Source organism: Enhydra lutris, unplaced genomic scaffold (genome assembly GCF_002288905.1).
Source record: "Enhydra lutris kenyoni isolate GAN:26980312 unplaced genomic scaffold, ASM228890v2 scaffoldscaffold3, whole genome shotgun sequence".
Classification (NCBI taxonomy): domain Eukaryota; kingdom Metazoa; phylum Chordata; class Mammalia; order Carnivora; family Mustelidae; genus Enhydra; species Enhydra lutris.
This window is the reverse complement of record NW_019154087.1, coordinates 71,438,894-71,509,911: the sequence shown is the minus strand read 5'-3', so window position 1 is coordinate 71,509,911 and position 71,018 is coordinate 71,438,894. Positions and strand designations below refer to the sequence as shown.

The window sequence follows — 71,018 nt, the reverse complement described above, 5'->3', positions numbered from 1 at the left end:
TTTTCCCCCTGCTCTGGACCATGACATGGAACCCATTACCCAAGCTGGGGCAAACATGGCGCCCTGTCCTCTTGGCCTGGGTCCGGGGGGTTGGTCCGAAAATGGACATGAGGTCTTAGCCAAACCAATCTGAGTTCTTCGGTATTTTTTAAACGTTAGCCTAAGGAAACAGGCTTTCTCCTGTGGGTAAGAAGGCTGTAGGTGAGAGCCTGGATGCCATTAGTAGCTATGCCCCCTGACTTTTGAAGAAGTTGTTCTGAAAGAATGAAGCCAATGTGCAGTGAGAGCCAGAAAGGCAGAAGGGCAGACCCAGAGACACTTGGCCGTGTCTGAGTTCCCAGTTCCGGCTGTTCCTGAGTTCAGCTGCTTCCTGATTCTTCCTTACTATGGCTATGTGGTGAGCCAGCGTATCCCCTCTTCGGCTTTCTGTCGCCCGCAATGACAAGAGCACTAGGACAACAACAGGTGGGTGACCCCTTCCTCTTTTTATTTCCTTCTCAACAATAGGCTCTCTGCTGCTGCTGCTGCTGCTGCTGCTTTCTCCTGCTCTGGAGAAACATCTTCCAAAGCCACACTTAGTCGGGCGTAAGTGACTGAAGGCTTGATGAGTGGGCACTCCCAGGCTATTCTTCATTAAGCAACTGCCAAGTGGGAAGCCACGCCCCAGCAGCCTCCCCTCCCCTCAGAACAATCCCATCACTATGGTGCCTCATTTGTTTCAGCACTGGTCTGGGTCTGATCTGCCATCATATGGGGGCATGTGTTGTGGCAACCAAAGTATGGTCGTGTGTGTGTGTGTGCGTATGCATGTGTGTGTGTATGTTCATGTGGCAGGAGACGGGGAGAATGAGGGAGAGGGGGCATTTGTGAGTGAATGAGTTAGGAGCTCTGTCACTCATAGGCATAGGTCAACATGTACAGCTAGGTCAAACTGGGTCCTTCTATCCCATGAGAGGAAAGGAGAGGAGGGAGAAAAATCCTATAGCCGACTGGCAAGCAATAGGCATTGCATCTGAGGTGTCCTGGCAAAAGCACCACTTTCTTGGACAGGGCGTACCACCCTCTAAACTAAGGGTGATTCACTGGCTTGACGTGGTGACTTTCTATCTGCCCCACTGCGTTTATCTTCGGCATCTTCTAGAACACAGCCTCCAACATTAACGACCCCGCTGATGTGTAGCCCATAGCGAATTTGTGCTCTAGATCTCTAGGCCTCTTCTGTAGTGCTCAGTAAGTATTTCTAGAATCAAATCCTACTTAATCCTGAGACTAGATCGGTAATCCCAGGAGCATACAGTTCTCTGCTTCTCCATCTCCTTGAGGTGGCTGTGGCTTCTGTTGGCTTAGGGGAAGGAGACTCCATGCTTCTTATTCAATACTTTCTGTTGTTCTTGTTATAGAAAATGCTGGGGTCATTTTATTATCTCTTTGAATAACGTGTATCCAAAGAAATCCAAGCTCCCATCTTGATGTTTAAGCCAAAACTGGTTCACAAGTGTGGGCTGGCCCAGACGATCCATCCCTTCTACACATGAAGTATACAATATTCTTGCTCTACCAAGCATTTTTTAAAAAAGATTTTATTTTTCTGACAGAGATAGACACAGTGAGAGAGGGAACACAAGCAGGGAGTGAGAGAGGGAGAAACAGGCTTCCCGCTGAGCAGAAAGCCCAATGCGGGACTTGATCCCAGAACCCTGGGATCATGACCTGAGCCAAAGGCAGACACTTAACAACTGAGCCACCCAGGAACCCCTCCAACAAGCATTTAGAGGAGGAGAGGCCTTTCCTGTCTTTTGTTTTTGTTGTTCACGGGGAGCACATTCTGACCTTTAGGAGGCCTCCTGTGTTTCATGCCTATGTGGAGACCACAAATTCTATGGATGAGTGGGTGGGTGTAAAGAGCCCTTCGGCAGTTTGTCAAGATAAGTGTATGGCACTTCTTTAAAAAGAATGGGGCATGGGGCGCCTGGGTGGCTCAGTGGGTTAAGCCTCTGCCTTCGGCTCAGGTCATGATCCCAGGGTCCTGGGATTGAGCCCCACATCGGGCTCTCTGCTCTGCAGGGAGCCTGCTTCCTCCTCTCTCTCTCTCTCTGCCTGCCTCTCTGCCTGCTTGTGATCTCTGTCTGTCAAATAAATAAATAAAATCTTTAAAAAAAAAAAAGAAGAATGGGGCAGTGGGAAGCCACCACCCATATTCATTGCAAGCTGGGAAGGGTCAGGGATCTCAGTCTCAGAAAAGCAGAGGGAGCGTGGTCAGCGAAGGGGAGACAGGCGGCTGGACCAATTGGGGCCCAAGCAGGTCCCCTGAGTCACCCATGATGGGCACAGCTCAGCGCCGCTGTCAGCTCCCTGCCCAGGGGAAGTGGGGCCCAAACAGCACACTGAGTCATATTTATTGAAGAGACCACAGGAACAAAAGCTGTACACAGGAACCTCTGCGGGGGATGACATTCACACTGCTTTTACCACTCCATTAACAGCGTTTCTCTTTCCTCTAGTGCATGGGCTACGTGGGATGTGGGTTAAGAAAATCAAACAAGGGTTCCATTTTCACATTATCCTTCAGCAGGCGGTTTTAACTCTCTAGAACCAGGTGTGTTTTGAGAGACTGGCTTACAACTGACATTTTATTTTTAGCATTCCCCAGAGAATAGGTCTAGGTTTAATTAAGAGAAAAGTGTTCATGAAATCATCCTGGAAATTGTAAAATACGGATCATTTAGAGTTAAGTGTTAAATGGTGAAGACTGATAAGCAGCATGATTGCATTCTTATTGCAAGAGATCTTTTCTGAAACCTGGTCCTAGTCTCGGATACCATGTCCGGGGACAAGCAGAGGACAAAGAGCCAATGGATCTGGGAGCGAGGCAAGTTCTGTCTCTACATGGCTTCAGGACCTTAGGCAAGTCACTTTCCTGCTTTCTTATGGCATATTTTTACTTGAAAAGGAAAAGAAACAATCAAGAAAATAACAATCACCCGCATGTCCACAATTCCAAATCAACCACTGTTAACAGGTTGCAGATTGTTTTCTCATTTGTTAACCAACTGGTTCGACTAGGCGATAGTGGAGGTCCCTCTGGCTTAACATTCTCTGATTCTGTGACTAGTTAGTCCATGGGTCCAGACATACCGTAGATCAAATCTGCCTCCCAGTGTTCCCCCGCCAAACACCTATGTTTTTAAGAAGTTGGTGATGTGCTTAACCATGGACACTTGTCTTAGAGCTGACCTCTTGCAAGTTCATTATGAAGCAGGAATTTCCAACTTTTTAACAGATAATAAAAGGCTCTATTCATCTTTCCCTTGAACTCATGGGATTGGAGGATGGGTAACAGCGGAGACCCCGAGTGAAGGTGCACCCTTCTCCCCGCAGGGCTCGGGAATAGATCTTCCAAGCAAAGCCAGAGCTTTGAGAGCTACATCAGCCATCTTTCCTGTTGGCATCCCCTTTAGAGGGAGACCTTCTAATGGCCTAAAGGAGTCTCACTGAAGGCAGTGCCAATGTGTATGAATGGTTCGTTCATCCTTGGTGAGATTCCCAATCTTTAAGATTTCAGTAACATCCGAACTCTATTTGTTGGTCACACTTTCACTTAGTGTACTTGTGAAGTCCTGACGTTACACACTCCAATAGCTCTTGCTTCAGCTATCCTCTGTTTGCAAATCCAGTTCTTTTCCAGGCCACTATTAAACACACAGGCACCATCGACGTACCCGTGACATAAAGTTCAAACACCTACACCAGGATTGCTTCCCCAGCACCTCTATCATGCCTTGGGCAAGTTCTGACTCACTTGTTTTCTTTACTGAAATGACAGAGCTATATACATTCCCAAGCCAGAACTAGAAGAAGGCTCTAGAACATTCCTGGGCTGGGGTTTTTGACAAGGTGATGAGCAGCCATCTTGGTCATAGGGCCCCAGGGATAAGGGAGTGGCAATATTAGGTCAATGTATTCTTACGGCCCTAAGACACATAGTCTCTCTGAAAAAGGATTCCGTTCTGTCCACTGAGAACTTTGGATGGCAAGTGACTGTCATATTTCAGTTTGCTACAATTTTAGGACATCAAGGGGGTTTTAGACATTTTGAAATTGAACTCCTTCCTTTTATAGGGGAAGAAATAGAACCAGTTTTGTCCAAGATAATTCTTTTTTTTTTTTAAAGATTTTATTTATCTGTTTGACGGAAAGAGACACAGCGAGAGAGGGAACTTAAGCAAGGGGAGTAGTAGAGGGAGAAGCAGGCTCCCCGCAGGGGGCTTGATCCCAGGACCCTGGGATCATGACCTGAGCCGAAGGCAGACGCTTAACCAAATGAGCCACCTAGGCACCCCCAAGATAACTTTTATGCCTATGATTTGTAAACCACCTTGAAATGTGTAAAAGATACTGACACATAGTTTCTCCTTTGAGCTTTAGCACAATTCTGTGCATTAGACAGAGCAGGGGTTCCTAGGGGTTCTATTTTACAGGTGAACAAAAGAAACTTCAGGACTGTGGAGTACAGGACCCAAGATCAGAGGTACTGAGTGCCTAGCCTTCTTTTCACTGCAGGCCACTGCTTCTTGAGAATCTAACGGGCACACTGGTTCTCACTTGAAGAAGAAGCAGGTCCACAAGGAAGAATGAAGAGTTAGACTGTAAACCTAGAAGGCTCCTAGGAGCGTTCCAGCTACATGTTATGCATCTCATTGGGTTCTTTCTATTGGTTATTCATGTAATTGCCATAATCGCCCAGTGAGGCAAATATTCCAATCCCCATAGGAAATACTTAGATGAAAGAAACTTTCCCTAGATCCCATAAAAAAAAAAATAGGGATCTGGGATATATGACTTCAGACTGCAGACTTTCTCACCTTCTCTACCGTTTCGTGTTCCATGACACCCGGGGATTCCAAGTCACAATCATACAGTTTCTGATCAGGACACCAGTTGAGAGCAGGAGGCGGGCCTCAGTCCACTTGTGTGGCCTGTGGCCCAGTGGTCTGTGGCTGGGATGGAAGAAATGGAAAGGATTGAGGTGAGGCAGAGACATGGCCGATCTGAGGAGCTGGGGCTGTCTAGCAGCACAGAGGAGCATCTGAAAGGCCGAGGGCCCAGGAACTGGAAGAACAAGAGGGCAAAGTGGGGAGGGGTGGGCAGGACAGTGCCAGAACACCAAAGAACAACCCTCAAATGGAAGAGACTGCGGGGAAGGTAGCAGCTGGGAGGATGCAGGCTCGGTGCAGGGCCGGGCTGCGTGGGAGCAGAGAGGATTCTGCAAGCTGCCCTGCCTGCCTCACAGGCATCCTGAGAACAAGTGCAAGCAGAGAGATCCGGCCCTTCCAGAACCACCTACCCAGCCGCCCCCACGGAGACATTACCCAATGCCAAGTAAAAGCTAAGCAGCAACCAATTTGGGCCCCCAGATGATGAGCCAATATCTCTGCAGCATCATGCTGGCCACCCCTGACAGTTACCTTCCTCAGTTGCAGAAAGAAGCCAGGGAACTGTTTGTATTGTCTACGGTGCTCCACGGACAGTGCTGGGAGGTGTGATCACACTTCCCTTCCCGGTTGCTAAGCAACAGCATTAAGCCAATGTACGAGGCTGAAGTTCTGGGAGGTGTGTGTGGCGGAGTGTGCGTGGCGCACTTGGGAAGAGCTGTAGAGTGGAGTGGAAAGAAACGCAGCTTTGTTGATTTTGTTTGGACTGAGACACCTCGGCAGGTGAGGTTAAGAAGAACCCCGTCCTGCAGAGGGAACAAGGAGGAGACGGCAGTATTCCCGATCTGTGAGGAGCAAGGGAGGAAACATCTGAGTATTTACAACAGCAGAAGAGGACCAAGTTCGGTTTCAAACTGTTCCCCAGGAACAATACCTCGGAGTACACAGGTTTCAGGCGTCTATCTAGTTTCACTAGTTTCCAACTTCCGGGATATTGCGGGCTTTTTTATCGCCCCCATATGCTACTCAGGGCTTATTTTATCTGGAGATAAATTGATTTATCTGGAGATCATTTTATCTGAAATGAGAGGAAAAATGCCCTTGATGTGTGTGTGTGACACCTGAGGCCTTTCTAGGTCCACATTACTAGGTGGAATGCTATCGAAGCAAGCAGAATGGGCTCGCTTGGGAGAAAGGACGTTCTCCATCTCTGTGGGGGTCTAAACTGGACTGGAACACCAGGCAGCAAGAAAGCTTCCTGGAAGAATGACCTCAAAAGAGAAGGAAGGTGAAGCAGGGCAAGAGGCAGGGGGAACAAAGGCATGAGAGATGAAAGTAAAGGGAGGGTTCTGAGAAGATGAGGTAAAATCAGCTTTACTACATGAAGGTATGGTAGAATGTTATGGGCTGAGTGGTGTTCCCCCCAAATCCATATGCTGATGTCCTAACTCCCAGTACCTCAAAATGTGACTGGATTTGGAGGCACATAAAGTAAGGTTATTAGGGTGAACCCTAGTCCAATATGACTAGTGACCTTACAAGGAGAGGAAATGAGCACAGGCATAAACAGAGCACATGAGAACACAGAGAGAAGAGGGCCATCTACAAGCCAAGGAGAGAGGCCTTCAAAGAAGCCAACCTCGTCCACACTTTGATCTTGGACTTCCGGCCTCCAGAACTGTGAGAAAAATAAATGTCTGCTGTTGAAGTCACCAGTCGGTGGTATCTATTACAGCAGCCTGAGCGGACGAACACAAGAAAAATGAGAACCAAGGCAGGGGGTTGGGGCGAGACCAGAGATACAATGCAGAGGAATCCTAGGACGACAAGGGCCAGGCTGAGGAATTCAAACTTCAAAGCATCTGTAGATAGATTTTACATAGTAATTTTGACTAGCAAAATCTTTCTCAACAGAAGGCCCATCTGGAGAGGGGAAAGATAGGAGCCCATGGTGATGAAGAAGGTAGGGACCGCAGCTGAGGGGCCTAGTTTCTTGTGGAATGTTATGTCTACTGCTGGCCGTGACATTTGAAGATGGTGACAAAAACCACTGATGAAGAAGTAGAGGGCCAGAGGGGTAGAGCATCTGGAAACCATGTCATGCAAGGAAGAGGGAACACTGGTCTTTATGTTGAGCCGGGATCAGAAAATAATGGTTAGGCGGTCCCTCTCTCAGGGTTATCATACTGAAAACCAGTCATTATTCTGAGCTGTTCCCAGAGGGCATTTCTAGCATCAGTGGGTGAGTTTCTGACAGGATTCAAAGCTCAGCTCAGTGAAAGGAAGAACCTTTTGGCAATTAAATTTTTCCAACAATGATGAGTTCTCTGTGCAAGACATGGTTCACAGGTGCCCAAAGAAGACCTTTCTCCATAAGAAGGAGTTTGGACTAGATCACTTCAGCTGTCCACCCTCTCCTCCTCCCCCAAATCATTCTCTGTTCATGGAGGTATATCTGGTCCTTTGGGACACTCCACTTTTCTGTGACTCTCAGAGACTCCCCATTCACTCTTGCATTACTCAAGCAGCAAGGTCAGTAGAGAGCAAGTAGTTCTATGAGAATAGAGTAAAAATAAGAATCCACAGAACTTCTCTCTTGGGTTCTTTCTTCTCCATCTGCAAATGCAAACAACCTGTAGCACCTGCCACGGTCTTGAGCAGCCACACTTGTTGCTGAACCGGGTTCTCCTCTGCATCTGGACTGTAGTGAACTGTCCTTAGTGGCACATTTAATGGATTTTTAAAGATGACTTACCGCATGCCAGAGACTGCCCGCACCACTGGCTAGGGTTGAGAATGGGGAAGACTATCTCACAGGGCTCGCTGAGAGGTGGAAGGAGGAGGGCGCCCACTGTCACCCATGGCAGTGTGCTGGGACAGCAGCAAGAACAGGAGCCCTCACTCCCACTGCAGGCAAGACCAGATCAGGAAGGCCTCACAAAGGTTGAGCTCCGAATGCCGAGGAGGGTCTCAGAGAAAGAACAAAAACATGAAGAGGCAAGAGGGAGGGAAGAAACTCTGAGTGGAAAAACACAGCTCTCCTGGCAAAGGTGTGAGAGGCGAACCTCATTTTCGGGGGTGAGGAGTCTGGACACCTTTGGCATGTGACAGATTGGTCACGTTGTAGCCTTTGGTATGAGCCTCTTCTGGTTCTCCAGCTTGGTCTCTGGAACCCGGACCCCTCACCGTGCCCCCAGGCTCACGAGCTCCCGGTCTCCTCCACAGGAGCAGGGGATGGGTTTCCACTTGACTCATCTTCCCACATGTGTGTCAACCCTGTCATAGGTTCTGCTTGTTTTTCATGGCTGAAGCAACTGTGTGTGATAGAATCTGTCCACCTCTCCTGGTTGGGTCAGAAAGTGAGGTCTGCAGTTTGGAAAGCAACGGCTTCCCTCACAAGCAGTAAAATACCTAGCCCTGGCACAGTTTGCCTTTGCAGGGAAATGGGCGTCTGTTCCCACAGACCTTGTATTCTAAGCCATCCAAATCCTCATGCAGAGCAGCCTCGGTCCCCTCGGTGGTGGGCAGCTCTCCACTTTCTCCACACTGCTCAATTTCAGGCTTACCCTGATATCAACATGGGCAATCTTATCCCCAGGAGGGAGCCTCTTTCCTGAAACACGTGTGGAAGATGATGGGGTTTCTATTCCCTTAGGAGAGGGTAACAGAATTCCTCCAGGAAGAACACTGTATTTGGTTAGGACTATGTCTGCTATGGTCTGAATGTATGTGTTCTTCCCCAAATTCATGTGTGGAAATACTGAGTCCCAAGGGGATGGTATTAGGAGGTGGGCCCTGAGGAGGTGATTCAGTCATGACGGTGGAGCTCTTATGAATGGGGTTACTATCCTTATAAAAGAGACCCCCCCCCCGCCACCCCAGAGTCCCTCTCTCCTTCTACCATGTGAGGACACAGCCCGAGAAGACTGGCCATGAACCAGGAAGTGAGTCCTCACCAGACACTGAATCTGCTGGTGCCTGGATCTTGGACTTCCGGCCGCCAGAACCGTGAGGAATACAATTCTGTTGTTTTTAAGTCACCCAGTCTCTGGTATCTGGTCAGCGTAGCCCAAGTGAGCCAAGCTAATATTCTGGTGACAGGCGATGAGGCTCCAGGAGCCCAGGCAGGTATTTGCTCATTGCTTTGGAAAAGGAAGGGGAAAAGGACAGGAAGGAGGACGGGGAGGAGACCAGAGGAAAAGTGGAAAGCTGTAGGATTGGACCCTCTTCATAACACTCTTCTTCCTCCCTCCATTTCTGCCATGAACGTTCTGTGGGGTTAGACTTCTCGAGGTAATTGGTGAAGGAGCTGAGTTGTGTGCCTTGGGGTGATGTGATCAAGCAAGATCTGGCAGCACAAGGAAGTCTAGAACCTGGCCCGGCAGAGAGCTTGGCACAGGACCTTGGGCCACTTGCCATGGGCTGTGGAGTGTGGTCCTGGCCAAGCTTGACTAGAAGACAAGGGGGCAGGGGCCCCATGTGAATTTGCAGTTAACATATACTTCTGTCCTGATAATAGCTGGTGAATGTACTGAGTGCTCATTATGTGCGAGGCACCAATGCCAAGTGCTTTATGTACATAAATATACGATCTCTTTGTAATCGTGACGGTGTCTCTTTAAGGAAGGCACTAGGGTTACTGCCATTTGGCACGTGGTGGAGGGGTTAAGAATGTGCTCAAGGCCAGCCGGCTGGGAAGTAAGGAGCCACACCTTGAGTTTCAGTGCTGGCTCCCAACCATTAGGAACACTGCCCACTGATAGATTGTGATGTGAGTTGTTTGTGTGCAGGCCGGATGTTCCTCTGCCTCCACCAGGAGACTGGACTGCCCCATTGTCAAAGGAGCAATCGTATCAGGCCCAAGCTTGTGAAGAGAGGAGAGAAGTGGGTGAAGGAAGGATAAGGAGTTGGGGGACGGCACCTGAAAAAGCTGAGGTGGTTGCCATTTTCCTGGAAAGGGAAAGGTGGGATCAAGAACTGAGTCCTGAGGGCCTCTCTCCAACCTTAGGGATCTTCCTTTGGTAACAGGACTCAGGGGAACACACACACACACACACACACACACACACGCATGCACACACAAGGAAGAGAGCTAGAAGGCAGGCAACATTCATGATTATGGTAAGGGCTGGAGAAGGGTTATCAAGAACACTTTTGGGAAGATAAGCTGTAACCTGTTCAAGGCCCATCAGGGAGCTGCAGCTCTCGTCCAGGGTGACCCTGTCATTAAATAGCTATAAATAAATGGCAAAGGACGGGAGTTCCCAGTACCTGGGTCCCTTGGGGTTTCTATGAGAACACCATCAGCCTGATGGTTTCACTGGACAGATATGAGGTTAAAAGCAAGAACTAAAAGACAGTCTTGGGGCGGGGAGAAGAAACTACATTTGGAAATTATTTGAGTGTTGAAGAGGGCAGAATACAAGCTTGGCTGTGCATCAGCTGAGAGGCCTGGGAGGAACCAAGTCTGGAAGAAGTACAGGAAGAAGAAGAAGAAGAAGAAGAAGAAGAAGAAGAAGAAGAAGGAGGAGAAGAAGAAGAAGAAGGAGAAGAAGAAGAAGAAAGGGGGATCAATCATAAAATGAAATTCCTGAGTCCGACTTGGATGCCAAAGACAGCACATTTTCTGCCTGAGGAAAACATTCTTAATACAGCTCTGGGGGTGGTAGTTCCCTGAGTGATACAGATTAGTAATCAAATTATTTTCAAGGCTGAGGAGCCCATGACAGCTCTGGAACCCTGCCACATCACCCCGTGGATGGGGTTTAGCAAATGCCTTTTCCTCTCCAGCTCCTTGGCCTTTGTACACACGTTTCAAGAACTAGAGGCTGGGAAGGGCCAAAGGTCTTGGTTTGTTTTGCTTTTTCATACCTTCACTGATCCTGTAGACCCTGATTGAACACTTCCACCACAACACGCACTGAGGGGGGACTCAGACACTGTGACTCAGTGACCTCCAAGATGATAATAGGACAATAGGACGGTGTCTAGAGAAAGGGCCTTTATGGAAGTAATTAAGCTTAAATGAGGTCATAATGGTGAACCTGACCTGATAGATTATAGTGTCCTTATGAGAAAAGGAAGAGCAACCAGAGCTCTCTTTCTCTCCTTGCATACACACGTTGAGGAAAGGCCATGAGGGGACACAACAAAATCACGGCAGTCTACAAACCAGGAAGAGGCCCTCACCAGTAACGCAACATGCTGGCACCCTGGTCTAAGAATTCCAGCCTCCAAGACCTGAGAGAAAGTAAATATCTGTCGTGTGAACCCCCCAGGCTATGGTATTTTGTTATGGCAGTCTGCACTGATGAAGGCAGAGGGCACACATGTAATCAATGAGAGCACAAGGCAGAAGGAAAGTCAGCAAGAGGGTTGTGGGAACAGACAAGGCGGAAGGTAAAGGCAGACTGAGGGCCCTGGGGAGAAGGGCCTGGCAGGGGTGGTGCTCAGGTTGGAGCCCAAGAGATGGGAGTTTGGCAAGGCCAGGAGATGCAGTCCTGACTGAAAGAACACCATGGACAAAGGTTAGAGGCTGGCAAAGTCTGCCAAGCTCTCAAGGAGCCTTGTGCACATGAAAGGGTGGGCTCTTGGTGGAGCCCATGGAGACATGATGGTTATTTCCTCCAGGATGAGCATGAAACCATTTTTGTACTGTTAAGAACAAAGCAAAGCAAAACCTAAAGAGGAAGAAACAGCGGCCCGACTCTGACTGCGGGCAGAAGCTGGTGCTAACAGACGCCCCTCGGTGACAAAAGTGGCATCACACTAGTGGTTGTCGAAGTGGGGTCCCTGGGCCCCCAGCATTGATGGAGCTTGTGAGACTGTCCGAACCGCAAATTCTTGGGCCCCACCCCAGGCATGCTGCATCAGAGACGGTAGAGCTGGAGCCTCGTGGTCTGCGTTTTCAAAAGCCCTCCAGGGGATTCTGATGACAGGGGTGCTGGAGGAGCACAACTCTGTGCAGCCCAGGGGAGCGAGGCTGCTTCCTCTTAGAGTGTTCTCCAAAGCGTGTTCCTTTTGGGATCAGGAAGTCCTCTGCCCACTCATCTCGAAGCAGCTGCTGAGATTTTGACCATTTTGCTTTCATTTGAATCCCTCTGCTGCCCCTCATCTCCACAGTTTTTGGACAGCATCTCTAAATTAGCAATTTTTCTTCCTAAAACCCACTCAGATCTGAACAAATGTTTCCTGCGTACAGGTTTCACATCCTGGCTCTCGCTGGAATGTGACCAGAGACAAAGAGCCACAAGACAAGGTCTCTGCCTTCCACCATTCCATTAGCGAGGCATGTACTTGTGAAAAATAAATTTATCTCAAGATAACATGTGCCTGGCAGACACGGATGGTACAGCCAAGAACTCCGGAGGAGGGGTGCCCAGGGAGGGTGGAATGCAAACTTCTGTCCTATGCCCAGTTCCTTTCCCTCCATCAGCCTTTTCTAGTCCTGAGTATCCTACATGCTCCATAATTCCTGTGAAATTCCCTTTCTATGCTGTTGGGGCAAAAACCGATGTCTGCCTGCCCTGTTGCCTTCCAAGTGGGTGTCCTCTTTACAGATTGCCCATTCTTGCAGACTGAGCACCATCTCATCCTCTGAACCCCACCCCACCGCCAGGCTAAGTTGGTTCCTGCTCATCTGGCCAAGCCTCTCTCTATCCTCAATGCCCCACTCATTCTCCGCACCGAGAAGTAAGGAGAAGCAAGTGGGAAGTGGACTGTTCCTGAGGGCCAGCCCTCCCAGCACCCACTCAGGCCACCAGCAGTGTGGACAGATGTGACAGCCAAGCCTACAGCAGGAACTCCAGACCATGTCACCATGTCAACACTTCCCTTCACTGTCCTTCGCTTCCTGACCCCAATTCTAACCACACTCACTTCAGAGTAAGTATCATAGGGAGCCACCTTTCTGTGACTGCCATGGAGGTCCTCTTTTTTTTTTTTTTAAGATTTTATTTATTTATTAGAGAGAGAGAGTGTACAGGTAGGAGGAGGAGCAGAGGGAGAGGGACTAGCAGGCTCCTCACTGAGCAGGGAGCCTGACCGGGGCTCGATCTCAAGACTCTGAGATGATCATGACCTGAGTTGAAACCAAGAGTTAGATGCTCAACCGACTGTGCCACCCAAGTGTCCCCATGAAGGTCTTTCTAAAGAGCAATATCATCTGTCACTTACTTCCCCTCTGCAGGGTCTGAGTCTTTAAAAGCCATCTCTCCAGGCTTCATCCATCTCCGTCACTTCTTCATAGGTCTGGCCACAAGGTCCATTCCGTTCTCGTTCTCCTGGCTGCTGTTCTTCCTCTTTCCACGCCTCATGCTTACCCCAAACTCCAGAGTAGTCCTTTCCAGTTCACACTGTCTTCTCGAGAGGGGACCAAAGGGGAAGGATGGAAGGGGCAGTCTCTCTCTGTGGAATTAGCTGGTGAATCACTGGGGAGTGTGGTTTGTGGTCGGTTCCATCCCGGAGACTGGACGAGGCACAAAGTTTCCAGGGTCAGGCCCATGCCTGAGGCCACAGCAATCCTGAAGGCCTCATGCTGGTGGGAAGGGCAGCGGAGGACTCCAGAACTGAAGAAATCCTGCCATATACAATCACCTCCCTAAAGGTACTGCTCCAGTGACTTATGGCCCCGAATCACATCCCGCAGTCACGTTACACGATCTTTGGGGTTCTCAACCACGTCCAGGATACTGGGCAGACTCAGGTTCTCCCATCATAAAGGATGTTGATAAAGACATTCCACGCAACAGAAAATACAGTGTCTTCTTTCCAGCTTGTAACCGCAAGCCTGCTTTTCCACTTATTTTATATATGGTTCTAGGTAGTATAAATTAAAGACCAGTGCTGGTTTTCTCAGCAGAAATTAAGTGAGGAAAAAGAGGGACGGATTGGTGTGGCTGCTGGATCACTAGCGTACAGTCCTTCTTTTGTCCATTCGTTCATTCTTTTTTTTTTTTAAAGATTTTATTTATTTATTTGACAGTCAGAGATCACAAGTAGGCAGAGAGGCAGGCAGAGGGAGAGAGAGGAAGCGAAGCAGGCTCCCCGCTGAGTAGAGAGCCCGATGCGGGGCTCAATCCCAGGACCCTGGGATCATGACCTGAGCCGAAGGCAGAGGCTTTAACCCACTGAGCCACCCAGGTGCCCCCCATTCATTCATTCTTAAAGTCATTGTTCATCCATCCATCCATTTTTATACATCTATTTTCATATATTGTACAGGCTTGAATATAAGATAAAGCTCTTCCCTTCCCCAAATTATCTGTCAGAAAAGAGGAAGTATATATTCTAGCCCTTAGAGAATTTTTCATAGTATGGACTGCTCTCTCAGTTACCCTATTTTGAACAAAAATACACTGTTTGGGAAAAAGTATTAGCCTGTTACCACTTCAATCAGTGCCTCCAAAAGGAGGCTTACAAAGGTCACCTGATAGATTTTTTCTTCAGTAATCGCAGTATCAAAATATAGATTCAGTAACTTTTCTTGAGGGTACAGGCCCACCTTACAAGAGCTGAATTTTGCTATTAAAAAAAATTTAAGAGATCTTTTTTAAAAAGCAATACAGGAAATGGTTTTATTGTGAACATCAAAAACAAACAAAAACCTTCTAAAAGAGTTGATTAAACTTTTCTCCAAAGAAGGCACACAAATAACCAATACGTACATGAAAAGATGCTCAACACCATTAGCCATTAGGGAAACACAAGTGAAAACCACGAGACACCACTTCACACCCACTAGCAGATCTAACATTAAAATTACAGACAGTAACAAGTGTTGATGAGAATCAGGAGAAATTAGAGTCATTATATGTTCCTGATGGGAAAGTAAGACAGTCGAGCTGCTGCGAAAATCTGTTTGGCAGTTCCTCACAATGTTAAACATAGATCATATGACCCAGGATTCCACGCCTAGGTAGATAACTAAGAATAAAAACACATGTCCACACAAAAACCTGTACACGTATGTTCCATAGCAGCATTACTTCTAATGATCAAAAAATGGAGACAACTCAGATGTCTATCAACTAATGAATGGATAGAGACTCCTGGGTGACTCAGTCATTAAGCATCTGCCTTCCACTCAGGTCATGATCCCAGCGTCCTGGGATCGAGGCCCGAATAGGGCTCTCTTCTCAGCCAGAAGCCTGCTTCTCCCTCACCCACGCCCCCTGCTTGTGTTCCCTCTCTCACTGTGTCTCTGTCAAATAAATAAATAAAATCTTAAAAAAAAAACTAATGAATGGATAAACAAAATGCAGCATATCCATACACCGGAATATTATTTGGCAGCAAAAAAAGGAATGAAGGACTCATGCATGCTACAACCTAGATGAGCCTTGAAAACATGATGCTCGAGCCGTGAAAGAAGCCAGTTAAGTATGTCATGGTGTTGCATGATTCTGTTTAGATGAAATGTCCAGAATAGGTAAATTCATAAAAACAGAGAGCAGATTAGTGGTTGCCGGGCCTGGGGGCAGAGAAGAAGGAGGAATGACTGCTGATGGTATGAGCTTTCTTATGGGGTGATATAAATGTTTTGTAATTAGGGGCGCCTGGGTGGCTCAGTGGGTTAAGCATCTGCCTTTGGCTCAGGTCATGATCTCAGGGTCCTGGGATCAAGCCTCCCTTAGAGGACATGCTCCCTGCTCATCGGGGAATCTGCTTCTCCCTATCCTCTGCCCCTCCCCTGCTCATGAGTGCTCACTCTCTCTCTCTCAAATAAATAAATACAGTCTTTAAAAAAAATGTTTTGCAATTAGATAGGGGTGTCTGTTGTACAAGTTGTGAATATACGAAGGTCATCAAATGTACATTTTAAAAGGATGAATTTTATGGTACGTGAATTAGGTCTCAAGAAAGGTGCTATTCAAAAATAAATATTAAAAAGAACTAACCACCTCTCTTTAGACTGTAGGGACAATGATAAAGGCTAGAATGTGGTTAGGGTTCCAGTGGCAAAAGGACACTGATGTCAAAGATGGGAGTGAAGCGTTGAATGTTTTGTAACGGGGGCGGGGGGGAATTGGGAAAAAAAAACCCATTATTTTAATTTAATGTGTTATTTTATACAGTATGTCATTTGAAACATGTCACTAACATAATATATTAAATATTACCCTAACATTCACATATTCCCATCACCTTTTTTTTTTTTTTAAACAACTATCCTTGGTGGGATGCACACATATGGTCAGTTTCAGGCACATATCGCGTGTATCAAATGCTAACTGTGTGTCAGGCACCAGCTGCATCCTTGTCCTCAGGAGAGAGCCCTGACTTTCAGTGTCGACATGGTTCTGACCTCAACAGAGCTTCTGGCCTCGTTCATTCGAATTAAAATGGAGCTCAATTTTGATGTAATTTCTATGAAAAGTTTGTAAAACTCATTATAAAAACTTGTGGGTCATTCCTAATATTTTGGGGTGCCATCAGTTCCTGAGACCTAGATGTAAATTCTGTACTTTTTCCCCATAATCATGTGCATTTGCTCAGAGGGGACAATTCTGCACCTTGTCTCAGGCTGTTCACACATACAGTACCCTGCCACCCCGCGCACACACATGCCACGCTCCAGGCTGGATTCCTTACTTTGAGATCATTCTGTATAGAATCTACTTGAATCTGTACTCATTTTCTGGGTGCCAAAACACATAAGAATCAGGACCTCAAAAACTGGAGGCCCGGAAAGGATCCAAGATGATCCGAGCTCCAAGAGATGCAGGGAGGGCCCCAGGACCACTGTGCAAGAGGGTTGAGGAGGCAACAGGCACCTGCCTCCCCACTTTGACCCCAGAGGGTCTACTTTTACCTGGTTTAACACGGGGGTTCTGCCTGAGATCCATTTTGAAGAAAGCTCTTCAGCAGATAATAAGTCCCCAAATCTCCTTATTGTATGAGCAAATGAGAAGCCTAAAACTCTTCAGGTTGGCCCAGGTGACTCACCCAGGATCATGTGGCTAGACAGTGACCAGGCAGACAGGGACCAGACCCAGGTCTCCCCGTCCCAGGGCAAGGCTCCCTCTGTCGTCCCTCATGACTCTCCCAGGGAGGGAACACAGGCTGGGAGGGGTTTTCTACACAGAGAGTCAGGTAGAGAAAGAGTGGAGGGCTCAGAGGTACACCCAGACCAATGGAGGGAGGGTCACTCTCTGGAGATAAAGGAGCTGGTGTGTACTAAGTGTTTTCCAATCTTGGGACTGCAGGATCCAGAAAGCTCTGAGAGCAGTTACCATGGCAAGCCCTATGCCTGTGCACAGCGAGGTCAAAGTCCGGGTTACTAAAAATTGCCAACCTCTGCCTTGCAAATCTCTCTTCCATATTCCCACAACAATTTCTCCCTTGACCAAGGCTCCCTGCCTTTTCCCCCACACCTTGTCTTCTGTCGTTCAGTCTGGCCTACATGAGCTCAATACACAGGAGGATAAGGGAGAAAGGAAAGGCAAGGATCCATGGATTAGAGAGACATGGGAGCAGCTTATAAAGAGATTACTGAGCTCCTGATCTAAATCCCAGGCTTCCTCTCCCTAGGCTCTAGGAAACCTCCACATTCAGAAGAGGCTAGGAGCGCATCCTGACCCCTGGGGAGAATGTGGTTCCTGCTGCTACAACTGGCTGTCGTGATGCCAGCACATGGAATAAGGAAGACCCCACCTGGCCCAGAGAGCCAGGCATGGGTGTGCAGGGAAGGAGGGAAACGGAATCTCCTATCATGGGCATCTGAGGTAGTTAAGAAGAACAAAAGGGAAAGCACCTCCCTGCCCAGCATTTCACGCTGGGATGAGTTGATAAATTCTAGCGGATCAGGGAGTGCAAAGAAGCACTGAGGCAGTGAAGGGGGTGGTGGGGGAGCAACAGGTTTCCCGGGGGCTGGGTTGAACATGGAGCCTCTGGGAGGACTTGGGCTGGGGAAGGTGGACAGGACCACAGGCAGGAACACAGGAACTGAGCAAAGGTTTGATGGGGCCCAGTGAGCAAATCATGCTAGCGAGGGTGAAGGGCTTACTTGGAAAGTACACGGGGCTTGAGTTAGAAGGGTAGACAGAGGTCAGATTATAGATGGCATCAAAATTGAAGGGACTGGGGTGTGTCTAGAGGCATGGGAGCTTCCAAAGGAACTGGAGGAAGGGGAGAGGCTTCTGGGTAATATTAGAGGGTATCAGGAGGGTATCTGGAGGCTTCTAGGTAATATTAGAGGGTATCAGCTAATCAGCTTCGCCTGGGCTTGAGTGCACCCTCGGGAGAAGGGAAGAGAGGAATGAGAGGCATGAAGAAGGAGTCTGTAGGATTAGTGATGAGTAAGATATGAGCAGAGAAGAGGAGAAAGGGAAGAGAACATCAGGGTTTCTGGCCCAGGTGTCTAGGAGAATGACAACCGTGTGAACGAAAGGGTTGCCTGGAGGAAGAGATGGTTTGGTGTGAGAAACTGATGAATTTGGTTTCCAACATGTAGCACTTAAGGTGAATTACTTGAGTGGAAACGTCTGATAGACTCTTGGAAGTGGGGGGCTGAAGGGAGGAGGTTCTGGCTGGAGGCAGAGACCAGGTCATGGGAAGTGATGAGGGCAGAGGGGGACAGCAGATCTAAAGGCATGCTGTCCCGATTCTGCAGGGGGCTGCTGTATAGAGAGTGTCATTAGGCCTGGAGACAGGCTAACATTTAGTGCATACCTAGCAAAGATAAGTCTGCGGGTGGGGGTGAGGGTGAGGGGTGGGGGGGGTCAGCTTGTCTCTGAATCAATGACCCGAAGAAAGGAGAGGATTAAGGAGAATGGCAAATTATAGATATTCCCATAAGCCCTACATCATCTACTTTTTTTTTTATAGATTTATTTACTTATTTCAGAGGAAGAGAGAGAGAGCACGAGCATAAGGGGCAGAGGGAGAGAGAATCTCAAGCAGACTCCATGTTCAGCAAGGAGCCCGACACCGGGCTTGATCTCACGACCAGGAGGTCACAACCTGAGCCCAAGCCAAGAGCCAGATGCTTACCTGACTGCACCACAACTCTACAACTTTTCAATTCAGCTAAAGACCAATCTCCACTCAGAATGCAGAAGCCTCCTGTGAACTAGCAGATATCTCTAGGACCCCCAAATCATCCTGAATTACATAATGTATCCAAACTCTCAAGACATGAACCGTTATAACATGTCCTACCTGCTCCTCCTGAAACGTCAAGCCCTCTTTTCTCAGATCCACTTTACTTGCTGCTGACCAAATTTGATCAGCCACCCCACCACTTCATTCTCCCCATCTCTCTGCAGCCTTCAGAATAAAGTCCAAACTCTTCAGCAGCCAGGTCAAGCCTTATCCTACTTTCTTCCCTTTATCTTTATGGTCCTTTGACACCCTCAGCTCCACCCAAAATGATTCATTCAAATGAGGCCTTCCCACCTCCCTGCTTTTATTTACACTCTTCTCTGACCACAAGCACCATCCCAAGTTTCCACGGTCATCCCTACCCATCCTTTCAGACCTTTTCCAAATGCCACTTCCTCCAGGAAGCATCCCCAGACTCCCCAGACAGAAATACCCTCTCCATCCTCTGACATCATCACACTTTACGGGTGTGTCTTTTATGGCACGGCAAGTCCCCATCTCATCTTACAGTTCAATATGTTTACTTATTACCTCCCCAACCAGGCTGTGGACTTACTGAGAACAGATAAAGTCCTTCTCACGTAAAGAAAGACTGACCCCGAGAGTGAAGGAGGTGAAGAGGGGAGAAAGCACACACAAATATCCAGAACAAGTTACAAATGAGAAAACTAGGGCTCTGTGGAGTAACGTCACCCAGATAGAAACTGACCGAGTCAAGGCTCAAACCCACATCTCTTTAACCTGCCACTCCTCATCTCTCCAGGAATGGTGCCTGGGGTGCTTTCCGGGACATTTTCACATATGTCCAGAATTTCCCTCAAGGACCTCATCAGGGATGCTGTCCTTTTTCTTCATTTTCAAGTGAGAAAAGTGAGGTCTGGAAGAGTCGAGCAACCTGTCCAAATCACACCGCTAGCAAGTGGCAGCATCTATACTGGGGCCATGTCTTCTGATTCCTGATCGTCTTTCCACTAACCCAGGCTCCCAATGTGCTTGCACTGGGGGCTTGAGAACCCAAGCCTGGGACAGCCCCTCAGGACTGCCTAGAGGGGCATCACTGTACATCAGTGCTCCATGTTCCTGTAAATAGTGGAGGGAAGGTGACCGGCTGCTAGTAAGGGTGCCTTCTGAGTGTCAGATCTCCAGGAACCTGCCTGGAACAGGAACCAGGGGTGGGGAGAGTAGAAACCTGCGTCAGAGAGAGGAGCCAGGGTCCCACCGCAAATGCACCTGGAGAACGGAGATGTGCTTGAGGCTAGGGAGGAAGTAGGGGGTGGGGTCAACTACATGATTTAGAAACCAGGAAAAGACATGATGTGTCAGGGGCCAGGGCCAAAGGAGGGGCTGTTTTCTCACAGGTGGGAAATAAATTCCTGCCCCTCCACGTCCCCCAGGAGCAAAGCCCAAACTCAGAGCAGAATTCCCAGAAGGACTTCGAGGAGGCGCCTGGACCCTTGGGTGTCCCAGTAAGGATGCAGCAGCTGGGGGAGTCTGAGAGAGCCAGGTGGTGGGCAGACCCTCAGAGAAAGAAGGGGCACAGGGAAGGGTCGGTCCTATGCCCTCAAAGTTGTTGAGAGAATCAACCTAACCAAAAGGGAGACAACAATTAAACCCAGTGCCATGTTCTAAACAATGGGTGTGGCGTGTTCCTGTGAACCCCCCAGCTAGTGAGCGATGTGGCCAGATTCTTTTTGAGAAAGAATGGATTTTGAGAAAGAAAAGGCAAGAAGGGCACTGCAGAGGAGGAAAATGTTGGTGAACTTGATGCCGAGAGAGGAAAGTGGGGAAGGATCAGCCTTCCGTGGATGCTGGCAGTGGTTTATCTTCGCTTTAATCATGTGGCCCAGCTGCCTTATGAAAGCAGCAGTTCCCTTAGTGCTGGGGAAAGGGAAGGGCTTGGGGAGAAGGTCTTGGGAAGCAGAAGACAGTCTTTTCCTGCCGCCCACCCATAGCCCACCTGGAAAACAAATCCTACATTCCCACCCACCTGCCATTGTGTCTAGGTAAAAAGGGCACTGGAATTTGCAGCCTCCAGCCTGCTCTCTTAATCAAACTGTCATCGTGAGTAATAATTATCCCTTGGGAAACAGCACAGTGACTCAAAAAGTGGTCCCCTCCCCTATCGCCACCCCCTCGCACAGCTCAGAGCTTTGTTTAGGGTGCCAAGAACCCCAGAGAGCAAAGCCACCAGCTCGTGAAACCTGTCCCCTTAAGCGATCATTCAGACTCCAGGGATGGGCAGTCGCAGAAAGTCTCTTCGGCCAAAGAGCTCATTAGGGCTGGCTGCTCATCGAATCCAGTGGACGTGGGTGCGGTGTGGGGCAAGAAGCAAATACTGCTGGAGACCTGATGCTGTCAGAGAGACAGAAGCTGGGAGGGCCACTCCTCACAGGATGGCCTTTTTCCTCAGGGGCTTCCTCCCCACCCACTCAGATTAATCCTAAGCATAAAAATACAACGATAAGAAGAGCCACACTTATTCAACGCCGACCAAGTGCCTGTTGTTGAAGGACCAAACTTTTGGGCACAGTCAAGGATATTAGGAAGCTGGTGCATAAGGCCATCTGGGACGTTAAAACAGTGAAACAGGCCATGCGGGTTGGGTACAGGCCTGTTAGCGGGCCGCTGCCTGTCTGCCTCCTCTGTCACCTCTGTCTTCCGGATGAGGACGACCAGGCCAAGAGACTTGCCTCACATCAAGCAGTAAGTCTGAGAGCTGGAGTTGGAACCCTGGCTGACTGACTCCAAGCTTTTGTACTTGACCACCAGACTACTAGCCCTGTTCCAGGCCACTGCCCCCTTCCCTGCTCTTCCCCCTTTACCCCGGAACCCATGCAGAGTCTAAGAGAAACCCTCAGTCACCAAGCCAGCAAGAACTTCTCTTAATTATCATATGTGCATAATTACCATATGATAACCCTTGGGTATCTCCAGCCACCGGTGTGTGACCACCTCAGAGCTCCATTCATCCAGGAAGCCAGGGCCACATGATCCAGAGCCCATGACTCCTGGGCAGGGGGAAAGCTAGGGGCTGATAGAGACCTACCACTCAAGATCTACCCTAGAGCATGCTCTCTCCCTTTCCTTCCCTCACCAACGGTGTGCTTGCCTGAGTAGTGAGGACACATGGAGCAATGGCTATCACCATGGATGGACACTTGCTAAGAGACATCCTCTTCCCAGGCTTTTCTAACCTATGAGAAAGGGGTGTAAGCTGCTACAGGAAGGTTTTGGCTGACACGGGTAGGGGTTTGTGTCCATGGCGGAGATGTGATGCTGGGACAGCTGTGCACCAGCACTCAGTCCCCAGAGATCCTCTGTAAGTTGGACACTGCTGAGTCTAGGATCAATTAGATCTCTCCTGGTTAGAGTTAGGGAATGAACAATGTCCTCTGAAAGACCTGCTTGGTCCCAGAACTGTGCCCACATCAACAGTCACTAGATAGGAAATGCTATTTCCTTTGGGACAATAATAGGTTCCCCAACAGCCCCCCCGCACCCTTCCAGGGTTCTAGGGTCAAATTCACAGAATGCTAGAAGACCCAGGGATACAGAAGTTTTTTCTGCAGGAACTTGACTGTGCAAAGACACGTGACAACTCTCCGAGAGCCAGCTCATCTGAACATTTCTCCAAGGGAACACCCATAACTCTCTCATGGCATAGAGATTCTCTGAACACTGTTTGGCAAATGCTGGTCTAAAGAGCTGGGAACAAAACACTCACCACTGGGGAGGAGGAGATTCAGCCATTGGAAAGGGACCATTTTTAACTCCACAGTCCGCACAAGGGAACACAATTTCCATTTCCTCTTTCTCTTAACTAATTCTTAACTCCCTCCAGTTCCCTTTTAGGAGGTCCCTAAACTGCTCTCACCAATGCTCTCATTAAAGTCAAAACATGGTTCCCAAGGCACCCCCTACTTCATCTACCCTTGCAATGAGTCTGTGTGTCTACGTGTCTATGTGTCTATGTTTTTTTACGAGTCTAAGGTACTTGTAAAAACGGGAATGACGGCAGTCCAAATTTTGCAGTGCACTTGTTTATGTCAGATACCGCGCTAGCTGTTTTATGTGGGTTCTCTCTTGTAATTCATTCACATTTTCCTTCCGTTAATTCTGCCCTGAGCCACCACCTCTCTCCCACCCATCCTCCTCCAAGAGGAGAGCTGGGGATCTCCTCCCCTGGAAGCAGGTGATCTGCAAAAGGAAGGGTAGAGCTGAGAAAAACAATTCAGGCTCTCCTTCTTTGCTCAGGAGCTGGCACACTCTCTTGCTAGAAGCCGGACACCTACCACATTATTTCCCTGGGGAACCTCTGAGTCCTCAATAAATATAAACAGAAATCAATGAGCCCCAAGCACTTTATGGATGCTACTTTGGTCACCCTGGCAAAGGGGTCACAAAAATTAATATCTGCCACTTTTTCTTGAGCGCTCACTAGAGAATCTATGTGCATTATCATAGATCCTTCCAACAACATGTTATTCCTGTACTCGTTCAGAAAAGAGATTCGGGGGCTCCCAAGAGCCTCACGGTGGGCAAGGGGCCAAGCGGGGATTTGAATCCAGGTCCATTAGCCTCCAAAGCCCAATCTCTTTCTGAGGTATCACAATCCTCAGCTTGTAGATAAACATGAAAACCAAGGAATTTTTTTTTTTTAAAGAAATAACATGGTCAGTCAGTGAAGGAGTCCCAAGCCGTCATCCAGGAGGATTGGTGACAAGATAAATATGCCCTGAAGACTGTTCTCCTGGCACGTGGGCACGGTCCATCCTTCATTTCCCAGCCCGGGAGCATCTTTGCCTTCCTTCTAGAAGAGTGTTGCCAGATAAAATACCGGATATGCGTTAAATTTGAATTTCACATAAACAATACATAATGTCTTAGTATAAGTATGTCCCAAATACTGCAGGGCTATACTTATACTTGAAAAATAGTCATGGCTTATCTGAAATTCAAATCGGAGTGTCCTGTGTTTTTATTCGCTAAATCTGGCAACCCCACCCTAGACTCAGAGGCATGCTGGGAAGTCTCCTGCCTGGCTCTAGGTCCCAAGTGTTGCTCCAACGGGAGTTGCCATGGCAGCCTAAGCAGGCCCTTCTGGAGCTGTCTCTACTTACCTCCCCAGCTTCACCTCGCCCCTGCACTCTCCATGCTCCAACCATGCTGCGTTACTTTCAGTTTCCTCAATGTGTCATGCTGCTTCTGGCCTCAGGTCTCAGCACTTGCTGTGTTCTGTGCCTGCCTCCGTCCCTCTCTCCCACTCTCTGGCTGCTTTCTATTGATCCTTAGGGTCTCCTGTTGGAGTCACTTCTGCCAGGAAGTCTTACCTGACACCCTGATCCCTGCCCCTTCCCACTGCAGCCCTCAGCATCCGATGTCCACCATCCCGCTCCAGAGAGCGGGGGTGGGGCACAAACATCCTTGTGTCCCCACATGAAGAACCAGCACATAGCCTCAGGTAGGAAGCAGCAGATGCTTATTGAATGAATGAATGGATGGATGGAGACTATCCAGGCAGAGCTGCATCTCTTGAATGTGACTACTTCCTCCCTCCCATCCTTACTCACTTTTTCATCTCTGCCTCTTCTCCCTCTCTCAGAGTTGTGAGAGGCTGGGGCTCAGGTCCTCAAAGGCATGTCCTGGCCTGGACTCCGGTGAGGAGAGAGCAGTCAAGGCATGGAGAGGTCTCCTCGTGCCCCTTACCAGATCATGCCATACCAACTGTCCCTGGGGGCTCAAGTCGAGCTACAGGTCAGCAGAAACTTCTCCTTGGCTTCCAAATCCTCCTGGCACATGCCCCCTCTGGGGACAAACTCTGCTCCCCTTCTCCTCCTGGCCCCTTTAAGAGAACCTAATTGGACTGAGCCCCAAGTTTGGGGTGTAGGGAGATGCCAATGTCAGATGGCTGAGGGTTAGGGCAGGTGGTGGGGCTCGGTGGGCTCAGAACATCACCCATATGTTCCCTGTTCACCCACCCAAGGCTTTGCCCACGCACAGCCTGACAGCAAGAGAAGGCAGCACAGAACTTAACCCTTTCCTGCAACTGAGAAGGTAGTTTCACAAAGAACCAGTGAGCAGCCAGTGTTAACTTTAACCCCCAAACAGACACACACACACACAGATACCCTGGAGTTCTGCCTCTATGGCCCTCACAGAGCCCTGCTTGCTTCCAGTCCGGGCTTGATTTAGAAAATGCCCTCTGGGGTGCAGGCAGTCCTTGCCAGAGCAGTGGGGTGTGCTGGGAACATGACCAGGGTGGGGGTGCTGAAGGGCACGGGGAGAGGGGAAGGGGGGAGGGCAGGGAGCGGCTCCAGGCAGCGCCCGAAGTTGCATTCTGAAAGCCCTGGTCTGTCGCTCTCTGATCTGACTTTTGGAGGCAGGTGGCGATTTTGTGCGTTCTCATCGTCCCCCAGCCTCCCCTCCCAGAATACGTTCAGATGACAAAGAGGGAGAAACACCCCTCAGTCTCAAATTAACTCCCAAAATAGACTCTGCTCTGCCCCAGGGGGACGGCGAGCCAGCTGGGCGTGCAGCGCCCCAGCGGCTCCGACACCGGAGTCCCTTTTCCAGGAACTCCCGCTCCTGTCCAGGTACCGGCAGTCTCGGAATCACCCCCTTCCCACCCCTACCACCCCGGCCTGCCTCCAACTTGTGGCTGGGCGCTCCGCCCGGATGGCGGGAGGGGACTCACACAGAGAGAAGCGCCGACTCCGACGGCTCCTTGGCTCAGCCAGGTGAGGCGCGGGCTGCGCGGCCGGCAGGTACAGGTGGGTCCGGGGAGCTGCGGCAGGTAAGGGGTGCGCGGCCGCTCCCGAGGTCTCTACTGAGTAACAGGGCTGACAGGTTTGTGTTTTCCCCTCTCCTCCTCCTAGTTAACCACACCCCTGCTGCTCTCCTCCTCACTTCCTTAAAGGGTGGGGTGTGTTGTCTGTGGCGCTGAGTGTGTGCCCGCTCCAGCCTCTTACCATAAACCCTGAAATAGACGCCGCCACCAATTCCCTGAGCGGCACGTGCCCACCTGCGGACCCATCTCCGGAGCCCCAAAGGGGTCTCCTGCCCTGGTGGTCCCTGGGAGCGGCTGACCTCACCCAACTCCTCCTACCCCTCCCTCCTCCTCCCACTCTGATTGCAGACTTCTGGAGGCTAGGCTTAGAGGTTGGTGTTTCCTCTCTAGCCTCAAGGTAGGGCTCAGAGTGGGAGCCAGTTATCAGGCTCCCAGAATCTCAGTATCTGGGTCCCTCTAGGTCTCTTTATGTCCTAAAGTAGCCCCAAGCCCTTGATGGGACACTAGAGATCGGGTTAATATCACCAGGGGCTCTGGTAGAACTGATCCAGATGCTTGTGTTATGATAGGGCAGGCCCAGAGGGCGACACAAGAATTGTCACCAAAGCCCAGCAGCCTTTACTCAGCCTCATCTCCATGTCAGCTCACTTTGCTGGCCAAACAAAGAGGCTGGTTCACCTCTTTACTCAGGGGAGCAGGGCCTGAAATTCAAGGCAGTGACTCAAGGGCACCTAGAAACCCTTTTTTCCCCTTCTGCTAGAAAGATTCCAGACTTCCCCCTAAGTAGGAGAAGATGAACAGGACTTAGCATAAGGTCAGAAAGCTGGTATGTCCTCAATGTCCCTGCGCATCCTCAAAGTTCCTCTCTAGAGCCCCTGCCCCAGATTTCTTCATTCTGGGTCCTGTGAAGGGTTGGGACCTCCCACGGTTCTAGAACATGCTATTCATAGGGTGGTCTCTAAGGATGGCGCCCCCTGGAGTTGTGCTGCCATACATGACCGCCCAGAATACATGATGCCCCCCCACCCCGTACCACTGCACCCACTAACCCCGAACTCCATGGAGAACAACAGGAAATACAGCATTTGATGAGTATGTCTAAATGCCAACCACTATTGCTAAGAAAGCATTCAGTTGACAGCATTTCATTTAATTTCCCCCATTTTCTGAAAAGAAAACCAAGACTTAAGATTCCTTAACTTGTCCACAAAGCCAGAAATTCTATGTTTCTCAAATTGTGACCAGAGGACAAATGACCTGTAGCTTTTAAAACACAGATACCTGGATGGCACTGTGGGTCTACCGACAGTCAGAATCTCTGAGCCTGGGGCCCATCTGCCCAACCAAGGCAGCTGACAACCCATTGGGTGGGCGCTCATAGCCACAGCCGCAGGAGCTCCCTCTGGTTTATCCCATTCACCTGTTCATGATGTCCCCAGCACCAGGTAATGCTGGCAACCTGCAGAGCAGTCAGGTGTCAGGAGAGACTGTGGGTAGGGCTTGGGGTGATCAGGCAAGAGCGACAGGTAAACTGGAGTTCTCAGGCCAAGTATGGGGGAAGACTAACAGACCAACTGACAGCCCCACAAGGATATCGTCAGAGGGCTTCAGAAAATGGGGGCCCCTTCCGTGTTCTTGTGCATGGGAATGAGGAGATGAATGTTGACCAGTTGAAGGTTAGATACTTACATTAGCTGTGGAGGGTCTGTGTTGGGCCAGAGGCAGTGGGAACTAAGGAGCAAAACTAATCCAACAGGTTTAAGGAAAGGTGAGTTTGTGTATGCTGCCTCCCTGTGGCCAAATCCATAAACTACAATATCACCAGGCCCTAATTGAAGCAAGGTTTCCAGATTTTCAAAATTTTCAGAGGATGTTGAATTCTTCAGAGATGTTTCTTTAAAGCTCTGAAACCTAGAGCCTAGCATCATAGGATAATAGGTTTTGTTTATGAAAGAGACCTGGGAAAACTCCCTGCGATGGAAACTCTCTGCCTGTAGGTCTCCCTATGTTCTGTCCGGTATCGGTCATGAAAAATTCAGATGACATATGTCAGCCTGTTATCTGCCTTTTAAAAAACCTATCAGAAATGCTTCCAGGAGCCTAGGATTCTATATGAATGGTCTTTAAAAAAATCTGTCGATGGCTCATTGTGTGTTCTAAGCTTTGCTTAAGATGGTAGCCAGTGGAGTGGGTTTAGATGCACATGGGAAGGAGCCATTCAAGAGGGAAGACGTGACCTTGGGCAAGCAAATTCATCTCTCTGCGTTTGCATTTCCTAATCTGGGAGAGTAGAGGAATAGGTACTACCTTCCCTACCTATTTCACAGGGTATCATGATGACCCAATTGATAGGTATGAAAATATCCACACTATGGCAATTATTATGGTATTGTGCTATATAATATGCTATGATTTTAGTTTTAGAAATAACAGGAATTAGGGGCACCTGGCTGGCTCAGTTGGTAGGACACATGACTCTTGATCTCAGGATCATGAGGTCAAGCCCCACGTTGTCTGTGGAGCCTACTTAAAAAAAAAAAAGAAAGAAAGAATAGGAATTAAATAGGGTGGGTTTAGTGGGGAGAGATTATATAGATTATCTGTTATACAGATACAATCTATCAGGTGTTCACTGTATGAATGGAATTTTCACCCATCACTTAATGGGTCTTCACAACAATTTACTGAGGTAAATAATAGTATTCATATTTTATAGAAAGGAAAAGGAGGCTTGGAAAAGATAAATAATTTGTCCACAGCCACCCAGGTGGGAAAGAGCAGGGCTGAATATAAACCCATTATTGTTACGTAATGATATGTCATTGGAGTCTATTATGGGATAATGGAATGAAATCATATAATGTAAGTTTGTTATTAGAATATATTCCACTTTTGGGCACCTGCAGGGCTCAGTTGGCTAAGCATCTGACTCTTAATCTCAGCTTAGGTCATGATCTCAGGATTGTGAGTTCAAGCCCCACATTGGGCTCTGTGCTGGGCATGGAACCTACTTAAAAAATAAAAATAAAAAAAACCCAGAATACATTTCATTTTAAAAGAATAATATGGTTATAAGTGTTCTGAGCAAAAAAAAAAAAAAAAAAAAAAGAAATGAACAAAGAAAAAAGTCATGGGCACAAGGATTAAATAACTGAAATCCTTCATCACCAAAGGACATCTACCTCTAAATAAACCAGGTACCACTGGGTTTGCTAAATGGACCACAGTTGAAGCCAACCCCCCCAAAAAACAACAAAAGAACCCCCAAACTTCAAAACCATGTCCTTGACTTCAAAAGGGCTCTATTCCATTCAGGAAGTCACAGCTGGTTGTCCTTTCTTCCCTTATAATAGAATCCCTGATTTTTAGTTGGTCCTAGGCTGCTCCAAATAAAGACTGCACGTCCCAGTCTCCTTTGCAGGTATAGCCAGTGATTAAGTTCTGGGCAATGGTTTGTGAGTGAGCTTTAGGATCATGCCCGTCAATGGGCAAGCCTCCAACATTTCCTTGTCCACCTGCACCGAATGATGGAAACTGGAGCCGCCATCCTGGTCTATGGTGTTGAGAAATGAAGTCTGGGTCCCTAGTGCCATCAAGCCACAATGCTAGCCCTAGATATGGCCTAGGCCAACTTGAACATTTACATGAGAAATTTACTTAAAATTTTCAGGTTGCTGCACTTGGGGCTTCTCTGTCATCATAGCTTCAAGTGTATCCTAACTAATATACTATCAGTCAGTCTATGTTCTTTTGTCTATAAATTAAGGCAGAACCTCAATTTCCTCATCTGTAAAGTGGGAATAACTTACCATATGGTTGTCAGAGGGACTAGAAATAAATTTTCCTGCCAGCACCATGGCTCATAGCTGGCAATAAATGGAAGGTATTTTTATCCTGTTGCAACTTTTAAAAATGTGTTCCTGAAATAAAAATAATGGTTACTTTAAAATATTCCATCACTGGGACACCTGGGTGGCTCAGTCAGTTGAGTGTACAACTCTTGATTTCAGTTCAGGCCATGATTTCAAGGTCATGAGATTGAGCTCTGTGTTGGGCTTCATGCTGGGTGTGGAGCCTACTTCAAAAAAGGTGGGCAAGGATTTACCTAATGTATTTATTTTATATTATTTACCTAAAATACTCCTCCATACCCAACCCCCCAAATTAGAGGGGAAGAGTGAGACAAAAAAGAAAATTTGATTACTGATGTAAGTTGAATGATGGGTAGATGGGGGTTAATTAAACTGTTCTCTCTCATTTTGTGTTTGAAAATGTGAAAAAGTTAAAATAAATAAAATCTTTCCATGGAGGAAAAAAAAAATGGATTCCCGGATGTAATCCCAAGTCAATCTCTTTGGGAAAAATAAAACCATATTAAATCCATTGAGAAATTAATTTGGGGACTCAAGAGGGAGGGCAGATGGAGAAGTCAGTAGAATGTTTTCACTTCCCTTTTAAAAACAATAGGCAGAGTCTTAGTGCCACAGAGGCCTGGCAACTTCCACAGCTCTGGGCACCGCTGTCTGGCCTTGGGTGGCTCCCCAAGATGGCTGCAGGGCAGTGGGAGGCAGGGTGCCCACGCAGAGTGCCTGTGTGGAAATGGAGCCCACCTGCTGCCCCGCCCACTTTGAGTCAGCTCCATGACTCCTGTGACTTTGGCCTTCTTGGCTCTCCATCCCTCACCCACCATGTGAGTGAGCTTGCCGGGTCCCCACACCCTATGGATAAGCTCTGAAGCAATGGCATGGCCCTATGAACCTTGTCTTGCCATTACTGACATCTGCAGTTCTAACAAATGTGGCTGGCTCTCTGTGCCTAGCCCACACTAGAAGTATCAAGAGGCATTGCAAGCAGGCTGCTATAGGCAGAATAGCTGTTAGCAGCAAGAAGCACCTCTAAAAAAAGAAAGAAACACCAAGTGCCTAGCAAATGGAAGAACCTCTAAAACATAGGCATCTGTGGCCACTTACAGGGCCGAGACAGACAACCTTACATAGTGCACGAACTCCTGAGGGCACCCCTTTATGTCCAGCGCAGCACAGTAATTATTGTCTAAGTCAGGAAGGAAAGTTCACATTATGTTCTGCATTCTATATTTTAAGAGGGGAAAAAAATCACACTATATATATATATATATTAAAGTCTATTCAAAATATTTGCAATAAAATAATTTGGGGCTTAGAGAGAAATATCAGGAACACGGACAATCCACTTAGATTTCATTTTGTCAAGTACCAAGTTAACTGTCTGTATTGGAGTATCTTACCACCCTACCTCCTTCACAGTAAGAGCAGTGCTGTATAACCCTTACTGGGCACATCCAAGCAAGGGCCTGAAAGCCTGGAGGTCCACAAAGGCAAGGCAGGGGAGGTGAGGGAAGCTAGCTGGATGGGGTCTGGGACAAACTGGAGAACAAATGTCCCTTCTACAGGAAGCACCTGCTATTCAGCTCAAAAGTCTACTGCTGTGCGGAAGAGGAAGCTTCCTATAGCAATGCAGCAAGAGCTTTCTTTTTCTAAAAGCAAACACAGACACTGAACTATCCAAAAAGGAAATTAAGAAAATAACTCCATTTGCAATAGTATCCAGAAGAATAAAATACTTGGGAATGAACTTCATGATGGAGGCAAAAGACTTGGGCCGCTGAACACTATAAAACATGGCTGGAGGAATCACAGGACATAAGTAAATGGAAAGATAGCCTGTGTTCATGGATTGGAATACTCAGCTTTGTTGTTAAGATGTCAATACTATCCAGAATGGTCTACAGGTTTAGTGCAATCTCTATAAAAATCCCAACGATATTTAATGCAATTAAAAAATCCATCCCAAAATTCATATGGAATCCTAAGGGACCCTGATGGTCAAATAATCTTTACAGAGAAAAGAGTTGGAGGTCTCACACTTCTAGATTTCAAAACTTATTACAAAGCTACAGTAATGGAAAAAAATGTGGTACTGACAGAAAGACACATAGACCAATGGAATAGAACAGAGAGCTCCCAAATAAACTCTTGTGTATGTGGTCGAATGATCTTCAACAAGGGTGCCAAGGCTATTCAATGTAAGAAAGGACAGTCTTCAACAAATGGTGTCAGGAAAACTGGATATCCACACACAAAAGAGTGATATGGGACCCCACCCTTACACCATATGTAAAAATTCATTCAAAATGGAGGGGCTCCTCAGTGACTCAATTGGTTCAGTGTCCAACTCTTGGTTTCAGCTCAGGTCATGATCCCAGGGTCCTGGGACATCTGGCTCCCTGCTCAGAGGGTGCTTCCCCCCTCTCTCTCCCTCTGCCCCTCCCCTCACTGAGCACTCTCTCTCTCAAATAAATCTTTTAAAAAATTAATTTAAAACGGATTGAAGACCTACTCGTAAGACCTAAAACTATAAAACCTTAGGGAAAAAGCTTCATGACATTGGATTTGGCCATGGTATCTTGGATATGTCATCAAAAGGCAACAAAAGTAGCAACTGATCAATTGGATGACATCAAAGTAAATAATTTCTATGCATTGAAATTGACAAAGTGAAAAGGCAAACACAGAAGGGGAGGAAATATTTGAAAGTTATATATCTGATAAGGGGTTAATACCCAGGAGATAAAAAGAACTCCTACAGGTCAACAACAACAACAAAATTACCTAATTTAAAAATCAGCAAAGGACTTGAATCAACATTTCTCCAAAGATGATATCCACATAGCCAACAAGTATATAGAAAGATATTCAACACCGCTAATGATTAGGGACATGCAAATAAAAACCACAAGGAGATATCACATCATGCCCAATAGGCTGCCTACAATGAGAAAAGAAAAGAGAAGAGAAGAGAAAAGAAGAACAAGTGGAGGCCAGGATGTGAAGAAATTGGAACCTGTCTGCATTATTGGTAGGGATGTAAAATGGTGCAGCTACTGTGTAAAACAGTATGGCAGTTCTTCAAAAAAATTAAGTAGAATTACTATTATTATCCACGGATTCCAATTCTGGGCATATATCCAAATGAATTAAAAGCAGAGTCTCGAAGAGGTGTTTATTCACCTGTGTTTGTAGCAGCATTATTCACAAGAGCCAAAGGTGGGAGCAACCCAAGTGTCCATCGATGGGTAAGGGAATAAACAAAAATGTGTTCTGCCCATACAATGGAATATTATTCAGTTTTAAAGACGGAAGGAGGACACCTGGGTGGCTGTCAGTTGGGTGTCTACCTTCACCTCAGGTCGTGGTCCCAGGGTCTTGGGATTGGGGTTGCATTGGGTTTCCCGCTTGGTGGGGAGTCTGCTTCTCCTTCTACCCCTCCCCCCCAACTCATCCTCACTCCCTCTCTCTATAAAAAATAAATGAAATCTTTAAAAAAAAACAAAGAAGGAAACTCTAACACAGGCTACAACACGGATGAACTCTGATGACATTCTATACTAAGTGAAATAACCCAGCACGAAAAGACAAATATTGCATGATCTACTGACATGAGGTACCTAGAACAATCAAATTCATAGAGACAAAAGTAGGCTGGTGGTTGCCAGGAGCTGGGGGAAGGAGGGAAAAAGACTTGTTTAATAAACAGAGTTTCAGTTTTGCAAGATCGAAAAGTTCTGGGTATTGGTTGCACAACAACGGGAGTATACTTAGCATTACTGAACTGTACTCTTAGAAATGCTCAGGATGGTAAATTTTGTTTATTTTAGCACAATTAAATTTTTTTAATGAAAAAAAGGCAAAGGTAGAAATTTTGACTTTTAAGGTAAAATCTAATTTGCAAATGTTGGCAACTGTCCTAAACCTATAGTTGCCTACCTATTGGCAATTCCCCTCTCTTTCATAATAAATAGCCAAGTCCCAAACGTATCTCAATGACCATCCCTCTACTTCCATGACTCAGGTAAATTCCAACTGGTTCAAGTCAATCATAGTAGTCTTATTCCTCTTGCCAATGATGAATTTAGACGTGGGAGTGTGACCCAGTTCTGACTAATAAGGTGTGAGGAGAAATCTTCTGGAGGGTTTTAGATAAGGTTTCTTGGCTCTGAAGATAAGACATAGTAGAGGGAAATGGCTCTATTCCAATTATGGACTTTGGCTGATGTCAGGTAAGATGCCTAGAGCTGTTGCTGTAATTTTCCAGCCAAAAGGAAGCCATAGGCAGACTTGCAAGTTGGAAAGAATCTGGGGTCTCAGTGTCTTTGTGCTGGATATAGCCTTCTTGCCTCTAGACTTTTTTTTTTTTTAATGTTTTTATTAACATATAATGTATTATTAGCCCCAGGGGTACCGGTCTGTGAATCGCCAAGCTTACATACTTCACAGCACTCACCACAGCACATGCCTTCCCCAATGTCCATAACCCCACTACCCTCTCCCTACCCAACCCCCTCCCCTGCCCCCAGCAACCCTCATTTTGTTTTGTGAGATTAGAGTCTTTTATGGTTTGTCTCCCTCCTGATCCCATCTTGTTGCCTCTAGACTTTTAATGATATGAGATGATCCATTCTCAAGACTCTTAACTATAGAAAACAGAGGGTTCCTGGAGGGGAGTTGGGGGGGGGGCAGGCTAAATGGGTGATGGGCATTAAGGAGGGCACTTGTGATGAGCACTGGGTGTTCTAAGTAAGTGATGAATCACTAAACTCTACTCCTGAAACTAATATTACACTATACCTTGACTAACTGGAATCTAAATAAAAACTTGAAACAAAACCAAAAAAATTCAAAATAAAAGCTGAAGTTTAGAACATCATAAATGATAGGGGGCACCTGGGTGGCTCAGTTGGTTAAGTGACTGCCTTTGGCTCAGGTCATGATCCTGGAGTCTCGGGATTGAGTCCCACATAGGGTTCTCTGCTCAGCCGGGAGTCTGCTTCTCCCGCTGACCTCTCTCCTCTTATGCTTTCTCTCTCTCTCTAATAAATAAATAAATAAATAAAATCTTTAAAAAACCCCAGAACATCATAAATGTTCTGCTCAAATACCGGGGGGGGGGGGGGAGGAACACATGGATCAAATATAAAAAATTCTTCAACCAAATCTGACCCAGGGGTAGGCCATTTACTAGGTGTATCCCTAACCACTTACATTATCTCCCTGCATTATTCAAACCAAATCAAAGGCCCTACCCTCTTTTTTCCCCCATGGGTCAGGCTTCAGAGAAGGCTCTGGCCACCTCTATGTCCCACATCAAGCAACAGACTTTAGTGATTTCCTTGAAGACTTCCCTAGTATTTCTCCATCACGTTTGCATCCCTGGTTGCCTATTTCTGGAAGTTGCTCTTGCGTAGCCAGCTCTGCAATGGTTGCACTCTATGGCCATCCTATAGAATATTATCCCTATAATAGTCTTTGATATGAAATCTGCTTTTCAGATATTAGCAGAGCCAACCCAGCTTTGACACCTGTTAGCACGGTATATCTTTTCCTATCCTTTTCACTTATTTGTATGCTTACATTTACAATGGGCTTCTTTTAGGCAGCATACAGTTGGGTCTTGCTTTTTTTTTTTTCAAATCTAATACAGTTAATCTAATCTCTGCCTTTTATTTACACAAGTCACTTTCTAGGATGCTGATCTAAAAAGAAAAGGAAAAAAAAAATTCACCCATCTTCTGCACCTAGGAATTCTTTTCTCTAACATAACATTTGAAAAACAGTTGTCATTCCTTACATACATCTTCATGGGTATAGCAGGGGTTTGGAAAGTGGCAGTGCCCAGCAAGAATGCCTGGGGTTTGGGATGGGGCAAATCAGAAACAGCCAGAACTGTCTGCGGACTTTTGCGTTAGATTAATAGGTATAACAGAGAGCCTGAACTTCAACGTCCTCTGGAAAAGTTCTTTCTATTGAAAGAAGATATAGAAGTTGGCAACGGATTTCTCTTTTCTGGTGTCTGGGTAAGTATCAGTCACTCTCTTCACTGAAATTATGCAAAGCATAAAAAAGTTCAGAGTGTCTGGGCTGCTGAGAACTTGGAGCTTTTAGTTGGATCTTTCCTTTTATGGTTGAGGAAAAGGAAGTCAGAAAAGAGCCCTGCATGCCTCTGGCTAGTGGTGGGGCTTGGCATAACACCAAGTCCTTTCCGGATTTCCAGAAAGCCTGGAGAACCTTATTGGTTGAATGCTGACTTTTGTATTCTGCTTAAAGAAAATAAGATCTGTTTTCTTATCTGTGAAAAACAACAACGACAAAACAAACAGGGAAAACCCTGTAAGAACAGAATGAAATAACAGACAGCAAATAGACTGACAGAACAGTGGGGCACACAGGTAAGGGAACACTAGGTAAGGGAAAAACTAGAAAACAAGATTTTTCTGGAGGGTGCCTGGAGTGTAGGGTTATTAGCACCATCTTGTGGCCTTTTCAGAGACTGCCTCTAAGGTTAGTTTTTGGATCTTTTAACTGTAACTCCAGATTTGATATAGAACAGTGGGCCTCAAGCTTTAGTGTGCCTGGGAATCACCTGGCCAGCATGTGAAATGCAGATATCTGGGCTTTCCTCTCAGAGAGGCAAGCAGCTCACACTGGGTCCAGGAGTCTGCTTTTAGAAAGCTCCCCAGATAAGGCAGGAGGACCATGAAGAGCGCTTAAGAAACACTGCAGAAGGCAGGATTCATCCCCTCGGCACTATGGGAAACAGGCTACTCTGAGGAAAAGTTTGGAAGACAACTGTCAAGAACTATAAAAGCACTGAGATTTTGGCCTTTTTGCAAATTAACAAGTTACCCTGTAGCAGGTTGAAGAATGCTGGTAGGTGAGAGTCCTGGATCAGAGACAAAGGGCAGCTCGTTACTAATGTTGGTAACAATAGTCGGAGAATTAACAGTTGGGCCCCTTTTCTGGGCCCCGTATCCGAGAAGCCTCTGTGATGAGGACCATGGTAGGCTGCCTTACATTAGAGGACTCAGAAGCTCGGTTAAATGGACTCTCTCATAATGGAGACTAAATCTGCCAGATCTTTGCCTGGAGGGAGACATTATTTGTTGTCCAAGGCTATTCACCACAGAAACATCCTTGAAGATGTTCCAAAAAAAAAGGCAGTCAGTGCCTCTGCTCAAATACAGAAAAATGACACATGAAGGGAAAATGGTCTTACAACAGAAACCGGGAAAAGGACGTGTGTCAGGAGAAAGGAATCCTGCGTCCGGAGGCTGTAAAGTGATCAAACTGAGGCAGGAATGGGGGGCTGGGAGAGCCAGGCTTGCTACAGCAGGCAGGCATTCAGCCGCTGCTCGATTTCCACCGCTCAGGTAGCAGCGATCGTCACTCTGCTTTAACGGGGGCCGCCTCACGTAGTGAGCGCTTTCCGGGATTCGTCCAGTTCAGTCCTCGCGTCTCACGTAGACAAGGGACGGGATCACCATTTTACTCACGAGGAACAGATTCCGAAAGACTGTGACCTGCCCACTTCTGCAACCCCGAGACAGGTCTCTGGAGAGGTCTTCCCGGACCCCCTTCTCTCACCTGGTTCCTCTTTACTCCAGGGCACAAGAGTAAGACTGGCCAATCTAAGTGAACAAGAGTGCAAGGGCAGCGACACAGAGGAGACTCAGCCTCTACTTCGGAACCAGGACCGGGAGAGCTCGCTCTTCTCCGACCTCGCGGACCTGAAACTCCCAGGGAGTGGCTGAGGAAGAGACGCCTCAACTTCTTTTCGTATTTCAAATCGGAAATAGGTTTCCGATGACACGGAAGCCCTGCCGCACAACTGGGGCGTTTCCTTCTCCCTAAACCCGGCCAGGCCGCAGAGGACCGGCAAGGAGCGGAGAGGACTAGCGGGGACCGGCGGGGGCCGGCGAGGACCGCAGAGCGCAGGGGTCCGCCCCGCTCTTCCGGGGTTTCCTACGTCGATCGGAACTGAGGCGGAGCCTCCAGAGCGCGCCCCTCGCGATTGGACGGCGCTGCTGTCGCTCAGCGCTCAGAACGGAAGGGGCCGGGCGCCGCTCTCCGCGGGGTCCCGGAGCCTCCTTGCTGGTGGGAGGGGTGGGGCCAAAGTTGTAGGTTTGGATCCCGCCACTGCGGGTATGGAGCTGGGTCCCGCTGCGTCCCCCGGGCCTTCCCGCTCCTTCAAGGAGGAGCTGCTCTGTGCCGTCTGCTACGACCCCTTCCGCGACGCCGTGACTCTGCGCTGCGGGCACAACTTCTGCCGCGTGTGCGTGACCCGCTGCTGGGAGGTGCAGGTGGCGCCCACCTGCCCGGTGTGCAAGGACCGAGCGGCCCTCGCCGACCTGCGCACCAACCATACCCTCAACAACCTGGTGGAGAAGCTGCTGCGCGAGGAGGCCGAGGGCGCGCGCTGGGCGGGCCACCGTTCCCCGCGACTCTGCCGCCCGCATCGTGGCCAGTTCAGCCTCTTCTGCCTCGACGACAAGGAGCTGCTGTGCTGCTCGTGCCAGGCCGACCCCCGGCACCAGGGGCACCGCGTGCAGCCGGTGAAGGACACTGCCCACGACTTTCGGGTAAGAGCGGCAGTGTGCGGGAAGTCGCCGAGCGCGCACGTGGCGGCCGGGTCCGGAAGGCAACTCAGCATCTCTGACCACCCCCCACCCCCGTCCCCCGCCGCTGCAGCCTGCCGGACCTGTGCGCCCGGGCCAGCCCCTCGTCCTGCGGCTAGGACCCCCCGGCGCTCCGACTCGGCTCACCTACAGACAGATCGACCCAGGGGCCTGGGATGGGTGAAGAGGGAGTGTAAACAGGAAGTGTGGGAACGGGGGTTACACGATGCTCCCAAGATGCCCCCTGACCCACTTCTGAAGGGCTGAGGCTCTGCACCCTCTATGCCGGCAGGGTGTGGCCCGGGCCCGGGTGAGGAGGACAGGTGTGGGTACCGCCCAAGAGTCTTGAAGCTTGGCTCATTCAAGTTAGAGGTGTGGGAGTCCCAAGACCTGGCCAGACATGTGGAGACTCAAGGTCTTCCAAAAGGGGTCACATACTTCGCGGAGCTGGCCCTATGTGTTATGTAGGAGTGGAGAGGCTGTTGGCTTTGGCTGGCTGATTTATTCTGGGTCCCTCTCAGCACCTGAGTGCCTAGCGTTCTTATAGCTATAAAGTGACATAGGAAATATTTTGGTATAGAAGTAACATGGAGACTACTTGGGTATAAGAAGGAAAAATGATCAGAAAACAAGGATTAGCCAGTTTAGGAATTTTCAGTTTTTGACCTTAGCCCATAGTAAGTCCATGTTCTGACCTTAGCCCATATTTTTTCCATTGTGATGGTAAGGTCCTGTGTATGTATCACTTGAAACAAAAGCTCTGTGAAAACGTCTGTTGTACTCTGGCATTTTCTGTTATTTTTATTTACTGTTTTATTTAAAAGATTGCAGAGGGTGTGAAACACCAATTTATTTACTCGCCTGCTAACACATGGGTCAGACCTGTTGATTAGCTGGTAGGAAGCTGAGTGTATTGAAAAGGAAGCACTGTAAGTACCCCTAATGCTTGGTCTCCAGACACTGTTTTTGTTTTGTTTGTTTTGTTTTAAGGCCTTTCTTAAGAAATATCGAGAGTTGGTTAGATTTTCATACACATTTAGACAGAGTTCAGGTGGAGGGGAATGTCATCCGTATGCATGTATGAATACTCTAGTAGCTTGCCAAAAGGATAAGCCTATAACTCCTGTTACCTTATTTAACAGTGGTCCACAGCAGTGCTTTTCCCCATTTCCACTGGTGGAAGTGCCAGGTCCTGATTTGGGACAGCTGAAGTAAGTGCTGGCATTCTGTGGGCTGGGGTCGAGGTAGGGGGGGGGCACCATGGATCAAGTCATGACCAATCAGCATGGGGCTGTCACAAGTACAGATCAGGAAGATGGGTAGGGGTCAAGGCCAGGAGCACTAAGGCAGAACCCCCAGGTCTGGGCTAATCCAGGATTCAAGATGAGTGAGTCGGGTGCCGGGAAGCATATAGGGTCTAATGACAACTTCCTATTCCTTCAGCAGGTGCCTTGTATTGCTGGGTCCCAGGGATACTGCAAGGCATGTGATAAACAACAGTTCATACCTTCAAGGAGTTTCAAGCAGAGACCTGAGGGATGAGGAGGTGTTAGCGAGGCAAAGAGAGTAAGGGAGGGTGTTTCAGCCAGAGGCAGCAGCATACATAAGGGTCCAGAAGCTGGGAGGCCTGGCTTTCTGGGCACTAAGAGAATTTCCGAGTAGTTAAAATAAGGGTGGAAATGCAGAAGAACCCATGAGGCCTGAGGCTTGGCCCTTATCCTAAGGACTATACAGAGCAGTAGAAGGGTTTAAGCAGAGGGATGATGCAGTCAGATTGATGGGCACCCAGGGCGCTGTACGAGGAGGTAGGGAGTCCAGTCTGGAAAGATCTAAGGAGAATGCAGCCCAGGTGTGCTCAGTGTCATGCTCAGTGTCACATCAGTGCGTTAGACAGCTGTGTATCAAGGGCTTTTGTGTTGTGTTGTGTTCTGGGACCTGTGAGGGGAGCTGAGGCCGCAGAGTAAGACAGAGCCCTTGCCCTGTGGAGCTCACAGCGTATCCAGGCAAGTCAGACAGTCAGTAGACAAGCTGTGCTGGCTAGCTGGGCGCAGAGCAGTCTGGGAGGCGGGAGCTGGGAGAAGAGGCTGAAGGAGCTGCTGTCACATGCCGTGGGGAGCTCTGAAAGCTTGAAGATGGGGATTTCATGGTGCGATGTGTGCTTAGAAAGATCACTCTGGCAACCACGTGAGGAGTTGGATGAAAGGAGTAACCATGCCGGCCAGCACTTTCGGAGCTCTTACTGTGTGCCATGCGCTCATTTAATCCTCACAAAACCCCTGTGAGGCTGTGTATTAGTTTCCTATCATTGTGGTAGTACAGTGCCACAAATGTGGCAATTTAACAGCACAGATGCATTTTCTCACAGTTTCGGAAGTCAGAAGTCCTAAAATCCAGGTGTTGGAGACTAGGAGAGAGTTTATTTCCCTGCTTTGCCCAGCTTCTAGAGGCCCCCTCCTCCACCTTTAAGGCACATCATTCCAACTTCTGCTTCTGTTACCCGTTGTCTTCTCTGACTGACTCTACTAACTTCCTCCTTCTTCCAAGGACCCTTTGATTACATTGAGCCCACCGAGACAGTTCAGGATAATCATCCATCTTAAAATAATAATTTAATAACATCTGTAAAGTCCTCTTTGTCATATAAATAATTTGTCATATAAATAATACATTCACAGCTTCTAAGTTCTAGGATGTGGACATCTTCATTCAGCTTGCCACAGATACGTACTATTCTCCCCATTTTACAGACAGTGACACTGAGTCTCAGGTTAAGTAACTTGTCCAAAGTCCCAGAGCATATTACATGGAGTTCACCTGGGGCCTTGTTCAGCCCCTACTCTGGTCATGGACTTTGAGAGAAACTTCTCTGGTCCCCAGGTACAACTTTCTGAGCTGGCTATCTGTTCTGGGAGCTGTGGGGCAGCGGGTCATGTGTGGATATTTAAGAGGCTCGAGTGGACGAGGACCACTGTCCTGCGCGTGGGTGCCTGCACTGTGCCAGGCACATGGTGTGTTCAGTAGAGGACTGAGGAGTCCTAGCCCCTGGCTTCTTGGAGTCAGAGAGTCATGATTGAATACTAATCACACGGACATTCCTGGGAGGGACAGTACAGCAGGTGACAGGTGGCTGTAGCAAGGCACCTGCTCTTGTGTGGTGGGGAGCGATTTCGCAGAGACCTGAAGGCTCCAAAGGTTCACTGAGTGCCGGGGTCCCAAGCAGCGCTAGTGGGGCAGAGGGCATGGTACGTAGGAAGCCAGAGACGTTTGGGCCAGGAATGAGGGCATTCAGGACAGGTCCCAAGGGCCATCTGGGGCATGTGAGAGATCTAAGATTTTGTCCTAAGGACAGTGGGGCGTGAGGGAAGGAACCGCTGAGATACCAGACAGGCTGGAAATGTTGAGACCAAAATGCTGAGGTACGTGTTGGAGCTTGAAGGGACAGCCTTTGGCCTATGTTTATCAAACTTGAACAGGGAAACGCTGTTGCAACACTGTGACTTAAAATATATGCCATACATACAAATGCTAAGCTAGCGTGAATTCCTCTTGCTTACTGCACATAGAGGCAGTAAAACGACAATAGCAACGGTTTACAGATAAAGTGCAAAGAAAATCCGTTGAATTCTAGTTGAAATATTCATCACCGGGCCTTATTTGGCTGAAATGAAAGCACTGCTCTGGGCGGCTGTGAGGCCTGTCTGACGATACTTGTCAGACTGACAATACTCCTTAACCCTCTTCTAAGTGGTTACTTGATGTGCCGATCTAAATTTCCCTCTTTGCAGATCCGAATCTTTCCCTGTGATCAGCCAGACTTCATTCAGACCTGGCACATCCTTCACCCGTTCAGTGTGCTTCTGCTCATTCTATCCTTATGAGGCCAGGACAGTGAAAGTAGTGTAGTTTGGCATCAAGGAAGTTGTTAACAAATATGGATGCTGGCACTGAAGTTGTAGGAACTGAAAGCATGTGTCAGCACTGTTTATAAGGCGACTTGAAAAAGGTTTACTGTAGTTTTTTTTGGGGGGGGGTGGTCATTGAATGAAAACCCTAATTGAAAACTCTTGTGGAAAACTAGCAGATCCCTAAACACAGGCCCAGAGCCACGGGGCACTGTGAGGAGAGGATTCTGTTTTACTAGTGAGAAATCAGAAACTTGGAGAAATGCAGCAGTTCCTGGCATTGGCAGGGAATGGGGAAGGTACGTCTAGGATTAAAACTTAGATTTCCTGACTCCCTGTCTGGCATTTGCTCAGCCTTGCATCATCAAAGCAAGCCTGCCCTGATCTCCTGCCAGGTCCCTGCCTTGTCCAGATCACTTTCTTAGCCATCCCATGGCTCTGACATGAGAGCCATTCTCTGCCCTCCAGGCTCCTCCTGCACCAGCCCCAATCCCAATCCATTCCCCGTCTGGGGTTCTTCTTAGAATCAGTCTGGCCAAATCTTACCTAGGAATGTTCCATATTGTCCTAAGTCTGCCTCCCCTTGCAATTCTTTCCACCATTTTCCCAACTGTGCCCTCCCATCTGGATCCCCCCTTATGGGCCAGGCGCTACCATGTTCAAGTTGCGTGGACATTTACTGCTTGCTTGATAAGGCAAGTACCCAGGGCTGGGGGCTTACTGAACACTGCTCAGTGAGGGTCCTGAGTCATGGGACCCTTGCACTAGGCACTGTTGTGGATCCCTGCTTCATGAGGAGGACACAAACACCAAGGGGAAAGGAAGATCAGGAGACTGGGTTGGGGTTAGATAAGAAAGGGATCTGGGCGAGATCAAGTTGTCTTGGAGGCATTTATGCCATCCGTGTAAGAAACCTGAGGAATTGACAGTAGGAGAGTTAAATTACCCACCCCTGAGTGGCACCTAAGAGTGGTGAGAGCCAACACATGCCTGGCACGCTCTTGGAGAACTTTACATGGATTCACTAGTGGGAGCCTCAGAACAGTCCTGTGAGCGAGGTAGTCTCATTCCTCTTGGCCACAGGAGGAGATGGTGCAGAGAAGAGAAGGAATTCACTCAGAATCATCTGCTGCTAAACGGAGCAGGTATTTGAACTTGAGGGCCCATTGTCAGAGCTCTTTGCTGCTATGTCTGTCTGCCTGAAAACAAGTGTTTGATATACGTGGGGAAAATGACAAGAGCAGAGGCCTAGAAACCCTGGCGATGAGCTAGGTAAGCATGGACAGAAAACTGCATTTCTTCATTTTCACAGTGAAGTTGGAGAGTCTGTAGACGCTTCCATGCCTTCATTTTTAAGGACTGGAGCCTGATTGCCAATGAGAGAGCAAGCTTTTGCCAAAGTCCTCACCAGTGGTTAGTGACAAAGACAAGGGTATAAATCAGGTCTCCTAACTTTCAGTCCAGGAGGCGGTGTGGCGTAGTGGAAAGAACATAAGGGTTTAGTGGACTCATTGACTGGGCAGGTTGGTAGCTGAGTGTCCACTTTGTGCTGAACATGGGGATATGCGTGGATAGGACAGTTGCTACCCTTGCAGGGCAGGCGTCCTTTGCTTCTGTGAAGGTTTATTGAGCACCATTGTGCTGGGCCAGAGGACCTGCCCTTTTTTGGAGCCCGCAGCCTTCCCGGGAAAGTGAGGTGATTGATTATCTAGCGGTAATGAGTGGGGTGATAGAGGTGTACCTGGGAGCTATGAGAGCCCACGGGGTGCACCCGAGCTCTACTGGGGAGATCAGAATGGCTCTCTGGAGGAATTGAAGGGAGCCTGAGCTGCGTTTTCTAAGCCTTGTTGAGATAGTTGGGTGGTGCAGACAGGAATTACAAGCAACAGCATATATAGGGCCTTGGAAGTCAGAAAACCTGGCTTGGGCTGGATAGCCCTGGCTGCAGGTGTGTGGTGATGATCGTGGGAAATAGTATTTATTCTTTCTCTTACCTGGGCCTTTCCCATTTTCTGTTACATCACACAGCACCTGTGTTAATGGATATTTTGGGCAAAACAATTTTGTAAAATCCTTAGGGTAATAAATACACCCTTGAAATGTGTTGCTTAAGCAAATTGTAATTTTTTAAATAAACGATGTAGACTATAGAATCACATTCTGAATCCTTTAGTGTAAATAAAAAACTTCCTGTTTTGCATGTTTATAAATAAGTAATCCTGAGTGTTGTAATTTGAAACTAAAATCACAGCTCACTTGCTGTTTTGGGCTTGGGGTCTGGGTGATGCTCTGCATCTGTCCTGAGCCAGTTAGCTCCATCCAGGCTGGGGATGACCCGTATTCTTCCAGACCAGGCTTCATAGCAGAGCCCCCTCCAGTCAGCGGGCAGCTTCTGCCTGTTCAGCGCATGCTCTGGCCTACGTGCAGTCCCTGAATGGTCCGTTTGAGTGGATACACGTATGCTTAGGGTTAAAATCAGAGTATCTAAAGCAAACATGAAAAGTGTACTGTTTAGATTCATTTGAATTCATACTGTTTAAATACAGTATTTCCTAGATTAACCACTAAATGCATGGAAAGGGAAAAAGTGGAATAAAACACACATGGTCAATCCCAAAAAAGGGGAAGAGAAGGAAATACTGAACAAGTGGGGCAAGTAGCGCAGAACAAGGTGGTAGGTTTAAGTGCAAATGTACCTGATAATTATGTTAACTCTTCCAGTTAAGTGACAAAAGTCAGCTAGATAAGAAAACAACCTAGTTCTGTGCCGCTTTGATAGGAATCGCAAGTAAAATGTATAAGGTTAGGAAGGAGGGAAACTACAATGGCATGATGTGCAGATGATATAATTGCATATATCTGCATAGGAATTTCTGTTGCAGAGAATATAAAAAGATGCTACAGATAAATTATGTATATAAATGAGTTTAGAAGAATGCTGGTAGCAAAATCACCTTGAAAATCAATTGTATTTCCGTACATCAGCAAACATAAAAAAAGATATAGTATAAAGCAATATATATTGTTAGTATCTAACAATAAATGTAACAGTGCAGACATCTGACAGAGAAAGATACATAATTTCATTGAGAGATATCAAAGACTAAGTGGCAAAATACCATGTTCATAGATTAAGAGAATCAGTATTTGATGTCGGTTATCTCCAGACTGATCTATAGAGTCAGGATTGTGCTAATCACCACATGACATTTTGTGGAATTTGGCAAGCTGATTCCAATATTTTTATGAAAACTAAGAAAGCTGGGCACCTGGGTGGCTCACTTGGTTAAGTCTGCCTTCAGCTCAGGTCATAATCCCAGGGTCCTGGGATCAAGTCCCTCACCCAGCTGCTTTCTCCCTCTGCCTGCCAGTCCTCCTGCTTGTGTGCATGCACTCTCTCTCTCTAATAAATAAAATCTTGGGAAAAAAAACAAGATAACTCAGCCAATGATTGCCAAAACATTCTTTAGGAGACATTTAGCTCTTAGTTTATCTTAACAGCTGTCAAAGTTAAGACTGTGTGATGTTGGCAGAAGACGGTGGGTCAGGGGAAGAGACTAGAGAAACATCTGTTTGATGTATGGAGTGGTGGCCTGTACATCAGTGGGGAAGGCTTAGTACTCTAAATAATGGTTCTGAGGCAGCGAGCTCCCAGGTCACATCATTCACGGGATAAACCGCAGGTTATCCACGTTGGACCTAAATGAGAACGAAAGCCGGAAAGCTTAAATAATACAGGAGATAATCTTTGTGACCTCAGGATATGGAGGGGTTTTTTTGTTTTTGTTTGTTTGGCTTGTTTTTTTAAGCAGTTTGGGAAGGGAGGAGGTATTTTTAAAACAAACCAAAGAGCCCTAATTCTAAAGGAAAAAAACTGATAAATTTGACCATATTGAAATTAAGAAATATAAATGATACAATAGAGTGTACTTATTATATATCTAACCCATGGAAGACATATATTGCACATTTATAATAAATTGCTTCAAACCAGTAGGAAAATGACAGGCAACTCCATTGAAAAATGGTCAAAAGGTTTGAACAGGTATTTAAGAAATAAAGATCCAAGTGGTTAATAAACATTTTTCATTAATATCACGTGTGTGGTATAAACTGGTACAGTTGCTTTAGAAAACAGTTTGGCATGATCTACTAAAGTTGAAGATACACATGTTTGTGGCCCATTCCTGTCCCCAGGAATATTTTGCACAGAGACAAGTGTACGTGTGGGCCAGGAGATGTATCTAAGAAGGTTCATGCTATCTGTGTTACTTGAAGATTGTAAATGGCCCAGCTCTCCATGAACACCAGAATGGGTAAATGATTGTGGTGTGTTCATACAGTGGCATACAGTGCAACAATGAATGATAAACTCAGATGCAATAATGTGTTTGAATCCTACAAACCTTAATGTCAAGGTAAAGGAAACAAGACACAAAAGAATGCGTACAGAACGGCTCCATTAATACAAAGTTAAAAACCGCACAAAATTAAAGTATATTGTTTAGATTAGGGATGTGTACATGGGTGATAGAACTCTGAAGAAAGGCAGGGAAATGCTATACAAACTAGGACCTTTGTTTCCTCTGACAGGAAGAAGGGGATAAGATTGAGAAGGGACACGTCCTGGCTGTGATTCAAAGGTGTTCTGTTTATAACTACTTACGGCACATTTATGTATATTTAAGGCACATTTATGTTTTATGCCAAAGCAAATAAATTGCCAAAAATAAGAGATTGAAAGGTAAAAAACAACTCATTGAACCTGAGAGAAATTGAAGGGATTTCATTGAGGAAGGAACGCTCTAGATAAGTGACAAGAAAAGGCTAAAACTTCTAAAGTTTTCATTTTATAGGCTTTAAGATCTTTGAGGTATACTATATACAATAAGAGGCAGGGATCTTAACTGTTGCATTTGAAGAGTTGTAAGCGTTACACAAACATGGTACTTGCCTCTCCAAAGGATATACAGAACATTTCTGTCACCTTGGAGAGCTCCCTTCTTCCCAGCCAGTCCACCAGGAGGCAACCCACCTTCTGATTTCCGTCGCCATATATTAGCGCTGCTGTTCTTGAACTTCTTGTAAATGGAACGATACCATGTATACTTTTTTGTATCTGACTTCGTTCTGGCAAAATTTATATATATATATATATTTATATATATTTACATATATGTAAACTTATGTCAATACGTATAAACATGTTAATATGTACAAGTACATGTATGTATATATTTATATATGTGAGTATATAAATTCATATATATATACACAAACTTGTCAATGTTACATGTGTCACTAGTTCTTTTGTATTGCTAAGTAGTTTTCCATTATATGAATATACCATAATTTATCCATTTTTCAGTGGATATTTGGTTAGCTTCCAGTTTAGTTGTAGCCATTAGTCTTTAAAATGTGTTGTTTAGTTTGACATTTATGGGAAGAAACTCATTAACATGTTAGGTTATTGAAGGAATTGGGCAAAGTATTGACAGAATTATAAACTTACTCTAGAACTAAAAACTGACAACACATTTGGGAATAAGATGACACTTTCAGAAACATTAAGGGTAGGCAGACAAACATAGTACCAGCTTTCCTCATGAGATAGGATGTGTGGTGTGGCTAAGAACATGGCCTTTATTGTTGGGTAAAAATCCTGGCTCTGCTGAAGTCTAACTGTATAATTTTGGCAAGTTACTCAACAACTCTGGGCCCTCTTTTCTCCTCTGTGTAAGAAGCGAGTAGTGCCTGCCTCACAGGAATGTAAGAATTCAGTAACATCTCTCCTGAGGGCTTAATTTAGTGCCGGATGGCATAGCGCATGTGCAGTAGTAACAGCTTGTTACTAATGGAATCAGTGGTGGATCTCATCAACTCGCCTCAGAGAAGGGTCATTTGGGGGTTGGTCTTTGCTGCATTACACCAGAACTGTCCAGGTGCTTCAAGAATTCGGGAGAGGACACGGACTGTCCCCCTACCCCTGCCTCCCGCACCACCACTGTCTTTATCCACCTGTAGATCCCTAGCTGTCAGGGTTGAAGGCAGAGTTCTGGGCTGCATTGTTTTGGGGCCAGCACACCCCCTGGGTAATATGTGTGGGCAGTTGCTTCATTCCTTTCATCCATGCTTATTTGGCAAATCAGAATTGTTTCAAAATTTATTATATGACTTTGTAACAGAACATCTTTTCCCACAAAACATAAGGATGATATTTCACTGGCCTTGTGGGATATTCATACCCCACTTTTTGCTTTGAGGAGACACTTTAGAGATGTCATACTACAGAAAACAAAAAGATCTTTTATGTATACTCAAGAAGATCATAAAAGTGGCCAGAATGAGTAGAAAAGAAGAAACCTGCAGAAGATAGAGATCATTATTTTCTGGAGTACGGCAGTTAAAAGAATGGGCTGCGGAGCAGGACAGACAACCTCGTTATTGCTGCAAAACAAATTATCTCCAAAAACAGTGGTTTAAAACAAACAGCTATTACTTCATGGTTTCTGTGGGTCGAGAATCTGGGCAAGACATAATTGGGCTTGTCTGCCTCAGATCTCTCCCGATGCTCTGGTCTCATCTGAAGGTTCAAGTAGGCCAAGGTTACCATTCTAGCTCACTCAGTCGAGTGGCTGCTGGTTGGAGGCCATCCTCAGTTCCTAGCCCTGTGGGCCACTCCACAGGCTGGATCACAACGTGGCAGGTGGCTTCCATCCAGCTGAGCAAGCAGTGGCGGGGGTGAGAAAGGATGTGCATAGGCTTAGTCACCTCGTCTCAGGCGATATCCCTTTGCTGCTTTTGCCACATTGTGCTGGTTTGAAGCAGGTCATCACATCCAGCCCATGGGGAGCAGATTCTACTGGGGCATGAATCCCCAGAGGTGGGGACCACTGGGACCATTCTAGAGGCTGCCTCCTTCAATCTGCCCTTTGTTCCCCAATGGTTCCTGTTCCCCTAGCATTCAGAATACACTCCCTCCCTCCCAAGATCCCCAAACTTCTTACCCTGTGACAACATCAGCTCCTGATTCTTGTCATCTGAATCAGGTCCAGGTGGGGATGAGGCTTTTGAGGACAAATCTCTGTTACCTATTGCTGTATAACAAATGTCCCCCAAATTTGGAATCTTCAAGCAATAGACTTTCCTATCTTACAGGAGGGAAGGATCACCAGGGGCCATCCTGGAGGCTGCCTACCACCACTGTCTAGGTTCATGTCCTTATCCTGCCACATACTAGCTGTGTGCTCATGGGCGAGTCACTTCCTTTTATGTGCTTTTGGGGTGGGTTTTTTTTTTTTTTTTAATTTATAAAATGAGGCTAATCATATTACTACCTAATAGGGATAATGTGATGATTAAGTGACATAATTTGTGAAGTAATTAGCATATTCTCTGGCAGATAGTAAATGCTCAATAAATGCTAGTCACTTGTAATTAATGCCACTAGAATTGTTACTGTTTTTCCAAAGGAAAACTTGGTAAGCTTTCTCAGAATTACGAGAGAAAAGGATAAAGATGGAAAGAAATGGCTAGACCTTGAATACAAAAGGGAGGAATCCAATCTCAAACTGGTAGTGGTTCTTCAAGGAGTCCAAGGAGATCAGAGCACTAACAGTTAAGTTTAAAAAAACAAAACTACTAAACCAAAAGGATTTGATTAAAGCAGTGATTAAAGTATTTTTCGTGTCCCATGCACTGTTGGAATATTGCAATAAGGTAGGGAAGTGGGGAGACAGGTAGTTTAGATAAGGCCCTGTAGGAATAACTGGATCGACCTGGAATCAGATCTGTCCAGTTTAGAAAGTCATGAAGAGAGCCTGTGAGCACATGGTCTGTATAGTGGAAACTGCTCAGGGGTTCATGGACAGCCTGGACTGGCTGTAGGCCGGAGTGGGATGCCCTTCTGAGTTGTACTGTGGCTAGCTTGAAAGGGAATGGGTCATTTATCTCCTCCACCATGTCTCCCCATCTGTACCAGGTATAAAACAAAGGGGCCGGTTTGAAGGGTTTGAGAGCCTTTAAGCTAAAAACCAGAGTCAAGATTAGGGTTACGCCCTGCAGCCTGTGGACAGACGGGTTGAGTAAATGTGGTTGAGCTGTACCCACACTGAAGTGGGATTCCAGTTGTAAATGGAGTATGTCCTCCCCCTGCCTGGCCTCCAGCCCTGATGTTGCTCCTTCTCAATCCTCATGGCAGGCCAAGTGCAGGAACATGGAGCATGCGCTGCGGGAAAAAGCCAAGGCCTTCTGGGCCATGAGGCGCTCCTACGAGGCCATTGCCAAGCACAATCAGGTGAGTGCTCTGGCTGGGCCGGGAGATGAGGGATACCTGGTGCCTTGGGGGAATTGGTGGGGGGAAAGGCTAGGGTGGGCGGGCCCTGGCTGTGGCTGTTGACACAGAATCAGCCTTCTCTAACCCTGAGGATCTAGCATAGTCCTGTCCTAGGTAACTGATTGTGGTGGCACTGCCGTGGCCTAAGTGGCTGGGCGTGGCCATGCCATCAGCTGTGGGAAGGGGGAACTTTAGCACATGCTGCACTTGACCATCTACCCAGTTGCTCATGCCAACAATGACCTGGGGCTCTTTAGGAAGAGGGCTCTTCCCCTCTTCCTCCCCGGGTCCTCTCCCTCAGCAGTCCTGGCCTCTCTAACTGAAAATACATCACGTCCACTGGACGCTCTGTTTCCCCTGCCACCCTCAGTATTGGATGTGTCTCCATTGTTCCTCACCTGGCCTCCTACTTGGGCCCCAGGCTTTCGCTCTTGTTCTGCAGTCCATCTCCACAGAGTGGACTGATCTTTCTGAAAAATACATGGATTGCATCATTCCTCTGCCTAAAACTGTCGAGAGGCTTCATCACCCTTGCAGTCCAGACTCCTCACTGTGGCCTCCAGGGCCCTCGTCCAACCCCTGCCTGGCCCTCGGCTTCATCTCCTCCCATGCTTGGCTCCAGCCACATTGGCCTTCTTTCTGTCCCTCCAGGGAACTACATCTTCTCAGATCCTCCCATAAGGAGCAGCTTGGCATTAAGATCTCTGTTCAGACATCCCTTGGGAGAAGTGTTCCCTGATCACCCTCCCCAAGTAATTCTCCGCTTTACTTGCACTCATGTCTGCCTGTTTTTGATTTCTTCAGAATACTTCGTTACCTGCAGTTAACTTTTTTTACTTATTTTTTTTATTTGCTTCCAATAGAATATAATGAAGGCTACACTAATATGTGAGAGTGTTCTTGGCTCACAGTAGGTGATCAATAAATGTTTGTAAATTGAGTGAAGGAGTTGTCTCCCTTCTTTCCCCACCCTCCTTGTTTATACATATCATCCTCTCTCCCTCTGAGTGCTGTGTGGATGGGCAGCTGGGTTTCTGTCGGGTTGTGCTGGCTTTGCTCTCTCGCTCCCTGGGTGAGTGCTTCTGCTAAGTACTGCTCAGCTAAGAGCCCCCACCCCCACCCCCGGCCTGGGCTGCCTGGCACTCCCCGCCTGTGCCCGTGTGCCCGTGGGAGGGGACCAGGCTCGGAAGGCGCCTCACTAATCTCTGGCCATTGTCTGTCCCCTGAGCTGCAGAGCTGGTGGAACAGCAGAAGGAAAGATTGTGAAATGTTGGTGACCAGAGCAGTAACTGCAACGCAGAACTGCTTTCAAAGCCAGACCCCAGTCTCCAGGCCCATTCCCACCCCCTCTAAGCTAATCCCTCCATCTGTAAAAAGAGGACAATTCTGTCCTACTAGGAAGTTTATAAACATTCAGTTGGGATAATGCATGTGAAGTGCCCAACAGAGAAAAGCCCTTCACCATTTTTCATGTTTTATGGACCATTGAACTGCTGTGAGCGGCGGTTTTCACTTTTTCAGTGAAACCTTGTTATGTTGTCAGAGCCATTGCACGGTTGAGCTCCCGGTCCAGACGCTTAGTGACTGGCTTCCGCATGGCAAGTTGCTTTACCTGCAGGCACCGTGGAATCATGGAGCTTCACCTCTGTCACTCGAGTTCCTTTTGTGGTCAGCCCTGTTCCCCTGGCTGGCCTTGTGCCGGACTGCGGTGGTGGTGCCTGGGGCCTGTCCGTATGGCCAGGTGATGGCCCCTGTCTGCCCGGCCCAGGCACTGTGGCACTCTGATGTGGCCCCATGTGAAGATTCCAGGGTTCCCAAGTGATCCCTGCTTTTCCCCTAAACCCAGTCAGTGCAGGTTGATGAGGGAAGTGAAGGCTTTGAGTTTGCCCCTTTGATGTGAGGTTCCAGATTGCCAGCAGGAAGGGTGGCTGAACTTGACTTTACGCAGGTGAGGTTTTCCTGCCTGCTGGTCTTTATCTTCCTGTGCGACAAAAATCATCCTGGATTTCACTGCCTCCCACCATGCACAATCAGTCTCTTGAGCCTGGTATTTCGACAGTGCCATCTCTTCTCATTTGAATCTCTTTGTTAGTTTGTACACTGTTTTACAATTACAAAGCCATTTGTGTTTCTTCTGTGAATGCTTTTTTTTTTTTTTTTAAATATCTGTCTTTTCCCCTGGTGGATTCGTAAGAGTGCTTTGTATGTTAAGAAAAACAGTCCGTTACATGTTACATATATTTTTCCCAGTTTGTCATTTCTTTTCCAGTGAATCATTTTTACTTTTTTTGGGTCAGTTTCATTTTTTCAGTGACTATTTTGTCATCACACTGTGAGAACCGTGAACATATATATTGAACTTTCAGTCCGAAGATGAGATTTGTGATTGCTACAGCACAGATTTTGAGTTGTTTTTCCAGTGGTCCTCTTGGAATTGTATTTATGTATTTAACTTTATTAGTAGTCTCTTACCATTCAAAACTACTTCTGTTAATGTCTATTCAGTGATCTCATTTTTCTTTGAGGCTTCTCAGTTTTGTTTCTTTTTTAAAAAGATTTTATTTATTTATTTGACTGAGAGAGGGAACACAAGCAGGGGGAGTAGGAGAGGGAGAAGTAGGCTTCCCGCTGAGCAGGGAGCTGGATGTAGGGCTTGATCCTAGGACCCTGGAAACATGACCTGAGCCAAAAGCAGATGCTTAGCCGACTAAACCACCCAGGCATCCCACAGTTTCTCAGTTTTTTATTAGAAAAGGTCTTTTTCATTCCAAGATGAGTACTATTTCTCTGCTTTTTCTTTGAGTCCATTTATGGTTTTGTTTTAACTTTTTAAAAAAAAATTTCTTAACAAAAAATTATTTGATAGAGAGGGAATGAATGAGAAAGCATGAGTGGGGAGAGGGAGAGGCAGACTCCCTTTTGAGCAGGGAGCCCTGTGTGGGGCTCGATCCCAGGACCCTGGCATCATGACCTGAGCCGAAGGCAGATGCTTAACTAACTGAGCCACCCAGGCACCCGTTACAACTTTTTTTTAAAGGTTTTTGTAGTCATGATTAGGGGTACACATATTGGGAATGATTCAGCTTTAAAATAAATATTTCTACTCTTCTTTTGGTAAGTCTCTGGATCAGACAGATTTGAAGTCCCGAGATGGGAAGGCAGATAATTGTTAAAACTCGTTGTTATTTTCAACAGTTCATTTCTGTGATTCAGGATTTCTCTTGCTATGTTGCCCAGAACCAAGGTACAGAATATTGTGTGTTGAAGAGCTAGACAACAGGTGTCATCGATAAGCAGATTTGATTTGATTTTCTTAATTTATCGAGACAATTTCATTACGCTACGTGACTTTATACTTACAGATTTATGCTAATAAAACTGCATCTGTATGTTACCTGTTGGGGTTCCACCCCTGGTTTCTGTTGAAAAGAGAGCTCTATTGCTCGAATCCTGAGAGCCCCGAGGCCACGTGCTGCCTGAGAGTTTCCCTCTGAGCCTGAGCCTCCGTGGGCCCATCCTGCTCTGTGCTGTAGGTGGAGGCTGCCTGGCTGGAAGGGCGAATCCGGCAGGAGTTCGACAAACTCCGCGAGTTCCTGCGCGTGGAGGAGCAAGCCATCCTGGATGCCATGGCCGAGGAGGCGAGGCAGAAGCAGCGTCTGGTGGAGGAGAAGATGAAGCAGCTGGCGGAAGACACAGAAGCTCTAGCCCAGGAGATCGAGCGGCTGCAGGTGGAGATGAAGGAGGATGATGTTTCTTTTCTCATGGTGAGGGGCTCGCCGTCTGGCTTCAGGGACAGCGGGCAGGTGTTTGGGAGCCCACGGGGAGCCGGAGACCACCGGCCCCTGCCACCCCCCCAGTCTTCCCGCAGTGTTGGGGTGCTGGGCTGGAGGAGTCCCTGAAGGAGGTCCCCTGCCTGTCAGGAGGCCGAGGGGACTTTCAGCAGAGTGGACAGAGTTTCTGGGGGCCTTCTCGCTTCTTTCTGCCTCTCTCCTTTCCTTGTCCCTCTCCCTGCCTCTCGTACTCCTGCTCGCTCTCTCTTTGTTTCTTCTTTCGCTGCACCTCAGTACAGCTGAGTACCTTGTAAACAAGGTGGAAAAGTTGCAGAGGTAATGCTGGGTGCCCTGGAGACCTCTGGGTCCTCCCACTGTTAACACCTTATATCACCTCCTGGCACATTCGTCCGTAGAAACCCGACCTTGGTGCATTATAATGAGCTAAGCTCCAGACTTATTTAGAGCCCGCCAGTTTTTGCATTAATATCCTCCTTCTGCTCCAGGATCCAGTCCAGGGACCCATATCGCACTTAGTTGTCCCATGCCCGTGTCCACTGGTCTGTGACAGTGTCTTACTCTTGTTTTTCATGACCTTGGCAGGCCTGAGGACTGCTGATCAGGTAGCCTGTAGACTCTTCTCTCACTCTGGGTTTGCCTGATGTTTTGTTCATGATTAGATGGAGGTTATAGGATTTTAGAAAGAAGACAAACTAGAATATTCTAAAATTATACAATTATTTTTATTCTTAATTTAAATATGTTTTTCTGTTCTCTGTTGCTTTCTTAAGAAAAGGATGACTCTATTCTCTCTTTTTAAACTTACATGTTTAGTTCATTTTCTTTTTTACTTTTTATGTTTCTCACACCTCTGCCCCCCTCCTGCCCCCTGCCCATGAGTCTTAAGGAGATATGTCTGTAACTGGAAAGCTAGTTTGGAAATTGGAAATCAGTCAGGATAGTGAGCTATCTCCTTCACTTAGAGAACAGCTGAACTCTCTGGAAAGGGGAGACTTTGTAGAGTGGATTGAGAAGGGACAGATACAGCCTGCATTCGGGCCAGCTGTCACATCCTGGCTGGTGACTCCTGTGGGTTTTTCGCCTCACACAAAGCTTTGAACCCTCGTGTCTCCTGTCTCCAAAAGGCCCCTGATCATAAAATAATTTGGTGGGTTCTAAAAGCTGATTCTCTGCTGTTTCTGTTTAGGAAATTGGAAGCGGCCAGGACCCACTGTGCTTTCAGGGATGCTTTTATGACTTTTTAAAAATAATATAACAGCTTTATTGAGATACAGTTCTCACACTGTATAATTCACTCACTTAAACTGTACAGTCCAGTGCTTTTTACTCTTTGTTCACAGAGTTGTGCATCCATTACCATGATCAACTGTAGCACATTTCATCTCCAGAAACACAAACCTCATACCCTTAAGCTGTTGCCCTCCTGTGCCCGGCCCCCCACCCCCCACCTGCTACCGTTAGCCCTCAGCAAATGCTGATTTCCTTTCTGCCTCTAAGGATTTGCCTTGTCTGGACACTTCTGTAAATGATTTCCATCAGTGGAATCCGATCGTAGCCCTTTTGTGACTGGCTCCTTTCACTCAGCATGTTTTGAAACTCCATCCTGTCGCAGTGTGTATCAGGCATGGCTGAGTAATATTCCCTTGTACAGATATATTACGTTTTATGTGTACATTCATCAATTGATGGACGTTTGGGTCGTTTTTCTGAGCTGTTACAAATCACACCGCCATAAACATGCATGTGCAAGTTTTTGTGTAGACACAGGTTTTCCTTTCTCTTGGGTATGTGCCTAGGAATAGAGTCACTGAATCACATGGTAACTAGTAAGTGTTACTGTTTGAGGAATTGCCATAGGGCTTTCCAGGCGACTCCACTGGTGTTTATAGTCCCTGAGCAGTGGATGAGGACTAATCTCTCCCCATCCTTGCCAACACTGGTCTTTTTTTCTTTTTTCTTTCTTTCTTTCTTTCTTTCTTTTTTTTTTTTTTACTAGCCACTGCAGGGTGTGAAGTGGTATCTCATTGTGGTTTTAATTTTCATTTCTTCGATGGCTAATGCTGTTGAGCACCTTTTTGGGGACTTGTTGGCCATCTGTATATCTTTGGGGAACTGTGCATTCCAGCCCTGTGGCCATTTTTAAAATTGGGTTGCTTGTCATTTTGTTGTTGAATTACACGAGTTTTTATATATTCTGCATACTAGACCTTTTTCAGATACATGATTTATAAATAGTTTCTCCCATTCTTTGGGTTATTTGTTATTGTTGGTAGCTTCCTTTGAAGTACAGAAGCTTTTCACTGTGATGGAGTCCAGATTAGCTGTGTTTTATTTCCTGTTTGTGCTTTTGGTGTCATGCCTAAGAAACCATAGCCTAATCCAAGGTTGTGAGTTTTATAGGCTTAGCTCCACAATTAAGGCTTTGAGTTAATTTAAAAAATTTTTGTATATGGTGGAAGGTGGAAATCCCTGGTTCATTCTTTTGCATGTGGATATCAAGTTGTCCCAGCACCATTTGCCGAAGACCATTCTTCATCGAATGACCTTGGCACCCTATAGAAAACCAGTTGACAGTAAATATGAGGGTTTACTTCTCGACTTCCAGTGTCTTTCCTTATGTTAATACCACACTGTCTTGACTCCTATTGCTTTTAATACATTTTGGAATCAGGAAATGTGAACCACCAACTTTGTTCTTGTCCAAGACAGTTTTGGCTATTCTGGGTTCCTAGAATTTCCATGTGGATCTCAGGATCAGCTTGTCAGTGTCTGCAAAGAAGCCGGCTAGAATTTTGGTAGGAATTTTATTGACTCTGTAGATCTGTTTGGGGAGTTTTGCCATCTTAACAATGTTAAATCTTCTGATCCATGAACATGGGCTATAGGACTCATTTTGAGGTCAGAAACTTATGTGTATATGTGGTTTTGTTTTGTTCTGTTTTTTTCCCTGTATTTATGTCTCTGTCTTTTTTTCTCTGTTAGAAACACAAAAGCCGAAAACGCCGGTAAGTTGCCAAGGCTGGTGGAGGGGAGGGGAAGAGCAGGCAGAAATCCCAGGGGTGCCAGCCAGCTCCAGTGGCTCCAGGGCCAGGCAGGTAATGAAGCCAGCTGGGTGTAATACAGTGGGAGTGGGGGGGACTGGCCAGGGTGAGAGAGCCCTCTTTCAAGGCCTTCCACTTGGATTGGCACTGGTGAGGTGTTGTCCTCCTGAGTGTGGAAAATGACCACCCACTATGCGGGGAGAAAATGTGTCATCCTGCACACTGCTTGTGTTTCTCAGTGGGTCCTCCCAACACCTAGGCTTATCTCTTGATTAGCCCCTACCTCCAAGAGCCTCAGCACACACCAGTTTCTGTTGATGTCTGTTGGGTTCACGGTGATGAACTCTATCCCAGTCAGAGCTGCACAAAGATGGAAGAGAATGTTTAGGAGAGTAGTGAGTTTCCTGTCACTGGAGGTGTTCAAGCAAAGGCCAGTGTTACCTCCAGACATTGGGACTAGAGGACCCTTAAGGTCCCTTCTGCCTCAGACATCCCATGAGCAGATTCTCCCCACAAGGTTGGGCCCTGTGTCTGAGAACCTCCTATCCTATTTATATTTATCCCAGTGGGGGCAGGTCGGGCCTGCATTCTCAGTCCTGAGGAGCCGTGAGCTGCCTGGTTGGCCTCTGGCTCCTCTCCCATCAGAGCCCAGCCTAGGTCTGTTTTGGGTAGAGTGGCCAGGAATGAGTCCTGTTGTCTGTTTCCGGCTGACCTGGTTAGGCCCAGGATGCATGGCTCTGGCCCTGCCCACCTGGCCCAACTCTCCTTTCGCAGCCTCTTCTGCACCATGGAACCGGAGCCTATGCAGCCGGGCATGCTCATCGACATCTGCAAGTATCTGGACTCCCTGCAGTACCGCGTCTGGCGGAAGATGGTCACCTCTGTAGAATCTGGTGAGTGGGGAGTGTGGATAGGGGTTCCAGACAGGGGCAGTACTTCCTACGAGCCTTGTTTCTCCCAGCTTCCCACCCCATCGGAGCTTCTCCAGCCCCTTTCACACACAGTTCCCTTGGTGCCCCACCGCTCAAGCTCTCCTGGCAGACCCCGTCCTCTTTGGGTCCTGACACTTGGCCACCTCTGCAGGAAGAGGAGCTGGCTGCCCTCTCTCTCCAGAACTGTATCGTATGGATGACGAAAGCGCTGAGTGTTTGTGTCCCCTTCTAATTCATATGTTGAAGCCCTAACCTATGATGTGATGGCATTCGGAGATGATGGGGGCCTTTGGGAGGTGATTGGGACCTGTGAGGTCACGAGTGTGGAGCCCCAGGATGTGGTCAGTGCCTTGATGAGGAGAGGCACCAGAGAGCTGGCTTTCTCTGCCTCCCTCCCCTTTGTGAGGACACAGCAGGAAGGTGGCCGTCTGTGAGCCACGAAGAGGGCCTCACCAGAACCCAACCGTGCTGCACCCCGATCTCAGACTTTGGTCTCCAAAACTGTGGGAAAGACGTGTCTGTTGTTTGAGCCACTTAGTCTGTAGTATTTTTGTGTAGCAACCCAAGCTGATGGAGACCTCAGGATTTTAGAGGGAGAGCTGTCAGTGACCCAGAGGAATGTTACATGCTTCTCTCAGTCATCGAGGGAGTTGTGTGAGCACCGGGGTCCCTGCTTCTGTGGGTTTCCCGTGGCTGCCGTAACAAAGGACTGCACGCTGGAGGCCTACAGATGACCAGTTTACTTGCTCACACTTCCAGAGGCTAGAAGTCCAAAATGAAGATGTCAGCAGGGCCATGCTTCCTCTGAATCCTATAGGGAAAGCCTTCTTTGCCATTTGCTAGCTTCTGGTGTTTACTGGCTGTCCTTGGCTGGTGGCTGTAGCCCCATGATCTTGGTCCCTGTCGTCATCTGGCCTTCTCCCCTCACATGTCTGTGTCTCCTCTTTTTTGGCTAAGGACAACGGTCATACTGGGTTACCATCCCACTCAGCTCCTCTCTGATCTCATCTTAATCACGTCTGTGACCCCATTCCCACATAAGCGTGCCTTCCGAGGTACTGACATTCAGGACCTCAGCCTCTTTTTTGGTGGGGCACAGCTCAACCCAAAACACGGCCTCTCGGGCCCACACAGCTCCCTCTGGGCGCTGGGGCCAGGTGGGACACAGTGGGTCACTTTGGGGGGAATGGAGGCACTGCTGGCATGGCAGAAGGGCGGCCCATGAGGTTTGCTGATTTTTCCCCACTTCCTGCCTCTGCTCTCAGTGCCTTTCAGCTTCGATCCCAACACCGCAGCCGGCTGGCTATCTGTGTCCGATGACCTCACCAGCGTCACCAACCACGGCTACCGAGTGCAGGTGGAGAACCCGGAGCGCTTCTCCTCAGCGCCCTGCCTGCTGGGCTCCTGCGTCTTCTCCCAGGGCTCCCACACCTGGGAGGTGGACCTGGGGGGGCTGCCAAGCTGGCGGGTGGGTGTGGTGCGGCTGCGCCAGGACGCCGGTGCTGAGGGCCACTCACATAGCTGCTACCACGACACTCGCTCGGGCTTCTGGTACGTGTGCCGCACACAGGGGGTGGATGGGGACCACTGCATGACCTCGGACCCAGCCACGTCACCCCTCGTCCCGGCCATCCCTCGCCGCCTGCGTGTGGAGCTGGAGTGTGAGGAGGGCGAGCTGTCCTTCTACGACGCCGAGAGCCACTGCCACCTCTACACCTTCCACGCCCGCTTCGGGGAGGTGCGGCCCTACTTCTACCTGGGGGGCGCGCGGGGGGATGGCCCCCTTGAGCCTTTGCGCATCTGTCCCTTGCGCATCACCATCAGGGAGGAGTTGGATGTTTGAGACCTACCAGGAGCCTGGCCGTTGCTGCCAGGGACTTGCGTCGTGGTCCTGTTTTCTTTCTGTCACTCCCTCTCAAGCTGCGCTCACTTCCGTACCTCTGAGCCATCGGCCTCCTTGCCAGGATCTTCCCTATCGATCAGTCTTCTCCTCCTGTAGCTCCAGGCCCCAAGCTGCCTCCTTTGTTTTTGAAGTCATCCAGGGGACACCTCATTCCAGAGCCCTGGCACCTTCCGGGTGTGGATTTTCTAAACCCAAATTCCAGGATGTCTGGGGATAACACTGACTTCTATGGATGGGCCTGTTTTAGCATGTGGGTCTTACTATCTGAGTATGGTGAGGCCAGCAGATCTGGAGAGCCTACCATGGGAAAGAGTTTGTTATTTACAGTTCCCAAGAAGCACCAGAGCCACTGAGGAGGCAGAGGGAGTTGAGGGAGCACGAGGTGGGAGACTTTGTTACGGTTTTAGTGACAAGAACAGGCTTGGCAGGGGCTCTGAGTAGACAGGTTTGGGATCTGCTAGTTGGGATTAATTTTGGCAGGCTCTGGGGCTTAGGGGCTGCCCCCCAGTTGTTGCGGGTGATGGGACTGGGGACGGGTGATGGGACTGGGGACGATCTGGAGAGGAAGCAGTGGCCCTGCGGGTTAGAGTCCTGTGAGAGCCAGGTAAAGGAAGTGGTTGGGGGTTTAGTGGTCGGTTTGCATATGAACGGCTTGCTCCAAGTAGTTGGTTGCTCTCTCTGGAAATTGGCTAGTGCCAGAAGGAGCAGTTTCCCTGTGGTCAGAGTTTCTACAATACAGTTAAGAAAATCTGGTTCATACAGCACTGCTGCTGTGGCTTTGGAGCAGGCCCGGGGCCCCAGACTTGTCTGTCACTTTATACCAGTATGTTCAGACCTCTCCACAGAGTCCCCTCGCATCCCCCAGGGCAGAGGCAAGGCTGCCTGCAGGTCAGCTCTGATTTATCTGTTTACCTTTTTTGGACTATTTCCAAATAGTGACTGTTTGGACTATTTCAAACGCGATTTAAAAAAAAACCGCAGTTTGGACCCGTTCCTGCTATGGGCCTCCGTTTCCTCAGCTATAGATGAGATAGGAGGACTGGAAAATTACGTCCTATAGATGCTATGAAAGAAACAGCTCTGATTCATTCTTATAAAGTAATGAGAATGGAAGGAAAAAGGGGTCCTTTTCAGTGAGGACGTAGGAAAGGGAGGAAACGGTCCTGGGGAGTGGTGGGGGGTCCCTCGCTTAGCCTTGCTGGCCTCAGCCTGCTCCTGTATCTATTCCCCTGTGTGTTTTCACCCTGATTTCTTCTACCCCCTCCCTACCATGCCTACGGACCTCCACCTCCACCTCTTCTTCCTCCCATCTGCCTGAAGAGGATTTTTAATTGTCAGCCATCCCCCCCCAGGAAACAGCACAGTGAAAGGAAATACCGGCCTGTAGGGGTGGCGGTGTTCTCATGGGGGCATGTTCCCATCCGGAGGGCTCATGTTCTTTTTCTCCTGTCTGTGCCCCAGGTTCACAGAAAAGGACATTTTAAACAAAGGATGATTCAGAACTGTGAGGCGGTTTGATATGTGCAATTGGTAGGGGCTACAGGGAGGGACGCAGTAGGAGATGCCACCGGAAGAGGGGTACCGGGTCAGAATGTTGGTAGACTGGTGTGCGCAGGTCCTGCCTGAAGGCACTCGGGCTCAGGGCGCTCAGGGCGCTTCGGCGGCCAATATGTCTGAGACCAGTGTGCATTCTCTAAATATTTATCTAGCCTATCAAATACAATCTCTAGGATAATCCTGATCTGAAATTATTTTGTTAGTTACAATAAACTTTTTAAAAAGATTTTTATTTCCAACTTGCATATTGAAAAGGGGTTTCTGAAGAGGATAATTTGGATAGCCTGGACCTCTTTTTTTTAAAAAATAAAAATGATATTTGAGCTAAAACTCACTTTTTCTCTGGACATTTTCCTTTCTGTGTTCTCGTAAGCAAAAGTTCATCCATGACAAAGGTTCATCCAGGTTGCAGCATATATGTGACCTTATTCCCTTTTATGATCAGGTACCATGCCATTGTGTGGACATACAACGTTTTAGTTATCCATTCTTCAGCTCATGGGCATTTACATTGTTTCCATTTTTGGCCATTACAAATAATGTGTGGACGGATGTTTTGTGTGGATGTATGTTTGCCATTCTCTTTGGTATCTATCTACCTAGAAGTGGGTTTGGTTGTGCATGCATGACATCTGTTTAACCTTTGAGGAGCTGCTAGGCTGTTTGTCAAGGGAGCTGTGCCATCTTGTATTCTCATCAGAGGTGCACGAGGATTCCATTGTTCCATATCCTTGTCCACACTTGTTACTGTCTTTCAGCCATCCTTATGATGGTGAAGTGATACCTCCTTGTGGTTTTGATTTGCATTTCCCTGATGACTGATGATACGGAGCATCTTTTCATGTGCTTGTTTGCCATTTTTGTATCTTCTTAGGAGAACTGCCTTTAGATCCTTTGCCCATTTTTGAATGGGTTACTTGTCTTTGTATCATTGAGTTTAAAATACGAGACCCTTTTCAAGTACATCATCTACAAATATTTTTTTCTCCCATTCTGTGGGTTGTCTTTTCACTTTCTTGGTGATGGCCTTTGAAACGCAAAAGTTGTTCACTTTGATGATGTCTAGTCTTATTTTTTCTCTTGTTACTGTACATCCTAGAAATCTCCTTCCCTTAAACCCAGGTACCTCAGTTTGGGGGTTTTGGCTCAGGAATGAGGCGATTCACTTGTTGACAGAGAGCCCTAGTGCACAAACATCCTCTTCTGTTGAACCCTCTCCCTCGCTTGCCTTCTACTTTCGCTCGTCCCCGTGTCAGTCTCCTCCTTTTACTATAAACAGGCTGAAGACAGCAGTCCACTAGGCAGCCTCCCCTTCTCTGGCTTCTCTCACCTTCGGTCCATCTCGTGTGTTGATGCCAGAAGCGCCATCCTTCAGTCTTGCCTCTCACCCAGGTGATACCCCCCTCCAACCTGCCCCAGGCCCTTTCTCCAGGGCGCAGTTACGACCTCATTACCCAGCTCTGCCTTTGTTACCTGGAGTTCCCGACCTTTACGCAAATGTAGCTCCTGCCAGCCCAGGCTTCTTGTGACATCTTCAGCCCACTGCCTGGCTTCACACAGCTGGCCGGGTCGGTTGGTTGGTTGATTTGTGTTTCAGCTGGCCATTTTAGCTGGAATGTCCTGGCATCTGTTAAGCTGCCAATTCTGGTGTCATTGGCCCTACCGCGTACGTGCTGTGGCTCCTTGGGCACACACTTTACTTTCCTGAGCTCATGTCCTCATCTGTAAAAATGGGCATCATCCCCACCTCAGGGCGGTCCCCCAGTGAGCACTTGGGGATGGCAGCCGCTGGAAGCGTGCTCGCCAACACCGAAGGAGCTAACCTAAGGTCCCTTGGTTGCTCTCCCTGGCTTCCTGTCCCTGCCATGTCAGCCACTGATTATTTTTAGGTCACGATGTTTTATTTAGTCACATTGGCCCTCTCCTTCCTTCCTTCCTTCCTTCCGCTAGTGGGGGATGAAATTTCTCTCAACAGAGTTTCATCATCTGTGTGTGTGGATCAAATAGTGGAAGTCTGTTACAACCCCCGTGGTTCGTGGAGTGGCCATGCCAGGGTAGTCGGCACAGAGCGACTGTCATTCTGGGCTTTACCCAGCTCCTTGGAGTGATGTCTGAGAGCCCTTGGTGGCAGCTCTTGCCCCCTCCTCTGCCCCTTTCCTCCCAGACTGCCCAGACATCCCAGGCCCCCGTGGACTTGTACGTCCCTGGGAGCCGCTTCCCATTGTTTCCTTGGCCCATAGGGCCTGTTGCCCTCCTTCATTTACCTTCAGTCATCCTGAGCTCCTTGCTACCTTCTGAGACCTGCCCAGGGCTTCCCTGGCTGCCGCCACATGTCAGGATAACCAGGATCATTGGATGTGGACACTGGAGCTCAGGGAAGCTGTCCAGGACAGCTCCACACGGCTAGCAGCATCTTTTGGCCTGGCACCCGGAATCTAGGCTCCCGGATCCAAGTACCAACTGTGTGATTTCTTAGCTCTCCAAACATTTTGAACACGGCACTCTCATCTAAAATGAGGATTAGGGTATCTACTTCAGACTGTCGTGGAGATAAATTAGGTAATTTTGGAGGGTACAAATGGCATGTGTTCTATCCTAAGTATAGGACAGCCCTAATACACAATGGCCAATTCTTCAGGAAGTGGGAGATTCTGAATGTTGACATAATGATGTGCATCAATGAATCCCCGAAGAAATGGAGAAATACAACTTCTGGATCTTGGGAGTGCTCAAATTTCGTGAGATTTCTTAACGAGGGTCTGTACATACAGGCTATAGGCTTATGAAGAATTTCAGGACTGTGGGAAAATGGTTATATTGTTGTGACCAAGAAAAATAGGGTTCAGAGTTAGACATACAGACCTGCAACACCCACAAAAAGACCAGCAGGATCTTGTCTATAATTCGTGTGTATTGTTTTGAGTAGATAAATCATTTAATGGCTGTAAATTTCAAAGTACAAGATACTTAGAACGGTCTCCCACTTCCGCCCACATACTCAGCTCCCCTCCTGTGGACAATCCATATTACCATTAAAAAAAAAAAATCCTCCCAGAGAAATTTAATGCATAGCACATGTTCTGTTCATGAGTATATTCTGGTTCCCCCACTATACTGCAGATCGGTATCCCTAAGCAGCCCAACCAAGAGGAGAATACTCAAAGGATGTTATTAAAGTAATTTTGTGTTGTCAAGGGGGAGGTATGCCTTGGCTGTTTTCATGCAGTCACCCTAACTGGTGGATTAGCCTTTCACTCGTGTTTACGTATTTCATGCTAGGTTTTAAAACAGGGAAACACTATGGAATGTAGATACTCCTGACATCAGAAAATAAACCTGAGACCTCGACATACGTTTTCAAAATTTCAATTCTCACAAAGGTCTCTAGGGACCTAAATAGCCTAGTGGTCACCAGGTTGGGATGTGGGGTTGGACAACCTGATTCAAAGTGTGACCTATCCACTGTGTGACCTTGGGATAGTTACTTGACTTCTCTGTGCCTTAGCATCATCATGTGAAAAATGGAGATTATAAAATACCTTACGGGTGCCGGGCTGGCCCATTCAGTAGAGTGTGTGACTCTTGATCCCGGAGTTGTGAGTTCGAGCCCCTCATTGGGTGTAGCAATCACATAAAAAGATAAAATCTTAAAAAAAAAAAAGATGCCTTAAGACAAATGGAGATCATAAGCCACCTCATAAGGTGGTTATGGGACTACAGGAGCAAATGTGTAAAAGGCTTCGGATAGGTCTGGCATGTGCTCTGAGGTTGAGCGTTTACTGTTGTTTCACCTGGTTCTGCCACTAAATCACTGTGAGACTTTAGAGAATACCATTCAACTGGTGTTCTGCAGGAAGGGAAACTGGGACACTTGCACAATTGTTTTCAAGGCCTTTTCCGATTCTAATGTCCTGTGATTCACAATCTGTGTCAGCAGAAGCCTAGTGTCCTGCACGTGGTAGAAACTGCCGCTGCAGGTGAAGTATTTAGGGACCAGGAGCTCTGCCTACGTTTCCAGTCGAGAGAAAGAGGACTAGAGTCATAATGTTGGAAGCATATTCAAGGTTATTCCAGAGAGGGGCAGGTCTTGAAAAATTGTTGCTACAGTAATAGTAATCAGTCCTGCACAACAAAACTACCGTCCCGTCCCAGAGATGGCTTGCGTGCTTGATGATGTCAAGTACAGACTCACATCTACTGTGAGTGTGATCTTAGTGGTGGCGGAGCTGGTTGGATCTGGCACGAGATGACCGTCCCTGGTGGGGATTGTGGCTCTACCTTCAGGGACTCTAAAAATGCAGCACACTGGCCTGTGCCGCCCTTCCCTTTGTCCAGCGACACCTGGAGGACTGGGCAGGATGGTTTGAGCAATCCGATGGCTAATGCCTGATGCCCCAGGGCAGAGGGAAGCTTCCTTGCTCTGGATGCTCTTTGTCCTTGTTCGTGGGTGTCGTTTGGGTGGGATCGTTTTGCTAGGGAACAGCCTGAGGAAGATGGGAGATTCTGGTTACTATGGATACTGGGCTAGCTGGGATTTGCATAATGTATTTGAGAGAACAGACCGTCTGGGAACAATGTGGACCCAGGAGGAACATAAAGGCACACAGAAATGGGAAGTCAAGCTCCGTTTCAGCCCTCGTCCGGGAAGGGGAGCCTGGGATCCACCCCACACGTTGGAGAGGAACCAGGAGGGGCCCTGAAGATCCAGGGCGGTGGTGTGTGCACAGAGCCCCACAGGCACGGTCTGTACCGTGGGTTCAACAAACGTCCCTGCTCTTGGGCTCCCCATTTATCTCAGCTCTTGCCTGAAGGGGTCCTTGAGTAACTGTACCTAGCCTGTGGGAGCGCCCTTGTTACTTACAGAACATCTGGGATGTGCCCTCTCACTGGAATCCTGGCTGCCACGTGAGACGTGCGCGGGGGTCGCAGATCCTGTGACTCGTCAGGAGCAGAACCAGACCTCAGTCCCGGGTCTGGTTCCCCGTTCCCAGATCCCCATATAGCTAGGGTTTGTGGCAGTAAATGTGGCATAACTGAGGCAGTTAAGTTTGTGAATGGAGGGTCGGGGGCAGTGGGGAAAGGCAGGAATGGGCCTTAGACATGCTGGAGGGGGCAGGATGGCCAGGCAGCGGCGGGGAGGAGTGCTGCAGGTCACGCAGGTTGGGGGTGATGGCCGCCAGTTTCGGGCTTGCTGGAGTGTAGTCATGGGGGCGGGGCGAGGGGAGCAGTGGGTTCAGTGTGGTGGGACGGGACACGGGGTGGAAGTATAGAGGCGGCCATCAGAGGGCGCTCTAGCTCAGGCTGTACGCGGGAGAGACCAAGTCCGGAGTTCCGGCCCAGGCGTCGGGTGGGAGCTGCTGGAGTCTGAGCTCTCGCACGTGGACTGTCTACAATGAAAAGGGAGGCCAGGGGCAGAATCCCGGGGAGCACTGACACTTTCTGAGGTGGGCCCAGGTGTCTGGGTAGACATAACGAGGAGTGCACGCAGAAGCGGAACCAGGGGAAGGTGGTGAGACAGAAACAAAAGATCTAGAAGGGAATGACCAAGTGTTCAAAGACCCAGAGAGTCCGGTAACGTGACAATGGAAAGTAAATCTCCAACTCCAGTTTAATCATGGTGCCTGGCAGAGCATCTCCCAGTATCATTGAGGACAGAAGAGAAGATGAAAACTCACCTCATCAACAACCTGTTGGCAGAAGTCAGGAGGAATGCCCCCTAACTCCCAAGCCACGGCAGTGGGGTTTTTAGCACCCACCCTGACTGCCTCTTGAAATCCTCACCCAAGAAACCTCTAAAGCTACTTTGTCTCTCCCTTTATTTCTCCCCTATCCATACTGTGAGGACCAGACACTATGAAGGTTTTGGTGTTAGGCTTTGGGGTTCAGAGGAGGTGCTAATGTAGGAGCTACAAGGTCATGTTCCTGAGTCCCTCTTGCTTTATTTTTAATGTTTTTTCCTCCTTGCTTTCTTAGCTTTTGCTCTCCGTGAACCTGGTCTCAGCTGTGGGAATTAAAGGAGGAATACCATGCTGTGGGTCCATGGGGGACAGCAGAGCGGTGACCGGGGAGCTTACTGAAATTAATAGTTGTTGAGCAAATAAATGCATAAAGGAATGAATCAGTACCCAAGGAGAAAGTCAGTTTGGGAGACAAGACTTGAGATGGTAAGATCCAGCCATTCCCCTCGCCTGGAAATCATGACTTCCACTGTTGAGGTTGAGGATCAGGACATCATTTTAACCAAGGGACTTTTCTTACACATCCTAACCCTCTGCCGTTCCCAAGCTGTTCTTTGAAGTGGCCAGAGATACTGTTTTCTTCTGTCCTTCATCCTGCCATACCCATTCAGTGACTGTACAGCACAGAAAACTAGCAGGAGGAAAGGAGGGGGGAGGGGTTGCAGCATCGTGTGGCCAGGGAGATGTCCCCACAAAACTGGGGGTGTGGGGCTGCAGAGGGCGCCCTACCAGGGTGCACGCAGCTTTATAGTTGATTGTCGCTGTGTTCCTGTTTGTATTAGTCCACTTTCCCATAGTCTCTGGAGAGCTGCAGGCCCAGAAGGTCCCACCTCCTCACAACAGAGCTACCCCACTTGAGTGTCTGCCAAAGCTGGCAGGTGCTGGGAGCTGGGCCACAGGATGGCTTTCAGTTGTGCACACATTCTTGCCTGAGCGAACCTTGGGTGGGGTCGAGGGAATCCACATGTCTAGTTAGATACAGTCTTCCTGAGGATGAGTTTATTGATTCAGAGCAACAGGGGGGCATGAGAAAATACCACAGAACAAAGGAAAAGAGTCATCCTGACTCAGTGGGAGCACATACTCCTTTCAAAGGCTATCTGCAACACCCAAGAGAAACCTGTGGCATCTCCACAAGGAGCCTTGTCTGGGTAACAGGAACAGAGGGAACAGGAGGGGAGCAAGCGACCCTGGAGTGGGAGAGGGCGGGGTCGGGGGGGCAGATTTGCAGGAAAACTGAAAAGCTAACTGCAGACTTGCAGCCCAGAGAACAGAGAGTGAAAACTAGAGTTGTAACTAAGATGGACTTGGAAACCCTGCCAGAAGATAGAGGTAAGGGGCTTTTTTTTTTTTTTTTTTTTTTTTAAATAAAGATAGGGAGGATAGAAAACAGAAATCCCACGTAAGAATTACAGGAAAAAATCAGAACCAATAATAACAAAATGACTGGCATAACTGGAGACTGAAAGTGTGTATCACATTCTGGATAAATTCATGGCAAATACTTTGACTTAAAGGACATAAAATCAACTCTTTTAATATCCATGACACCAAAGGAAAACAACACAACAAACACCCAGTTATGTATAAAGGAATTAAAATCCCCTCATATTCCCAAGACAATGTAGGCATGTGTATAGAATCTTGAGCAAATACTGAATTGTCTAGAGAATTTTAAACCCACACACGTTCCATGAAGGTAAAAAATGATATTTTCAAAAACATAAGGATACAGAAAACATACGATCTATAAACCCTGCTTGCTTGGTTACTTAATTGTGCTAAAGTTGGAGTAGGCTGCAAATGTCAAAAATTATTCCTGGAAGAGATAATATATAATATTACTTAACAACAATAATCTGATTATATAACTCCAGGCTATACCAATCAATACCAGGAAATTTGGAGCTAAGAGAATTAGTTTCTTAAATTCCTCACATGAGGAAAAAGAACTGGAAAGAACAATTAAAATAATACATTGTTCCATTCTGCGCTTTTGATATTGAAATAAGTATGTATTGGAAGGTTGCTGAAACACTAGGAGACTTTTAAAACAGTGCATATTCCTTCCAAAACATGAACAAAGAGGAAAGAAAAAAAGTGCACGCAGCAAAAAAGAAAACAAAGGGAACGAGAAGCCATAAAATTCAACAGTATAGTCAACAAATAAAATTTTGAAAACCCACAATCAAATGCTTATTAAAAACACATCTTAGATGAAATGAGAAAATGAACCACTGGTTTCTAACCACACACCCCAATAAAAAGAAAACAAGACTGGCACCAAAAATTGCACATAGAGATTCAGAGGAAAAGGACAAAGTGAGCTTTGAAGAGCTATTTCACACCGACAAAAGCATCGACCTTTATAACAAGTCATTGGGCATACACTGTAAGTTTGCTGCTGGTCATAATTGCCTACAGACCCAAGAAAATCAATGAAAAGCCCAAGTACTGAGAGATGTGGTAAGGTGAATCCAAATGATGTTAGCTTATAAAAACCAACACCTTTTTTATGCCACCTCAGGAATATGGTAGATATAAGAAACCACTTCACAAAATTAGCAAAATGTAAAACCACCTCTTGAATTTTAAAACAGAACTAGAAAACTTGACAAATAAGCAATCATAAATAAGAATACCTATGATTTGGTTCTGGAATGAGACCAAGTGATTTTTATTTAATTTGGAATAACAAGAAAGGTTAATCAAAATATTTCGGGGCAAAAGAAATCTTTGAAGTGGTCATATCCCTAAGATTGCATCCCGAGGAAATATTCAGATATTGACATAAGAAATTATGTATAAAGATTCCTTGTTCACAGAATTATTTAAAATATGGAATAGTGGAAGTAAATTAAATATGCAGAAGGGGCGTAGAAATAAGTTATTCCAAATGCTGGAACACCATGAAGCCACTAAAAAAAACACCAAAAAATGTATCTCCCTTTCTCTCCCCCGCAACAATATTTACACATGAGGTTATGCTACATGATAAAAGACAAAGTTAAAAAAAAAAAAAAAGAAAAAAGCAAATTATAATCAGTGCAATTCCAAACTTGTCAATCTATCGTATTTCTGACACGAATACCTGATATTGTGAACAATGGGTATCTTTGGATGATGTGTTTACATGTGACTTTTGCTTTCTTCCTTCTCCCTCATTCCTCTTCCTCCTTTGTTTTCTAAAAAGAGAAAGCATTACACTTAAAATCGGAAAAGGGGACATTAAGAAAATAAGATTCTGTTAGGTAGAGGCGACAATTCGGTGGCAGCGGGCGCCTCCGACGCAGGGTTTTATTTGCAGGACTGTGAGGCCAGGAAGGTGCACCCTGAACAGACGAGAGCGGGAGCACAAACGCTGGACTGGGTTCCCAGAGAGAAGATGGGGGACAACGTGGGGACAAACAGAAGCAACCGCAGAGGCTCGTGGTGAAACCTGGGTTGTTTTCCGCAGGACGCAGGGATAAATAGGCGGCATACGTGTCCAGGAAAAAAAAAAAAAAAG

The 71,018-nt window shown here is 47.4% G+C and overlaps 2 protein-coding genes across 5 annotated transcripts in view; one reads left to right on the top strand and one right to left on the bottom strand.

The window, feature by feature from the left end:
- Positions 1-25,922, bottom strand: part of LOC111153692 (protein tyrosine kinase 2 beta) — a 121,389-nt gene extending 95,467 nt beyond the window's left edge. For both annotated transcript variants that reach the window (XM_022512847.1, XM_022512852.1), the window contains exon 1: positions 25,729-25,922. The gene's annotated coding sequence lies outside the window, so the exon portion shown is untranslated. The remainder of the gene's footprint in view (positions 1-25,728) is intronic.
- An 11,900-nt stretch (positions 25,923-37,822) lies between these two features.
- On the top strand, positions 37,823-62,062 carry LOC111156803 (tripartite motif containing 35). 3 transcript variants are annotated; one of them, XM_022517871.1, is made up of 6 exons: positions 37,823-38,275; positions 50,414-50,509; positions 54,082-54,312; positions 57,322-57,344; positions 58,155-58,273; positions 59,578-62,062. In XM_022517871.1, exons 1-6 carry the CDS (start codon positions 37,841-37,843, stop codon positions 60,153-60,155), a joined length of 1,482 nt encoding a protein of 493 aa, XP_022373579.1. In that variant the 5' UTR covers positions 37,823-37,840; the 3' UTR covers positions 60,156-62,062. The 3 variants fall into 3 exon arrangements, with proteins under 3 accessions (XP_022373579.1, XP_022373588.1, XP_022373597.1); XM_022517880.1 differs by lacking the exon at positions 50,414-50,509; XM_022517889.1 differs by lacking the exons at positions 50,414-50,509; positions 57,322-57,344 and having other exon boundaries at positions 59,578-59,708.
- Positions 62,063-71,018: the final 8,956 nt, after the last annotated feature.

What these genes read in the sequence shown, in the direction of transcription:
- LOC111156803 (XM_022517871.1), top strand. Translation starts at nt 37,841, where the DNA reads ATGGAGCTGGGTCCCGCTGCGTCCCCCGGGCCTTCCCGCTCCTTCAAG. An exon ending in ACACTGCCCACGACTTTCGG is followed by an intron (nt 38,276 to 50,413) that starts GTAAGAGCGGCA and finishes TCCTCATGGCAG; the next exon opens with GCCAAGTGCAGGAACATGGA. An exon ending in CCATTGCCAAGCACAATCAG is followed by an intron (nt 50,510 to 54,081) that starts GTGAGTGCTCTG and finishes TCTGTGCTGTAG; the next exon opens with GTGGAGGCTGCCTGGCTGGA.